Source organism: Labeo rohita, unplaced genomic scaffold (assembly GCF_022985175.1).
Source record: "Labeo rohita strain BAU-BD-2019 unplaced genomic scaffold, IGBB_LRoh.1.0 scaffold_160, whole genome shotgun sequence".
Classification (NCBI taxonomy): domain Eukaryota; kingdom Metazoa; phylum Chordata; class Actinopteri; order Cypriniformes; family Cyprinidae; genus Labeo; species Labeo rohita.
This window is the reverse complement of record NW_026127780.1, coordinates 55,712-121,463: the sequence shown is the minus strand read 5'-3', so window position 1 is coordinate 121,463 and position 65,752 is coordinate 55,712. Positions and strand designations below refer to the sequence as shown.

Here is a 65,752-nt window from a genome sequence, read left to right as displayed (position 1 = left end):
GTGTTACAGTAACAGACTGTGAAAACTTTCTTCACAGAATCAGTTCAAATAACTGAGTGTCACAATCATACAGCGGTGGAGTTTATTGATCAGAATCAAACACAATGGCAGATTATTAGCATCGCATCTGCACTGATGAACGTGTTTCTGCTTATTCTGCTGATCAGTGAGTTATTCTTCTCAAATTAAATGAGCAAATTTAATAAACACTAGTTGTGCTGTCTGTGAAAATATCAATATGATGCTCTTCTGCAGTAAGAAGGTGAAGATGTGTTTCATTACTCAGTCTTTTGATAATTAGTTTGGCATGTTTGTGTCTCCATACATATTGTTACAGTTTAAATAAATTGAATCTGAATTCTTGTTTCATTCTTAGTTTTTGCTGCTGGAAAAGCAGAACAGATGGAAAAACACGTGTATAATGTTGATCTGCAGACAAAAGTTACATATCAGCCTCAAGACGCAAAACTGTGTTAAATATGTGAAACAATTTAAAATCTTAAAATGACTAAAATAGTTTTACTCTTTTAGATTATTATTGAGAAATACTGAAGGTTTTTATTCCAGTAAGTACAACAAAGAATAGACTTTTGTTCAGATTAATTTTGGGTGAAGTGCAGCTGAAATGCTAATTGTTTTTCTCATTGCTCTTTCAGTACGCCGAGGGGAACAGCATTTGTGTGTGACTATAAAACATGTTCTTAGATATGATGTGAATTATCCTGAAGAATTAATAGTTTTTCATCAAAGGTCAAAGACCTTATAATAGTAATGGCTAATTCTTACTGTTATATTTTGAATGTTGCTGTTTGTTAAAAGAGAAAAATGTTCTTTTGTGACAAAGGATTTTTGTTGTTGTTGTTGTAACCAAGAATGTTCTCATGCATGAAATTTTAAAACATATGTAATAAAAATAATTATTCTGAAAATCCAATATACCTCTTCATTTTTACTTTGTTAACCGTTTTGGAAATGAAAACATATTTTTGCTGTACACAATTTTTTGTTCAAAGAAATAAACAAGAAAATATTGTTACAGATTTAAAAAAACAAATATTCAGGGCTCAGTGCTAAGGAGTTTTTCTACTGGCCCATGCATAAAATTTTTACTTGCCCTGCCAACATATTCACTGGCCCTTGCACAAAAATTATTATTATTATTAGTTGTTGTTGGCTCATGTTATCTTGTATTTAAAAAAAAAAAAAAAAAAAAAAAAAAAAAAAAGGATACTGTTACGGTTGCTGGTGCTGGATGGAAGACAGGATACAACGTACGAAACAAATCTTATTTTAATTACTTTCAAGAGGAACAGGCAGGAACACAGAGCGATATCCACACACACTGAAACCTAAATCAACAATAAAGACCAACAGGGAACTCATAACAAAGACAGATATATAAAGGCTAACTAATAATGACAGACAGGTGAACCAGATAACTAACAGGGACTAAACCAAAGTAGACAGATCGACGGGGGGAGACAATGGGAGAAACTAAGAATGCAAACAGACAGAACTGTGACATTACGCCCCCCTCCAAATAGGCGCGTCCTCGCGCCGTAGAAAACAAAAAACAAAACAGACAAGAGGGGCGAAAAAACAGCAGAAAAACAGAGTCCATGTGGGAGGAGGCTTCGGCAGAGGACGGAACCCCGGGAGGGGGACAAAAAAACAGAGTGATAAGGGCAAAAAACAAAGTCCAAGGCGGTGACGATGGTGGGAGGAGCCAGGGAGGAAGAAGGGCTGACGACTCCATGGGGCCGACCGACAGAGGCAGAGCAGCTGGTGAAGGAGCCCGAGGCGGAGATGGAGAGCCGAAGATCCAGGGCGACACCGAGGATCCGGAGGGCCAAGTCAGAGCCCTAGGCTCTGGCGACCAAGCTGTAGGCGGAGATCCGGAGGTCCGCGGCGGAGCCGGAGCGACAGAGGATGGAGGCTGTGCCGGAGGGAGGGAGGAGTCCTTAGGAGCCGGTGGGACGGAGTGACGGAGGGACGACGACCGACCAGGGCGGAGCCAGAAAGATGAGGGAGCCCGGTGGAGCTGGTGGACCGATGGGCGACGATGGAGACGAGGGCGCTGAGAGCCGTGGTGGAGCCGCAGGGTCGGAGGGCCGAGGCGGAGTTCTGGACTCTGAGGCTGGAGGCGGAGATGAGGGATCCTCCAGCCATGACGCCGATGGAAGCTGGCAGACCCGCGGCAAGCCCACTGCACAGGTGGTGGGCTGAGGGTGAGCAGAGGGGCTGTCAGGGGACAGCGGTGAGCAGACAGACGCTGACATAGGCAGAAGAGGGAGGGTGGGTGGGGATTCCATACAGGCCGGCATAACGTGACAGGTAGATATTTCTGTAAAGAAGTCTATTAAATCCCCAGAGTCATTTTCTAGAACTTCCATAGAAAAATCAATTAAGTCCCCAGAGTTATCTTCCAGCTCACCCCCAGCGGTGGTGCAGTGGGCAGGGCTCTCCATAGCCCTCTCTTGCTCCACGCAGCACTCCACCGTCACGAATGTAGTGGCCGGCTCTCGCACCTGGTCAGATGTGTCAGGCTCTGGCTCTGTCGCTCTTGGCTCTGGCTCTTCATCTGCGGTGGGCTCGGGCTCAAACTCCGCTTGTCGGGGTGATGGTTGGCTGGGTTCTGGGTCTGGAGTGGGGATGACGTCCTCCTCGATGATGTCAATGGTCCACGACGATCCACAGGACGCCAGCACCCACTCGATGTACTCCGGCAGGCTCTCTTGAGGACCCTCCCCAGATAGCAGCGCCTTGGTGGTAGTGTTAAGTCCAATGTAGAAGAACTTGCATAGGCTGCTATCCGGAAAGTGGGAGTGTTCTGCCAGGAAGATGTAATCACGGGTGTGATCCTCAAGAGAGCGTTCCCCCTGCTTCAGGAGGATGAGGAGAACGGTAGGATCCATAAATATAAACAAAAAAACAAAAACACTGAGGGAAAAACAGAAAAATAAACGCAGGGGAAGATGCCGGGAAAAACTGTTTAGGTCGGTCTTTCTGTTACGTTTGCTGGTGCTGGATGGAAGACAGGATACAACGTACGAAACAAATCTTATTTTAATTACTTTCAAGAGGAACAGGCAGGAACACAGAGCGATATCCACACACACTGAAACCTAAATCAACAATAAAGACCAACAGGGAACTCATGACAAAGACAGATATATAAAGGCTAACTAATAATGACAGACAGGTGAACCAGATAACGCTAACAGGGACTAAACCAAAGTAGACAGATTGACGGGGGGAGACAATGGGAGAAACTAAGAATGCAAACAGACAGAACTGTGACAGATACGACGACAAAACTTTAGATACCAGTTTAATTGTACAATTTTTAATTTTAATTTCGGTACCACAGCAAAAACAACTACTGGCAACATAAGTCATAAACCCCACCTTCTCTGTGCAAATAAATCATCAAAATATTAAACTACACTTCAAACAATTTTCATATTTCACAAAGATGCTTTCTGTTATTTATGAACTTTTTTTTATCACACTGGTCTATGTTCAAGTGTTTGTTTTTCTACTAAGTTTACTTTTAGGTAGTTATTTGAAGCTATATTATTAGGGTGTGCTTGGCCAAAGACTGTAGATGTAGGCTACAGTATGGAAGCTTATTTCCGCTAATGAATAAAAATAAAAAAGTCTATAAAAGTCGATAAAAGTCTTTTTATCTTACAATTCTCACATTTTTATTGAGCATAAGAAACAACATTTATGACCTAAAATCACTAAGTCTGCCCCTGATTACAGGAGATCATTTTATCAGAGAAAATGTTGCGAATGATGTCAAACTGATATTTCCTGTAAAATCGGACACAGTATTATTATAAGCTTAATATTGTGAATCAGGGTTAATGTAATGAGACTGTTTTAAACACTGGTTTTTATGTACTCAATAACTGATTTTTGTTCATTTTTAACCAGAGATCTTCTGTCATACACATTCACATACACTTTTATTGGGGTCATAAATCATCATGCTTTAAAAAAGTGTGTACAATGCAGTCGAACTTGACTTCCTCTTCTTCATCTCGTTCTTGTCTTCTTCACACATGTTGTGTGGAGGAAACCAGATTTTATACTGAAGTGATCAAGACAACAACATGAAGATGTCAGCTCTGTGAGTTTACATATTATGATTTTTTTTTAAACCATATATTCACAAACTTAAAACTTTTACCATCATTTTTTTTTTTTTCTTTTTAAATTCTTCTTACAGTGGTATTAATCTGGGGTCAAATGTGATCATAAACTGTGATCTTGATGAAAATGAGGTTTATTGGATTTTACTGAAAACAGCAGATCCTCCAACACTGATTCTACGAACATTTTCAACACCCAAATCACCTTTTTACTATAATAAAACATCCAGAAAGAAATATTCAGTGCAGTTTAAACATCGTCTGGTTATAAATAATGTGACTGTTGATAAATTAGGAGTTTATTACTGTATGAACACAGAAACACCCCCAAAACTCAAAAGAGATGTGTAGCATCTGGACCAATCAGACATACATTAATTGTTACATTTAACAAATAGTCTTTAAACCCAACAAGCCAGCTGGTGACAACCCCCCAAAAGCAACTAACACCCCAAAAGGGCTTAGTTGCCAGGACAACGATCTGATAAGAGGTTTTATTGCCTAGAGGAATGCACATCTGCCCATGCTACATTTGCCCATAGGAAAGACACAATGTCTATAGAAATAGACTCTTTCCTATTCATTCACAGACAAACCTTTCTTTGACCTTCCTATCACACATAGCCCAGGTCATTGTGTACAGTATTACTGCATTGTATTTTAATTTTGTCTGTTGTATTTGTATTTGTCTTTCTACTGTTTTATGCATGCGTTATGATAGATGACTAGTCGTAAAACCCACCTATGCCATGTTTTGTTTCTTTGAATTCGTATTTTAATGATCTAAAAGATGGTGTAAATTAGATGTTGATACCTATGCAACATATTAGTGTTTTAAGAAACCTTAGTAGTTTTCGCATCAACACCCAATCGAATTACATATGCAAAATACCATGCTCACGGACAAAGTGTCATAAACTTTAAACTCCAAAGGTGAAATTTACCATTGGTTCGTGGACCTCCTGGAGGCACAGCCTCCAGAGAGCTTAAAGGCATCAAACGATTCATTGCCTCCCTCTCTTCGCTTCGCTGTCTTCTGCAAAACCCTCCAATTGCAGCCCGTGTGGAGGAACCCACGGGGAGCCTGGGCCGGCACAAGACATGCCCGACGGGCCCGACGGGCCCCAACATTCAGAGCTGTGGCTCTCGACCACAAAGAGCCAGACATTTAAACTCAACCCTGGAATTCATCTTCATGACTCGTGTCAGCCAGTCAGTGGTTCTTTTAGAACCTAAGAAGATGAGCTAGAACTCTTCAGGACTTCCATAAGCACGTGCCAGGCCTTGCGGCCTTGTCTTTCCATTCCCCAAAGATCACAGGACTTCAGCTGGGTCCCTCTCAGATCTTGGTTCTTCTTCACTTTTCACATGGGAGGAAACTTCCAGTCATCATCAAGTCAGAATATCTTTGGAGTTTATCACTCTTCAGACCTAGAAGAACATGATTGCAATTCCAAAACCACCACTGCTTCAAACCATCAAGACTTCCACCAGAGACTGCATTCGGACACTTGTTCAACGACCAAGGCAATGCAAGTATCGTACATTTAACTAAACAAAACAGAGGTTTAGTATAAGCTGTAGACAGCACTGATGGTTTCACAGCAGGTGGTTAACTGACTCTTTTCATAGCTTCATTTCCTTGCCTCTCTCTAACTGCTTCTCACTGACCATTCCCCCATGTATGAGTGATTTCATGTTTGTTTGTTTAGATGTGTGTTAGTGTTGTGTTATGTGTTAGTCCTTTAATTAACTATTGTGCACAAATTACATGATATTTGATTCTGATTCTGCCTTGCAAATTAATGTCCCTTTACGATTCCGATTTGAGCTACTTGCTCTAATGCAATAGTGCTTTAAGAAAGTTATTTTCTGTGGCCAAGAAAATATCATTTCTTAGAGTGATATAAAATTATACTGAATGTTCGCTGGGCGAACAGATTAGTTGATGGAAAATTAATTCGGCTACAGTTACTACTGGCAGCTGATATAAATAATTGTAATTAATCATAATTAATTGTAATTATTTATATACATTTCCCTTTGAGCTAAATCGCGACAGATGAATAAGTTATCAATATTTCAGTTCTTCAAAACTGTGACATTTTAGTTTTTGCTGTTGAAAAAGCAGAACGGTTAAGAAAACACATTTATAATATTGATCTGCACACAGAAGCTGCATATCAGCCTCAAGATGCTAAACTGACAAGTACAATAAGGTAAATATGTGAAATCATTTAAAATCTTACTAAAATTCATTACTATTATTTTTGATAATTATTGAGGAATACCGAAGGTTTTTATTTGTATAAATAACAAACTACAGTAGACTTTTGTTCAGATTAATTTCGATTTAACTGCAGCTCAAATGCTAATTGTTTTCTTTATTACTCTTTCAGTACGCCGTGGTGGACGTTTCTATAAAAATAGTCTTCAAGACAACAGAATCTGTGTTTGACTATGTAACGTTCTTGGATATGATGTGGATTATCCTGAAAAATAAATTGTTTTACAATATCAAGAGCATTGGGGAGAACTGGGGCTAGCTGTCACACATCTCCAGTAAAAAATATTATTTCGAACATTTCTGTACAGACATAAAATTTAAAGTCTTGCATTAAAAATAATAATAATCATAATAATAATAATAATAATAATAATTTTAATAAAAGGATTTTAATAAAATGTAATTTCTTACTGTTCTAATTTTGAATGTTGCTGTTTGTTAAAAGGGAAAAATACTCTTTTGTAGAAAAGGATTTTTTGTAACTGAGAATGTTCTCATGCATGAAATACCTCATAAAATAATTATTCTGAACATCCAGTATGCTTCTCCTTCATATTACTTTATTTTGTTAACTGTTATGAAAACATTTTTGCGAAAAAAAAAAAAAAAAAACAGTTGTTTCCGTTTTTCACCCATGTAATCTTGTATTTTAATAAATAAGCTTATATGACACCAACATTTTAGATTAGATTGGAGTTTTTCTAGAACATTTATACTTGTATGTATCTCAGTTTCTTAACCTCAAACAGAAACAGCAGAATTGCAGTATAAACACTGTTATTATTGTTTGTATATACACATATTTAATATCAGACTTTTACACAACATGTAAACAAATTTTTGTTTTACTGAAATATTTAATCAAATGGTTTATTTAGATCTAAAGTGGTTTTTAGAAATCATTCAGATTCTGTGGCCAAATATTATCTATACTGTGACCAAGCAAACAGGGAGTGAATGCAGGATTTCCTGAGCTACATAATGCTCATTTTAACATGTCTGAAATCCAAAAATTGGATAACAAGCTTTAAAACTATGTTACTGGGCAGGTGTATGAATTTTGGACAACATTAATTTGCACACTTGGATATTTTGTTTAAAATGTCCATCTTAAAGCAACTGTCAAATAAAATAATAAATGTTTAATTTAGCTACTTAGATCTTATCTCACACTTTATTTTGCCCTCAAAAATAATTCACACAAAAGATATGATACACACATGCCTAACCAAATTCTCCTGCATGAAATGTGAACAAAATTAAAAAAAAAAAAAAAAAAAAAAAAATAGCATCAGATTTGAGCCTCTAAATCGACCAAGTGTGTACCCTGAGCTCTAAATGTTATTGTGTCTGCATTAGCAGAACCTCAGAAATCTGTACTGCTCTTTTTTGATATATTCTTCTGTATGTGTAGGCTATTATATCATTTTAGCATTTATAGCATTATACTTTGTTTTGTAGCATATGGATTACTGATGCTTTTTCTCATAAAACTGTTTCTGAAATATACTGAAGCCTTCAGTTTGATTTTTTTTTTTTACTTGATATGGTTATATTCAAGTTGTTTGAATATAGATTTGTAGTGAGTGTTATGTATGTTATGTAGTTCTTGCATATAGGCTTTAGGGGGCAGTGAAAAAGAAAGTGGTAAGTGAATGCAAAAGTGCAGTAAAAAGAAATGCTGTTCAAGGTCAAGCAGATATGGACACAATGCTATTGAAGTCTGGTTAGACTGGTTCATAAATACATAGATTCAGTTTTGTCTCTTTTAGTTTGCAGAGGTGTGTCACCTGATGCCATTGTTTAATGTTTTATATTTACTATCAGAGTAGAGTTGCTGTGGAACCAGGATGGTGAAGTTATTAACATTGCAACAAGTGAGATGCAAAGTCCCATTTGCCCCTGTGTATGTAAAGACATTCTGTATGACATTCTGATCATTTTTAAAGCTCTGTTCAGGCTGTTCCCCTTCTAAATAAGCGGCTACAATTGTGTGTAGCAATTTGCATTTGTTTCCACTGATTACATACAATGTAAATTAAGTCGATGATGCAAATATGGCAAAAGGACAACATTACAGTGTTTAGTGGGTAATAACAGAGCTGAACTCACACAGCACTTTGGTTAATTTATTCTTGTATTAATTAAATATCATTACAATAAAAGTATATAATAAGAACAAATATGCTGATCATTTTCATTACACATATAAATAGTACAGCTTCTGTGATGTGATATTTTTCATATTTATTCAGTAAGGTTCTTGGCTTCTGTCTTTTTTAGTTAATGTAAATATACAGTACCGTGCATGTGAGTATTTTCACAAAATAAGAAAAACTATAACAAACGCTGTTTAAAAAAAGGTGATCAGCTGATTTGATGTGGTTAACAGAGGTTAATTTGTAAAAATAAACAAATAATTAAATACATGCATGAACCAGTGCAAGTGTCTAAAACATTTCACAGTATACTGTAATTTCTCCATGCATGTTGCCACACTTCTTATAGTCACATATTTAACATTTTCTGAACCCTTACACATTCCTTTATCTCAATACATGTTATCCTCACTTTCAGTGTGTCAGGAATGTAGATATTTCAGTGACGTCTTCATTCTGACCTGAAAGAGAGAAGCAAAGGTCAAAAATACAGCCTCATAAATTTGCCATTTATATTTCATTCATATTGGTTTCCTGGAATATGGGCATACAGATTTGGTTATTTTGTGTTTGCTTTATGGTTACATTAATCAAACTGAACTCTTCAGCACACATTGGTTTCATATCTATTCCTTTTCATTGTTATAATGTTAATATTTGTCTTTAGTTTGACATATTATTCATCCAACAAGTATGTGGCATGCAAAAGCAGAGCATTTGTACTGTATGTATTATATTGTTTATAGTGTTTCTGTATTATATGATTATAATGACACTAAAGCCTGTTCTCACTGTGATCAGACTGGTTCTCAAATACAAAGACACGTGTCATTTAGTCCTTGTGGACCAAGAATATAATCATGGGAAGGAAAGGACAGGCAGAAGAACTAGCAGGAAAATCAGCCCTGATTGCACTTTTGTGAGGTGGCAGCATGGTCAGCACTATCACAGTATATCGAAGCTGACAAAACAAGTGGCAACATCGCATAGTTGCTGACAAGGTTATGATGTGAGCTGTAAACAGTGTTGATATATTCGCCTTTGGCTTAACCCTTCTTGGCTTTAAGAATAATGGCATTAGTAGACAGTGCTTACAAGTCCCCTACTCACTTCACAGAAGTAGTAAAGTCTCTTCAGCTCTTAGCAGTGGCTCGAGCATCTGCTAGAGCTTTAGGTCCAAAGCCAAATCCAAAAGGAGAACTGCAGAGAGGGTTTAACTGACTCGTTCCCCTTAGAAATCTTATCAACAAATCGTAATAGCAGCCACCATGCAGGGTCAGAAATTAACAAGGGCTTGTGGCAAAAATGCCACCAAAATGAACAAAAAATGCCCCTGCACAATTAAACAATGTACTGTATTATGGCTGTCACGATCAAAATAAAAATGTGAAAATGAATGAAAAGTATGAATTAACTGAAAGCGGAATTACTTGCTTTTATGCACAGTTCATTGAGCTGCAAAATGTGTTTCTGTTGAACTTCTGTGAATCGGCGTAGCTATGTCGATTCACGAAAATAAACATTAGCCAATCAGAGGTGCTTAGATTTCAGTCTGCGCTGAAAATGTGCCAATTGGAGGTACTTCATCACTAGATCAGAGCCGTTGAATGATAAGTATGATAAACAAAAAATATATGATAATGTCTAAATGCAGAACCTAAAAAAATAAGTAAGCAATTAAGTCCAGTAATACTCTTCTGAGCAACTGGACTAGAACTGTACCATATAAGTACTTTGATTAAACAGCCATACAGACATCTAGTGGTTAAACCATGGCATTGCATACAAAATTATTATTATTATTTATTTATTTATTTTTGGTCACCAAAAATCTAATTTGCCTCTTTGCATTGGAATCTAAAAACATTTTCTCTATTTTAACCTACACTAATTGTAATAAGATTAATAAATAAATTAGAAAATAATATATTTTAAATAGTAAGCATAATTACTGCACGTATTATCCACCACAAATACTGTCTTTAAAATATGAAGTAAATTTTGTTTAAGTAAAATATCGTTTTTTTCTATATATAATACATATAGTGGAACATCTATAGCAAGACAAGTTTTGATATGAAGTGATGCAGAGTTTATTTAGAGTAAGACAATCTGGACTCACAGTAAACTTCTTGTGGGTATCATCACATATGGGGGTGAAAGGAAATGAGGAGGCAGATATTCTGGATAAACATGCTTTAAAACATTTACAAATTGAGGTTGAAGTGGCATTAAGTAAAACAGAAGTAAAAAGTATACAAATAAAAGCAAATAAAGCAAATAGCAAATAAAATAAAAAAAGAAATAGCAGAAGAAATGGGATAGTGGAATAAAAGGTAGACATTTGCATTGCATACAAGAAAAGGTTGTGTGGAAAGAATGGAAAGAGGAAAGAGGATGTATTAATATCAAGAATGTCTATTGGACATTGTTTGTTAAACCAAGAACTGCATAGAATAGGGAAGCATGAAACCGGAAATTGTGAAAAATGTAACCAAGCGGAAACAGTAGAACATGTACTCATTAAGTGTGAGGGATATGAAAGCAAGATTTAAATTAATTCAAGTTAATTAATTTATTAATTTATTTAAGTTATTTATTATTATTCTATTTGAAAGAAACAGGATTGATTAACAGTATTTAGGGTTAAGTTGGATTTTTTTTTTTTTTTTTTTTTAAGGTCTATTTTTGCCTTTATTGCAACAGGACAGATCAGAATTGACAGGAAGTAAAGTGGGAGAGAAAGGGGTAATGTGATCAGGAAAGGTCCTCGAGTCAGGATTCGAACACAGGTCCCCCAGAGCACAATGGCACTGTATGTTGGCACACTGCCCACAATTGGTGCCAACAAGTTGGATTGTTTTTTTTTGTTTTGTTTTTTTTTTTGTTTGTTTTGTTTTGTTTTGTTTTGTAGTTCTTGTTTTAGGCTTCTATAGGCTACTATTATGTGCTTCACACTCCTACTTTCCAGTAGGTGGCGGGAATGTATCTTTTCAGTCGGTCTGCCAACCGCCAATAAACTCTAGAAGAAGAAGAAGAGGAGGAAGCTGCTTATCATTTAATGAATCGACAGCCTATCTGCTAATCTTCAGCATATTTTACACTAAGCAATAATTTTGGATTGAACTATTTTGAGAGTTTACCACAAAAAAAAAAAAAAAAAAAATCTGTGTTATAACAGAAGTCACTGACTTTTTGCGACAGATGGGATTCACAATGATTAGGGAAAAGGGATGCTCTAAGAGGGGTGCATTGAGTGAAAGACCTGGAATGTCAGGAGATGAAGGAAATAAAATTAGGAAAACTGGGGTTAGTGAAGAGTTTGTTGTGTTGTTTAAGGTTAAGGGTAATGATCGGGGGATGCAGGATTTAGAGCATTGAATCTATTAAAAGTTACTAGCACTTTGGAAAGTCAGATAGGCAAAAATTTTCAGGCCAAGTTATTGTACAATGGAATGTTGAGAGTGTGTTGCAAAAACAGGAAACAGTATGATGATGCTAGAGGTGTGGGGAAGTTGGTGGTCAAGGTGGAGGCTTTGGTTCCTAGAGAATTTCAACAGGGAGTTGAGGGAGTGGAGTATGGAGTGTTTGCAGGTTTATCTGAGAAAGAAATCCCAGAAAATGTTAAAGGGGTCCAAGTCACTGAAGTAGTGCTATTTAAACAAAGAGATGGAGCTGGAGATCCACCAGTACTCTTAACGTTTAAAGATGATGTTCTGCCACAGAAAGTGTTTCTAACGAGTATGGCATATAATGTGAGGGAGTACATTAAGCCACCGTTGCAATGCTATGATTGTCAGAGGTTTGGACATGTTGCTGGGTCTTGTCGGGGGGAAAAGAAGGTGTGCAAAGTGTGGTGGAGATCACTCAATACAAAACTGTAAGGCAGAGGTCCCAAAGTGTCCTAATTGTGATGGGAATCATATGGAAGGGTTCTATGGTTGTGAATGCTTTGTTCAGGCTAAACGTGTACAATTTGTGAAGGATCAAAACAAGGTGTCGTATGCAGAGGCAGTTCAAAGAGTGGCAAGACAGCATGGAAATGGAAGATCTACAAATGACATGGTGTTAGGAAGCCAGAGTGTTGAGCCAAATTTGTCTCTTGTGCTCCCATCTGACATGTTGTTCTTTAATAAGGAGTCCTTTTTGTTTTTGTTTCAGATGTGTTGGTGGGAGCTAAGAAAGCAGTTAATCGATCAGATATTATCAGGTTAGTGGTGGAGGCAGCAGAAAGATACTTTAAAATAAACAATTGCCAGACAAGTTACATCAATACATGACGGCTAGTCAGTGTAAGGAGAGATCACAATTGTTGAGGGTTACTAGTATGGAGGATGTTGATGGGGAAGAGGATTTGTATCCTCGTTAACATCTTAATGTGGTATATACTTAAATGGAATGCCCGGAGTTTGATTGGAAATGGTCAGGAATAAAAGCGTTTTATTGATGAGTTTAAAGAAGTGCCAGAATTGATTTGTATCCAAGAGACATGGTTAAAACCACAGTTAGGGTTTATAATTCCAGGATATGATTGTATTAGGTTAGATAGGACTGATAGATCAGGTAGGGGATGTGCAACTTTTGTTAAAAATGGAAAGTTGATATTAATACTAAGATGGAGTGCTTGGTTGTGGAGATTTGGACTAGTCACAATCCTGTTTCTGTGATAAATTATTACAACCCCTGTCAATCATAATCCAATATGGGCTAGTGATCACAGGGATAAAAATGGTGTTATAATAGAAGAATTGTTAGATACGTATGAGTTAGTAGTGTTAAATGATGGTAGGCCTACTAGGTATCAAATTGTGAGAAATACTAGTAGCCATATAGACTTATCAATTGCTTCTTCAAATTTAACTAGAGTAGGTGAATGGGATGTTTTAGATTCATATACAATGGGCAGTCATCATTACCCAATTTTATGTAGATTTGGAAGGGATTTGAGAAGTGAAGTAGAAGAGAGTTCCTGGATATAATTTCTCTCAGGCTAGGTAGGATAAATTTCAGATTCAAAAAATGTTAGTGTTGGTAGAGGAATGGGGTAATACATCGGGATTTAAAATTTTAGCATCTAAGTCAAAATATATGATATTAGGTTTAAAAAGAAAATTACCTGATATAGGGCTGTATATGTATGGGTCTCCATTGGAGAAGGTAAAGGTTTTTAAACTTTTAGGTGTTTGGTTTGAAGAACGTATGACTTGGGCTGGATCTGGCTGGATGTGAATGGGGGGCCAATAGAGAGATGTTATTGCTAATTTATCATGATCAGGTCCATAATTGATTATGGGTCCTTTGTATATGGGTCTGCTTCTAAAACTGTTTTGAATAAGTTAGATGTGGTGCAAACAAAGGCCTTGAGGCTTTGCTGTGGGGCGTTTAGAACTTCCCCAGTTCCTGTGTTGCTTATTGAGATGGGCGAAATGCCCTTATGGTTAGGGCGTATTAAATTAGGATTACAGTATTGGGTAAACCTCAGTGGATGTAATTATATGTATTCTGCTAGGTGTCTGCTACAAGAGTTGGTTAGAAGAAGAAATATAATAGTTTTTTCTTAATGTAAATCAGTGGGCTAAGAAGTTAGGACTGGACCAGGAAAGTATTTGGGAGAGCTGCATTTGGGGTGTATGTGGAGACATTAGTGTTAAAAATTGGTCGACATATTTCGAATGGAAGTTCTGTTCTTACTACTGAATTAATGGCAATTTTATGGGCTTTTTGGTGGATTGAAGAAGCCAGACCGAAAGAAGTTCTCATCTGCTCTGACTCTGCAGCAGCTCTAGAAACTATAAGAGCAGAAAAATCTAAAGTGCGCCCTGGTATTGTAAATGATATCTTGAGTGTGCTTTTTTGAGTTGGGTTTGCTTGCAATATCTCTTTTTGTTGGGTACCTGGGCATGCTGGGGTGATAGGGAATGAGCCAGCAGATTATATAGCAAAGGAGAGTTTAGGAAGAGAAATAGATAGCCATGTTTCCTTGGGAAGGGTGGAACTGAGGGAAAGAGTTAAAGAGGGATTAATTAAAGAATGGCAGAAAGGATGGGAAAAGGAAATCAAGGGTAGACACTATTTTTCCATACAACCTAGAGTTAAGAAAAAATGTTTTTGTACATGGGGAGGGCAGTAATGACGGAAAGATATAAGAAGAAGAAAGCTACTGCGCCCGACTGCTCAATCTGACACAGACGCCTCGCGAGATTTTTGGCACACGTCAGCATGACATCAAAGCAAGGCGGACGTAACTCGGACACATTTTTTTCATTTTTTCATCTCCCGGTGATCACCGGTGATTGGTTCTACGCAGATTTTGCTTATCTCAAATGAGTCTATAGTTACGTTGTGGCGAATGAATTGTTCTACCTATTGGATTGTGTCCAAAAACAGTTTTATTGTTGTACAATGTGACTAAAATAGAGTTAGATTGATGCACGCATGCCCAGTAGCTAGAGCTGTATTCCTTCTAGCCTTAACTGATGTATCTGGGAATTTCACTTTTCCGATTGCCGCGACGTGTTACATCGCTACGACGAAACTTTGGTCACCAGATTACGTTGCAGTTATGTAACAATTACGTTATTTTGTTAGCTGGGTTGCATGTACACAGAATATATTTGTAATAATTTCTATAGCATGTTTGGTCTTTTTTTTTTTTTATCACCGTCTTCATTAAGCCACGTTTTCTTTGTGGGAGAAAAACGCTTAACATGCAATTTAGCATTTTCTGTTTCTGGTTATGTTTATATACTGGGCTATTCTGTTTGTCTGTATGATTTATTAATAAGGTGTGTACTGATTTTGGTCCTCCTTGGTTTTGCGAGGGAACGCAAAAGTTTTGCAAAAGAACGCAAAAATATTTGAAAACATTTTTCCTCCCAATCTGAATTTTTTTTTCACTCTGATTTTTTTTCATCACAAGTCCCTCCCGGGGCTCCGTACTACGACATCTTCCACCCGGAAATGGTAAAAGGGTTAGAGTTAGATGCTTTCAGTTTTCCGTAAAATCGTAGTAAGCCTATTTCGCAAATTAAGTACACGCTAAATTAATTAAATCGAGGCAACATGATTATCAGGTATGTTTATAATTTTTTTCATTATTCTTCATTATAGTCGAGACGAGCCACACATCCCATGTATTACTGGTCTACCACGATATGTGCAAAATGAAAGTTTGCCTGCTTGTATCTGGCCTGGTTTGTTTTGTTCCTCACCTAAACTAGCATAAACAAACAAACAAACAAACTCTTTCAAGGTCATTAATGCATTAATCGTGGTTTGATTAATTAACCTTTAGCGAGTTGCAGGTTATCACATATATCTGTTTTAGCCATGAGCATGATGTATTGCCTTTGTGTCGAAATAAATAGAAGCATCTGTTAATTTATTTGTGCATTTTGCACATTTACAACCTATTTAATCTCATTTAATGTTTATTTTATAAATATTAGATAGAAATTAGAATAGAAGAATTACAATTTAACTTTGTTTCATATCTTTAAGTAGAAGTGTACAGGTATGTGCCAAAAAAAATTGAATATCGAAGTCCATTTATTTCAATAATTTGTTTCAAATAGTGCAACTTGTATGTTATATTAGTTCACTACACACAAAGTGAATATTTCAAGCCTTTATTTGTTTCAATTTATGATTATGGATTAAAGACAAAAAAAACAAACAAAAAAAACAAATCCAGTATTTCACAAAATTAGAATATTTCATGTGACCAGTAAAAAAAGGATCTTAAACACATGTTGGCTTTCTGAAAAGTGTGTTAATGTACTGTATTATGTCCTCAGTACTTTCTTGGGTCTTCTTTTGCACTAATTACAGCATCAAGGTGGCGTGGCATGGAGTCGATCAGCCTTTGACACAGTTGAGGTGTTATGGTAGCCCAAGTTGCTTTGATATTGGCCTTCAGCTCGTCTGCATTTCGGGGTCTCTGTTCCCTCATCTTCCTTTTGACAATACCCCATAGATTTTCAATGGGGTTTAAGTCAGGCAAGTTTGCCAGCCAATCAAGCACAGTTATTCCATGGCTATTAAACCAGGTACTGGTAGTTTTGGCTTTGTAGGCAGGTGCCAAATCCTGCTGAAAAATAAAATCATCATCTCCAAAAAGCTTGTCGGCAGCAGGAAGCATAAAGTGCGCTAAAATTTCCTGGTAGACAGCTGCGTTGACTGTGGACTTGATAAAAGACAATGGACCCACACCAGCAGATGACATGGCTCCCCAAACCATCACTGACTGTGGAAACGTCACACTGGACTTTAAGCAGCTTGACTTTTGTGCCTCTCCGGTCTTCCTTCAGACTCTGGGACCTTGATTTCCAAATGAAATGCAAAATTTACTTTCATCTGAAAACAGGACTCGGGACCACTGGGCAACAGACCAGTACTTTTTCTCCTTAGCCCAGCACAGACGCTTATGACATTATTTTTGGTTCAGGAGTGGCTTGACGCATGGAATTCTACAGCTGTAGCCCATGTCATGCAGACGTCTGTATGTGGTGGTTCTTGATGCACTGACACCAGCCTCAGTCCACTCCTTATGAAGCTCCACCAGATTTCTGAACCGCCCTTGCTTGACAATCCTCTCAAGGCTACGGTCATCCCTGTCACTTGTGCACCTTTTCCGGCCACATTTTTCACTTTTTCACACTCTGTTAATATACTTCGATACTACGCTCTGTGAGCATCCAGCTTCTTTTGCAATTGCCTTTTGAGACTTTTCCTCCTTATGGAGGGTGTCAATGATGGTCTTCTGCACAAGCCTACTATGCCAGACTGAGACAATATTTCACTTGGTGTGTAGTGAACTAATATAACATACAAGTTTCACTTTTTGAAACAAATTATTGAAATAAATGGACTTTCCCTCGATATTCTAGTTTTTTGGCACATACCTGTATTTACTGTGACACACAATTTATCTTTTGAAATGTAGATAAGGCAAATTAACCACCAAGACCAAAACCATGAAATTCTAAGTTTTAATGGCAGTGATTGACTTCCCATCATACTTTTAGTTTGAGCAACTAGTGAACAAACTGTATCTACCCTGATCTTGCGATAGTATTGACATCACAGAGAGAGCTTTTCTAATCTGCGTGATCACTGGTGATCATTTCTGCGCATCTGAAACAAGCCTGTTGCCAATGTACTAGCTAAGATTAAGGACATTTAAAAAACTTGTTTTTTGTTTTCCTGCAGATACTGTTTTATCATTGTGTTTGCAGTGCAGATAAACAAAGGTGAGCTTCTGAACTACATTTGAAAGGTAAATTCATTTCACATGTGTGAATGTCAGATTCTGTGTTTACAGTTAAAGTTTGTGTGATTTCAGTGTGTCTGCAGGTCACAGTAGAGGCTGTTATTGGTGGTTCTGTTGTCCTGCCATGTTCTTCAGCTGAAAGTAAACTTGAACTTAAAGAAATGTTTGTGTTTTGGAGAGACAAAGACAGTCGGATTATTTATGATTTAAATGAAGGTACAGATTCTTTAAAATCACAGGACCCACGGTATAAGAACAGAGTGCAAACTTTCCCTGACGAGTATAAGAGAGGAAACTTCTCCATTAAACTCATCCATCTCACTCACGCTGATGCAGGACAGTTCAACTGCTATATCACACCCTCAGATGAACAGGAGACTGTACAACTGATCATCAAAGGTGGGTAAAAAATAATACATTTTTAGCCAAATTAAAAACAGCCTGAATTCTGCCTGAATGTTTCTGTATACAGTATGAATTTTCATAGTGCTGTAATGTTGTTGTTTTTTCCCCCAGAATCAACAGGACAAGAAAACCATGGACCACAAACACAATTAGAAGGGTGGCAAATATTGCTAATCTGTGTTTTTATTCTGTTGTTTTTGTCTGCAATAGCCTATTTCATATTTAAGTGGAGAAAAAGACCTTAAGCTTCGCTATCCACCTGTTGCCAAGGGGCGCTACTGTAAGGCAGCTTTATTTTTTTTTACTAACCACCAGATCGTGCTGTTTTTCGACACACTCGAAGCTTTGAAACTTTTCCTTAAACTTTTCTCAAAGTGCTTCACAAGGCTTCATTTGCCTGTGACTACTGTCAACTGTTGAATGAATGAGTGTCACAACCCATTTATTTACTTCGAACCGGAAGAAGCTTCCACTTTTGACGCAAGGCCTCATTGGGTGTAGGAAACTTGTGTGTAGAAGGAACAGTGGCAAACTGAAGGTTTTATTAGATTCACTTTCTCTCATCTTCTGACTTTATTGCAGTTTAAATTAAACTTCTGTCAGGACCACTGTCGTCAAAATGATAGACAGTTAGCATACAGTTGGTTTGGCGGGATGGTTCTGTTCTGGGCAAAAACTCCCTGCCCATCTGTGCAGCATGCCATGACTGAGCAGGGAGAGCTGCAACAATAACCCCCAAGGGTAACAGAACAGAATAAGCAGATATCATTAATGTACTTAATGATGTTTAAGTGTAAGACATTATTCGGATAAAAGGAGTCTGATTCAATGAGGAATATCAGAAGCTAAGTCCTGACAGTGGCAAAAGGAGGAGCTGGGGATGGAGAAGGGTGTTTTGCTCCTGAGCAAGCGACAAGCTGACGAATAATACTTAATAGAGCTTATATAGGAATGTCATGATAGGAGTCGTATTCCTATAGGTAGATGTGATCAGCTGAGAGTCAGCTGATGCGAGCTTGACTCACGTGACCTGCCAGAACTAACGCTACATGCTTAATTTTCAGACAAATCTGTACAACTTGCACTGCTTCTTTCTGGTACAAAATACTGTTAAGGCCTCTTGTGCCTGAAGCGTCAGTGGTGTGTCAGCAGTGCATGTTTTTTGGCAGAAGTGTGAGTGACATGTCTTGCAAAATCATATTTTATGCTGCAGTTTCAATGAAGCACATCTCATGCTGTGCTCACCCTTGCAATGTGAAACAAACATTATCACTGTAAAATCACTGTGCACTGATTTTTCTTTATATGTAACAATAAGATTTGGAAACACTCAAACAAGAAACATTGTTTTTGCTGTCAATATTTTTTTTTTTCATGTTGTGTTTGTCAGAATAAATGTACTTTGTAATCCTGTGCATGTCTTGTTTGTTAATATGATAAAAATATATGCATTTTATACTATGTGAGACAGGTGTGTGTGACCGAGATGGCTTTTAGCTGGTTTTGCAACTGAACTTTCTGAAATCTATCACAAGCTTAAATGTGTTTTTATACAACAGTTCGGGAAATAAGAAGTTGTGTTATATTTTAAACACAATATTATGTGCTTTTGCTTCATTTTGCAGAGAACATATTACCTTTGAAGCCATAGCAGAATTGTTGCGAGTCTCCGAGCAACACAGTAGTGTTCAGGGGCGCAGATGGGGGGGACCAAGCTGTCAGCAGATGATTTCAGCTCGACGAATAAACATGCAAAAAAGCATTGTCACCGACAGTTTCACTTTTCTTTTTGTTTTCATTTTGAAAAGCTATCATTTAATTCACGTTACCTTATAGAGGCTTTCTTTTAATTTAATTTGATTCTGCAGTGTTTGCTAAACGTTCTGTAATTTATTAGTCGGCAGGCTAATACAGCATGTGGTACCATGCTTCATCATCTTCGTTTTGTAGCCTGTTTTATTGTTGTTATGCTTTTAATAAAGAATGGGCTACCAATGAATCCGTCTTTTGTTTTAGTATTAAAAAGTGAAAGGTGTATAAATGTAAGCAAAACAGAAAATAATCTTTTCTTGTAAAACGTGACAAGATCGCGAATTCGAAAGTGAAAGCGTCTGAAGCCCGACTTATAGCTAAAGAGGAACTCCCGTTCACAAAATTCAAACCAAAAACAATACTACTGGTGAAAAAAAAAACGTATGGGTTGAGGGTTTACCACTTTCGTTACCATATAACTATAAAATATATGATAAAAGTTAATCAGCATGCCCTGGTTAAAGTTGTAGCCAAAAAAAAAGAAAAAGCGACCAATTTTTGTGTTCCTGCGGCCAACTGAGAAAATTAGTCGCAAATGAGCGACCCGTGGAAAAAATGAGTCTGGAGCACTGGTCAGCCTGCGACTGATTCTAAAGCAGTGGCGGCAATAATTAGGGAGCGGCGGCAAGGACAATGACGGCGTATTTCCACTACAGCGTAGTGAGTGGAGCAGAGCGGAGCGTTTTCCATTCATTCCTATGGAAGCTGAGCGTAAAACGCTCTTGAGGTGCATTAGGGGATTGAAAGCGGCACGGAGAAAGCGTTGAGAGCGGCTGAGAGCGTCGAAAAGATGGGGCATTCCTGAACTTTATGCAGATCTCGAGCGCAAACGCCGGGCGTCAACCAAACGCTTTGAAAAGTAGATTCTGATGTATGCTTGCGCGAAATGCAGCTGGAGGGCAGGAAGTGATATTTCTCCATAGGAATCACTAGCAGAAACTCAAAAATGCCTATGTTTTGTGTTGTTTATGGATGCTCAAATCGGTCAAACCGAGAAACCACAAAATATATTTTATCATGTATGAAAATTTGCTGTTCATAAGGGCGGAAAGGCAAGAAATTGACTGAAAAGCGCAGGAAAAAGTGGCTTGTAAACCTCCGTCTGTGGTCAGGAGGAGAGTCGGATAATGCTTGTGTGTGCAAATGGTTAAGAAAAGATATAATATGTTAAGATATTAATAAAGAAATATATAAATATATACAGGGTGAGACAGTGAGAATTCACCTAATGCTAAACGCCACACGTAGACACAATGTAAGATATTATATTTGTAGTTCCGAGAGCGTCATTGATTATAACGGAACATTGTGAGATTGCAATAAATTGAAGTGAGTGACAGCTTTTTAGTGACTATATGGAAGCGCTATTTGCTCGCTTTCTATAATCAGTTCGGAATTTGAATAAAAGTTTCGCTTTACGTGTTGCTAACAGGACCAATAGCCACAAAACCCTGCACATGCAGCGAACTTTCAGGAGTGACTGAAAAAGCAGAACGGATGAGATGGAGGAATGTCTGTACTGTACAAGAGAAACGTATAAACAGAAAATCACAACATATGTTTGATGTGATCCTTATGTTATGAAGAGGAGTGATTTTTCAACTAAATTGAAATAGCTGCCTCAGTTGCCTGTCATCGAGGCGGTGGAAATAAGCTATGCAACTAAACCTGATAGCAAACAAACTCTTTCGAAAGTGATTCCCACATTTATATGAAGGATGCAGGATATATGTCACTCCTGAAACTACTGCTGTACAGGGTTTTTGGCCATTGGTCCTGTTAGCAGCATGTAAAGCGAACTGATTATAGAAAGCGAGCAAATAGCGCAAAAATTTTTTTTTTTTTTTTTTTCAAATTCTGAATTGATTATAGCCTAGAAAGCGAGCAAATAGCGCTTTCATATAGTCACTAAAAAGCTGTGACTCACTTCAATTTATCGCAGTCTCACAAGGTTCAGTTGTAATCAACTGCAAATATAATATCTTATTTGCATTGTATCTACGTGTGGCATTTAGCATTGAGTGAATTCTCACTGTCTCACCCTGTGTCTATTTATATATTTCTTTATATCTTAATATCATTATATCTTTTATTAACCATTCGCACACACAAGCATTATCTGACTCTCCTCTTGACCGCAGACGCAGGTTTACAAGTCACTTTTCCCTTTTTTTTTTTTTTTTTTTTTTTTTCAGTCAATTTCTTGCCTTTTCCTCCTTATAAACAGCAAATGTTCATACACGATATGAAACAAAATTTCTCGGTTTGACCGATTTCCATAAACAACGGAAAACATAGTCATTTTGAGATTCTGCTATTGATTCCTATAGAGAAAAATCACTTCCTGCCCTCCACCTGCATTTCGCGCGTCCTCAGAATCACGTGATAATAATTAAAAAAATGTGGCTATGTTTTATTTTTTTTACATAATCATGTTTTTTTTTGTTTACAGTCATGCTTTAACAGACATTAACATAAGACAATACTGCAAAAAAGTGTATTATGAAGCTTTTATATTTATTGTCTAACATTCCCAATTTTCTGATGCATGTCCTTAATGCTGCTCTCGAATCGCTATTGCGGTACTTTGATGACACACGTGACAGTCACGAGGCGTCGGCACCGCCTCAAGTCGGACAAAATTTCTAACCGGCATGCACTTCTTCAAGTCAGAATTTGATCGAGCTGCGCAGCGCTGCGTTAAGTCGAACACACCTATTGTGTTTTGTCACATGTTCGTGTTGGAGAGTCACAGGGTTACGTGAAATTGGGAATATTAATCACCTGTTTAATTAGAGATGGCAGGGAGAGGGGGTGAGCAGGGAAGATGTATTCTTTGTTGACCAACATAATGCAAACTTATTCAACAAAACTTGATACCATCAGTCTGTACAATAAAGAAGAACAACGAAGGGAATTTTTGCCTTACCAATGTTTTATTGTTGTTGCGTTGCAAATGCACTGAGTTCCTGTTTTAGCCTCTCAGCGGTGTTTGGTAATTACAGAGTAGCCGCTATATTATGTCAACAAAGACTTCACTTCTCGGAGAACGTATCAAAAAGGATTAAGTATACATCACATTGCAGAGTACAGAATTCTGCTCAATTGGAAAAGAGAATTCTACAGCTGCAGAAATTTAAACGCCAACGCAAACCGATCAGCAAAGCTCTTAGGAGAAGCAAGCAAACAATCACCACATAGGTAGGCCTGCTGGGCTTTGTGTTACTCGGCTGTGCTGTTTTGGATAGCATGCTGTTTGAATCATGTATGCTGTTTCATCCATTAGGGATGATCATGTGGTTGTGTTATTGTTTCTTGTCTGGCTTCACTTGGTTTTGTCCAGAGCTCTGGTGTTGGCAATTTGTTGTTGGCAGTTTGTTTTGTGTGGTAAATAATGTTGCAAGAGTTGACAGAGTTTGTTTACATGTCGCTGATTCAATGAATATTGTTGACTTGATGGGAAACGCATAAACATGAATGAAGCAAGTGTTGATAATGTCGCTGGCTTTGAAATGGATGGTGGTAAAAGAGAAACTAAACTCACTGCAAAGGCTTTAGCCAACAAAATTGAAAGTCTTCAAAAGGAACGAAAGAAAGATGTCAATAAAATTAAAGGACTCATTCCAGAGATGAAAAGTCTGATGATAAGAAAAGAAAATGTCTCTTAGGTGCAAATGCTGTTTAAAACTCTTGTTCAGCTTTGTGAAAATGCCAACAAGCAACATGATATGGTCATTCCTTTACTTCCTGAAGAGGAACAGGAAAAACAAAACAAATGTTTTTTAAGTATCATGAAATACAGCAACACATTTAAAGATACTGTTTAACATTGCTTGAGTTGTCCAGAAGAATCACTGGAGAATAGTGTTCCTGTTCAGTCTGATGCTGGTGCAACACAGGAAGAGTTTACCATTCCTCAAGTCACAGTTCATGCTTCATCCATTGTTATATCAGGTCATTTGCAAGATGACATCAAACCCAATGATAGTTTATCAAATGTGGGGAGCAGATTATCCAAAAATGAAAGTTCAGTTGTTGAAAGAAGATCTGAGATATAGTCAATTTCTTCTGTACGTCTCAAAGCAGAGGCTGAGTTGACTGCATTGTTGGAGAAACATGAACTAGAGGATCAAGAGGAACAGTTACAAAGATGAAAAGAACAACTCTACCTTCAAGGAGAAAATGAAATTCAAATGGCCAAGTTGAATGTTCTGAAATCTCAAAGTGTGACAAGCAGTAAATCGAGTCATTCAGGAGAAAGACATTCTAATTCAGAGACAAAACAAAAGAAAACACAAAGTCTTCATGCCAGTGCTAAATTATTTGTTCCTCAAATGTCTGTAAAAGAACAAAGTTTTTGCGTTCCATAAACTTCTGTGGATAGAACCCTTTTTGTTTTCTGAAAAAAAAAAGCCCAAAATGTACAGAAACATCACATAATGTAAATAAGCTGTTACAGAATAAGAATATGTGAATAACTCAATTTTGATTATAGAGATAGATAAAACCTTATAATTCCAGACGGCGATGCTGACTTTGCATTATTATTGAGTGGCTCTGTAGTTACTGCAGAGATTGCTGATGAGGAACCCTGCAATCCCCCAGTATCTGCCACACCAGAGTATTTGCATGTCATGTTTGCAATTACTCACGTCACATCAGAATCCACGGATCCCACTCACGTCACCTCAGCGTCTATGGAGCTTGCTCACGTCTTGCCTGCTACTCCAGGGCCTGTTCACATCATGCCTGCCAAGATAGCCCCCAGCCCAGAGTCTCTTTGCAAAATGGCCGCCATGCCTGAGTACCCGGCCTGAGCCTCGCTATACCATGGTCATCACTTCAGAACCGTGTCATCATGCCTGCCACTCCAGAGTCTCATCCCATTGTGACCGCCATGCCAGTGCCCACAGTCAAGTTGTACGCCATGCCTGAGTCTTGTCCTGTAATGGCTGCCAACCCAGAGAATTTGTACAAAATCTGCCGTTCTAGAGTGTCATGGCCACCTCATGTCATATCGACAATTCCCAGAACCATTGAATCAGGCCCAACTTATTCAAGGCTAACATCCAGTGTGGAGGATCTACTGTACCTCTGATGTCAGTGCGAGCGGCTGGCTATGAGTCTGCCTCAGAGGCCTCTCCTGTCCATGAATCTGCTCCAGTGCTTCTAGAGATGGTAGCTTCCTTTGCAGAACCTCCCAAGGTGGTGCCACCCACTTTTGAACTCACTGTCTGCCCTGTCACAGCCAAGGAGGCCATTCATGAACTTGTTGCCTGTCCTGTCACGGCCATGGAGGCCGTTCATGAACTCATAGTCTGCCCTGTCACAACCAAAGAGGCCGTTTATGACAATCTGCCTCTCATGTTGCAGCTATGGAGGCTGCTCAAGAGCTCTCTGCTTGCTCTGTCACAGTCAAGTGGTCTGTCCTTGTCTCTGCTCCACTATGGATTTCTGATCTGCTCGCGCCATCCAGGTGTCTTGCTCTGCCAGCTCCACCTTGGCTCCATGCTGCCCTGGATCTGACCTGGCAGACTTCTGCACCACGGCTTCAATGTCTGCCACTGCACCACGGCCAAGGTTCTCCAATATTTCACTGTCTGCCTCTGATCCATGGCTCAGATCCTCAATTATTCCACAGTTTGCCACTGCCCCACGGCCCATGTCTTCCAGTGTTATGGTCTGTCACTATTGTTCTGTGGTCCAGGCCCACCTCTGCTCCACAGTCTAGATCTAATGCTCCTTCATGGCCCAGGTCCACTGTTGCTCCACTGCCCAGGTCTGCCATAGTCCCATGGTCCAAGTCCACTATTGTTCCACTGTCCTTGTCCTATGCCATGTTTTGATCCAAGTCCAGTTTGTAAGAGCAAAACAAGACCAGCCGCCTAGTTCAACTTGCTCAAAATTGGTTGCAAGAAGCTTGATGATGACATGATTTATTCTCAATGGTCAGATTATCTAATGACAAGCACAACGTGTTGTGTGTTTATTCTAACAATTTAATTCCAATAATGCTCAGAAATTTGAGTTTTTAAAAGAGTAAAATCTTTTTTTTAGTGTAGTCACACTATTATCTTAAATCATGTTTATCCAAAAAAAAAAAAACCACTGATAAAAGCATATATTATGCCCATTTTATTGGTATTTAGTGGCCTATATGTTTATAATGAACTTCATTCATGAAGAGATGGAGCTGTATTGAGCAGTACATAAAAAGTGTTTTTGTTGCTTATAAAAACATTTCTGTGTATTTGACAAACATTGCATTTGATTCACTTTATCTGTGAAAGAGTATGCAAACACTGCAAGAGCATCAGAAAGTGTCCGACTTGACATCTCTGGTTTTAATTCCGCCCACGACTGCAAGCGGCTACTATCGTCAGCCAGTGACATGCTAGTATAGTCCATCTCAAACAAGCCTGGGACATGTTCAAGCTCAAACTGGTGCACAACGTTTTGCTACGGTTTCCGGGTTGAACGACATGTTTTCTGGAAATGGTGTGCAACGGTTTCCAACCGGGTTTAAAGGGGTCATCGGATGCCCATTTTCCACAAGTTGATATGATTCTTTAGGGTCTTAATGAAAAGTCTCTAATATACTTTGATTAAAAATTGTCAATGGTTTTGTAAAACAACACCCTTTTTACCTTGTCAAAATCAGCTCTGCAAAAATCATCTCATTCTAAAGGGGTTGTTCCTTTAAATGCAAATGAGCTCTGCCCACCCCACCCCTCTCTTCTCTCTGTGGAAAGTCTTGTTTACATTAGCCGCATTTAGCCCCGTTTAGCCGCTAAACTTCCTAACTACCACGTTATAAGGAAAGGCGATCGCAAAGATTCATAAAAAAATGCTTATACTCACTTCTGCTGTATAAGTGAAGCTGGATCATGAATGATTCGCACGAACATAGACAGATATATGTAGATCGGGAGGCGCATTCCCTTCACAAACAAACATAATCTACTGCATCTTCAGCAGCTCAGATGTCGGGAGTAAATGACGACCACTATGTTCATTATTACATCCAGCAACACAACACCTCAATCGCTCAATCAGAGATATGCTTGTGTAACTTACATCCCTGCTCTGGCATCAAAACATGGAAAGTTACTGGACTGTGACAGCTGGTCTCCGGTAAGAGCTCATGTCAATCAACTATCATGGGAGCGGCCTCTGTGGGTGTGACAGCACACCGACAGGCATCTGAGAATGGCTCTATTTGAAAAAGGGGGTATTATTTTTACAGATTAATTAAAAACCACTGCATGGATTTTTATCATTATAGGGTAGATTTGTACATACACTGCCAACACACATTAATGTTCAAACAACATGAAAAAGTGAACTTAACATCCGATGACCCCTTTAAGATATGTTTTCGTTTGTTTGGTGATTGTGTCAAAACTGTTAGCAGCAACATGTTTACAAACCACCCGGTATTAAACAGACAGATTCCACAATATGTCCAAGTAGATGTAATTAGCATTAAAAAAAATAATAATTCAAGTCACAGGAGCAAGTACATTGTTTGCACATATTTATTTACATTAAAGGCAAAATAACTGAAATAAGAAGAGCACAAGTATATATCTGGAACTTCATTTTAGTCTGTCTAAATATCATGTAGTAATTGAAATGTATTCTGGACCATATCCTTTCCTTAGGAATGTGTGCTAGACATTGATTAATGTAACACAAAAATACTACACATATTTATATATTTTGTTATTGTATTCTGAAGTGTGTAAGAAATTATAGTCTGCCTCAACCAAGATTCCACTCCACAATATATATTTAATAATGCTAATTTCCCAAAATGACTTAATTATTATAGAGAAGAAGAAAGTCAACAGTTATGTTGTTTCTATACCAATTAGGGTAATTACATCCTGAGCAAATGGTGACCCATTGTAGCATGGAAGCGGGTGTGGGACACTGAGAACCATCTCAGAAAAAGAGGTGTCAGAACATGATTAACATACAGACCACAGCTGTTACGAAAGGAACAACTCCATTTACATTGAGCGTAGTAAACTGGAACTGTAAAGGTTTGAGATTAGGATGTTTTGGGTTCATTCTGACTCCGTTGAACCCAAGGTACAACATGTACTTTGCCACTGCTAGGTGTCACGTCGTGGTGTGTGGGGAATGAGGAGTAAGGACGAGGATATAAGGAACATGCACATTTATTAAATTATCCATACATGGAACAGGAACGGACAGGAACAGCAGGGAATCCACACGCATGCAAGACGAGGAGAAAATAGCATGAATGACAATACAAGACTTTGAGTGACAATACAAGAACCGACAACCAAACGGAGAACTTAACCAAACTTAAATACACACAGACTAATCAGAGGGAGACAGGTGAGAACGATTAAACAGTGATGTAATAATTGAAGACGGAACAGAAAAGACCAAATAAGGGCATACATGGGAAAAACCAAAGAAAAACAGTCCACAGGGATGTGACACTATGCTGCAATAAACATCTTCATCAAGATCTTCAATGTGCTCCTCACCTTTTCTTACACTGGCGAGCTACCCAACAGGAGTGTTCTGAAAAAAATTTTTTTGTAAGGGAATCCGCTCGTTTAAAAAAAAAATCTAGAAAAGAAAATTTTAAGGACAGAAGAGAATTTGGTTTAGTCAGTATTAGCAGGAGTTCTTAAGCCTATTCTGTACAAATTCTGTTTAAGATTCTAACAAAACTGAATCAGCCTGACGCAGTGTGGTTGCAGAGTTGTATTGGAATTGTTGTTTCTAAAGTAACTGAAGCAAAGTGCTTAAGTCAAAGTTTCTAAAGTAGCTGAAACTTGTTGTTGGTCTGTTATAATTCTGTTAAGATTCTAAAGTAATTGAATCAGCCCGACGCAGTGTGGTAGCAGAGTTGTATTAGAGCTATTGTTTCTAAAGTAACTGAAACAGATTTGTAAGTTTCTAACGTAATTGAAACAGAGTGAGTTGTTGTGATAATTCTGATGAATTTCTAAAGTCACTGAAACGACCCGACGCAGTGTGGTCACAGAATTATTTCATAACTGTTGTGTGTTTTAGTGTAATGAGATTTTGAAAATGGAAGAAATGATTGTTAAATACATCACTAAACACGGCACTCAAGGAATGTTTGATGGAATAGAGAAGATTGTTGACAAACCATATGAATGGGCTATCTCTAAATTTGAAAACTATCCAAAAATGCCTAGGAACAAAAAAAGGAAACATTGCCAATGCACTTCAAGCTGTTCTTGCATCGTAGAAAGTAACTAAGAGGAGAGTAGATGAGCTAGAGGCTGAAAATGAACGACTCAGTTTCGGAATAATATCTGCTAAAAATTATCATGCAAGTGAAACAATATGGAAAGAAGAAAAGATTAGGATGCAGAGTGAGATCACACATCTTAGAACTAACAATAACATGCTTATATCCTCTGTAGAAGCACTGTCAAATGATTTGGAGGAAGCAAAAGTTGCTTGTCAGTTTATGATAAAGAATGGCTCAACTAAGAAACACAGCAGTAAGACACCATTAGGGGTCACACTGTGTAACCCAATTCCAGAAATGTTAGATTTGCAGGAAGATGAGAGTTGGGAAAGAGATTCTGAGTCATTCAGTTCTCAATATTCTGACTGCACAGCTAGATTCCCAATAGCACCAGTGCGAACAAGACAGAATGGAAATGGAAATGGAAATGAGAGGGTTCTTGATCAAAGAACTGAAAATGGCCGTTAGACAACTGTCTTTTATGGACTTTCAAAGTCTTGTTACAGCACTGGGTACTTTTGACACTGATAACATGGATCCTGTCCAGAAAACTGGAGAATATAGTGGAGGCTTATAGTGTGTCAGACGAAGATGCTTGTAGACTTCTCACGATCTCCATTCCTCGCTCATTAACTAGTGCTCTCTCACAGGAAGTTCGCGACAAAAGAGCAGACAGAGGGGCAAGGAGAGAAGCTCTACTTAGACTTGTTGGGACTGATTTGGTTAACTTGAGAAAGATAACTGAGGTGACAATGGAACCTGGAGAGCATCCTCCAACATTTGCATCCAGGTTGTGGGAAATGTTTAGCTGTTACAATGGTTTGCCAAATGCAACTAAACAAAACCTAATGTTTAAGTCTGCATTAATTGCACAGAGCAGTTCACACGACACTGATGTACAAGCACCAAACACTGACTGTAAGTGTAAACTTCACAAAAACTGTTTTTTCAAATCTGATTGGTTAATCACATGTTGTTCCAGGGTCAACAAAGATGTTCATTCAGGAACATGCTGTACTTGATAAAATCAGGTTCTGCGGGGGGTGATTCTTCATAATTTATGAGAAATGTGTTAATGGCATTGATATTTAAATATAATTTCTGATAAATTATTTAATTACATTCTGTGGTTAAAATTCTGTTACACAGATGTTTTGAATGTGAAAAGATTTTTGTGGGGGAAAGGGGGAGGACAACCTCTTCTTTTTTATCTTGTTTCAGATATAAGCATTGAGATGTTTGTTGGAAAGGTATAACCTCCAGGAGAAAAATGATCTGGTCATCTGAAGGACAAGAAGGCCAGCAGAACCAGTGGAGCCAGAAGACTTCCACAAGAAAAAAAAGGTCTTCATAAAGAACAGAGTGATCACTGTGATCTAAAAAATCAAGAGATTTCCAGTAGAACCTTCTGGCCTAAAAGATGTAGAAATTCTGAGATTCACCATGGCATGGATGGACTTGAGAGAACCGCACAGACTGCAACAACACCAGTGACTGCTTCTTTCTGAGGACTTGCTATTCAGTGTGAAAAGAATGGACAACAGATAAGGGAAACACAAAGAGATCAAGATTTTTAGAGCCTATGGACAGCGGTCTTATCACCAAGATGGAAAACAAGTGGGCAAAGGACATACCCACACAAAGAAATGCACAAAGACACAAACTCACCACTGCACATGACACTAGAAAGACAAATATATGTATACTCAAATGCAGAAAATATATTATTGTCTACTGAAGGCACACATGTGGATACAGGGTGTCCACACTGAGAGAACGGACACAAAGCACATGACACTAGAAAGACAAATATATGAATGCTCAAATGCAGAAAAAAATATTATTGTCTAATGAATGCACACATGTAGACAAAGGATGTTCACACTGATAAAAGGGACAGAATTTATGTGAAAGAAAACACATGCATACACACGTGCAAACACTTGCACACACACAAACACACACTTTATGGTACTGATTTATGTTTTGCTCCTTTGGCTTTTGCCTGTGTTTGTACTGTCATTATTTAAGTACATTTACATAATTTCTTTTGCTGTTAAGCTTCTGTATGTTTGTATGTCTTTTTGCTAAATTTTAGAAAAAGACTATGGTAATTTTGCCTAATTGGATGGAGCGATAACCAGTGTGCATGAGCTGTCGATCCAAAGACGGGTAAGATTCTCCGATGGCCATAAGGGAATGACCTAAGCCAGGGCTTTACTGCCACTGGGCACCTGCCCAGGAAGGAAGGTGTAATCTGTAGGGAGTGGATGTGATGCTTCTTCTGGGCCAAGAACATCAAAGAGGGGACTGTAAGAAATTATAGTCTGCCTCGACCCAGATTCTACTCCACAACTTCGTTTACATTAAGGGTAGTAAACTGTAACTGTATAAAAGGTTTGAGATTAGGATGTTTCAACTCCATTGAACCCAAGGTACAACATGTACTTTGCCACTGCTATGCTGTAATCAATATCTTCAATGTCCTCCTCACCTTTTCTTGCAAGTAACACTATCATACACTTTTTTTTTTGGGAAGCAATGATAAGCTTAATACTCACAATAAAAAATAATAAGGTCATATAGATCATACCACAGTCTCACAGGTAAGAAGTGGATTATCATTGAGCTGAAATGTGAGGTAAATGGTGGATTACAATGATTAGGAACCACAGTTTCCACAAATCCCTTCAATCGGTTGGGCAAGGGCAGTGACTATAACATAGTGTACTTTGCAGTATTAAACTCTATCAGGCTCTGAAAATTCTTCAAAAAGAACAGAAAAAATGGCCTTCTCATCTGCCATAGTTGCAACTCTTGCGTCATCAGAACAGGGTATTCAACGCACCACAGTTTCTGTTTAAAAAAAACGGTTTGCATCGTTTTGTCGGGGCTGAACACAGCCCTGGTTTATTGTCTGGTCTTGTGGTTTTTGTAATAATAATATAATGAATTTTATTTATTAAGTTTATTATGATATATGAACTAGGAACAATATTGTTTTTGTTAGTCATTTGTTTTATGATATATTATATAATGATATAATTGTTAGGATACTCAAGTGCTACCCTACATGACACCCCTGTGATCTCCAAACTGAACATTTGTTTCATTTTGTTTAGTTATGTGAATAAACTATGCGTTTCTGGAAAAAACAGTTTTGACATTTGTAATATGATTCTTGTTATCTCTACATTATACATTATATAAGAAGTGTTGAGTGTTATCTAATCACATTTTGTAGAAAAGAAAAGCAATTTATCAAATAATGAGAAAATAAACTCATGAACTTACATGAGTACGAGAGGGAATCCTCCTTTCATAACACTGTATTCTGGATCCTGATCCACAAGTGAAACAATTCTCTGAATGATGTTTTATATAATCTTGCTGTTGTTGTGTCTAAATACACTGCCATAAATTGACTTTTGTTTATTGTCACTGTATATGAGCATGAAAGGAATGCAGCTCAACCAGTTACATCCTCCTTCACAAGCTGCAGACGAAACTGAAAGGGAGGTATAAAGCGCATAAAATCACAGGGATGTAGTCTGGGTTTTCCATGCATTTGCCTTTCAAATTTTATTTACAAACAGCACCAACAGATGCAGCAGAAAACTCTCTTATGAAGGAGGTGCTGTAAGACAGTGGTTCCCCACCACGTTCCTGGAGGCCCCCAACACTGCATGTTCTCCATGTCTCCTTAATCAAACACCCCTGATTCAGATCTTCAGCTTATTAATAGAGACTCAAAGACCTGAAATGGGTGTGTCAGACAAAGGAGAGATGCAAAATATGCAGTGTTGGGGGCCTCCAGGAACGTGGTTGGGAACCACTGCAGTAAGAGACTCAGAGTACAATATTCTCTGTAATGTATCAGAAGAAAAGCCAATAAGTCAATATAGAGTCAATAAAACCAGGTGAGCAGGTCAGCTGCTATGCTTGGTATGTTACAGTTATGCATTTATAATAATATATCAACTTTTTGAATCTTAATAATTTATTGTTATAATAATATTTTATTTATACATATATAACATATAATATAACTTATCTTGTGAGGAAGTGAGAAAGTACTACTGGAAAATTATTTTGCACAATATATATTTAAATGAGGGGTCAGGGGCTCAATTATGCAATATATAACTTATACAAAAAAATATACAATACGTTAATATTTATATGATAATATTTCATTAGATGGACAGATGTGACAATCAGGCTGTCAGTCAGTGTGTTAAATTGTTACACCAGAAGGTGGCGGCAAGTTAATGGGTCAGTTCACCCAAAAGGCTGTTTTTTTCAGAAACAAATTAGGTATTGAAATTATTTTAACTTTGAATACCATCTTATGATGGCAAATGAGCAAGCATTGAAAAATGCAATAACGGCCATGTTTTTTGAGATACACAAATGTCCTAGTAGACACTTGTGGCACTTTGGACGAGGACCGTGCACACAGATTTTTCAGGTTGATAGGCAAATGATTGCATAGTTATAACCATTTTTATATTTTTCTCGTTATAGCCCCACCAGGTAGCCAAGCGCTGCAATTTTTTTTTTCCTGTGACCTCAGGTTGAGCTCTTACATAAGTGTTCTGAGTTTGATGGAGATATCTCATTCTGTTCAGGCAATATAGACATTTTGCTAAAAGTGGCCCTGCCCCTTTTAAACGTTTCGAAAGTTTTAACTTTTTTTTTTTTTTTTTTTTTTTTTTGAGATAATTTTTGATATTCACTCTCCAGAGAATCTTTCTGCACTGGTTTGTTTCTGATTGGGCAAAAAACCTAGGACGTTTTAAAAATGCAAAATACCTGAAATTTCACCAGGCTCACAATCAAATCTGCGTTTTTGTTTGGCGTGAGCCAAGGATTCCAATGACATAATCACTTGAGCCTTTTACTGACAGTTTAGGAGTTAAGAGCAATTTTGTACTTTTGATTACTGTAGAAGCCTGTTCAAGCTACTTGCTTGAAACCCTAAAAATATTTAACTTGAGTAATTATGAAGTGATGATGGTGAGGGGGAATTAGTTTTTGTGGTCAGAGCAAATCTGACTTTGACTTCCTCTGCTTGCTGTGGGAAGGGTTTTTTTCTTCCTGTCTTTGCTCTAGAGCTGCAGTAAATTCATCTTAACTGCTGTGTGAAGAGAAGCACATTTCATACTGAAGTATTTTAATCACGACGACATCATGAAGATCATTCAGCTTCAGCTCTGTGAGTTTGTTATGATATTATATATATATATGATATCACTATGATATCAGTATATTTACATGCTTTGTATGTTTTTTATGGGTAATGTTATGTACGTATGTATGTATTTGTTTGTTTATTTATTTTTTTTATTTTCCTTACAGATGTATTGATCTGTTGTGAAGCTGCAGTGTCAGATCTACTAACTGATTTGGGATCAAATGTGATCATAAACTGTGATCTTGATGAAAATGATGTTTATTGGATTTTACTGAAAACAGCAGATCCTCCAACACTGATTCTACGATCATTTTCAACATCATCATTTTACTATAATAAAACATTCAGAAAGAAATACTCAGTGCAGTTTAAACATCGTCTGGTTATAAATAATGTGACTGCTGATGAATTAGGAGTTTATTACTGTATGAACACACGCACACCTCCAAAACTCAGCAACAGCACCAGTCTGCGCTTGAACGGTAAGTTATTTGCTCCTTCAGTGATCAAGACATACTGATGAACACTACTTACACAAATGCTAATAATTAACTACTTAAACAAATAAACAAAGAAACAAAAACAATTATGTTCATAAATTACATTATCAATATTTTTAGTGCTACAAATCTGTAGCCAGTGCACTAACAGTAACATTTTTTTTTATAGTAACAGATTGTGGACACTTTTATTACAGAAACAACTAAACTAAATGAGTGTCACAACCATACAGTGGTGACTGAGCAGAACAGTACCGTGTTTATTGAGCAGAACAGTACCGTGGTGAAAAATAGTGATCAAAATCAAACACAGTGGAAGAGTATCATCATCATATCTGCTCTGATGAATGGGCTTCTAGTCATTGTGGTGGTCGGTAAGTTATTTTGAGTTATTTTCTCCATATGCAGCTGGAGTTAATAAAATATGTTAATATTCTTCATAAAGGCTTTTGACTGTTTCATTATTACTGTGTTATTTATGTGATATATATATATATATATATATATATATAATATTGAATCTAAAACACTGTTCTATTTTTAGGACTAGTAAAGGTTTTTGTTATTGGAAACAGAAGGTCTGCAGAGCAATCACAGCAACTTAACGCTGATGTACAGCAGATGCAAGTTACAGAACAGCATCAGGACCAATTACATGTAAGAATATGTGAAACCATCATTATAATAAAAAATAATTTCTGCCTTGATAATTATTGAGTATTCTCGCTGACCTGTACAATATCTTACAGGTCATATAATTTTGGTTCGTTTGTCTGAAATTGATAATGTTGTTCTTTCAGTATGCTGAGGTGAATTTTTCCAAGCTGCGTAGAAATATTTGGTCGAGCCAAATCAACAGCACCTATGCTGCACTAAACCTGCCGAGGTCATGAACACATGAGTATGACTGATTTTATACTTGTTTTGTTCACTTTTTCTTGATGAGTCTGATGAAAGTTCAGAAATACTGTAGAAATGTAAAACCAGAATGTTAAACCAGTCTACATTATTAATATTTCATTCTGCTTTCTAAAAACTAGTAAGAAGTCATGAGATTAATCACAATTATTTTATTGAACCGACAGCTAGGTTTATATTTGTCTATGTGTATATCTAAAAGTACTCTAATAATGTGTAGGAAATATCACCTGGAAAATATTTACTTTCTATTAAGTAGACACTTATTTTTTTAATTGTGTAATTATTGTATGAATGTTTTATACATGAAAATGTGTACCTGCCTTTGTATTTTAGTGGGTCTCACAAGATGGCATCAAAGATGTGGCATCAAAAACTTTGACAACCCCTGCTTCAAATTAAATGAGTGTGAATGTTTATATTTACTATAGTTGATCTAGTTCTCTTTGAAATAGCTGTCTTAAGCCGTATCTGGTGGAAACTTTTGTGAGTGGTTGTAGATGCAAATATATGCATGAGAGTGGATGGAGAGTGTGCACAATATTCTATTTTAATATTTTTGTAAAAACCTTCTGGTTGAGTTTTCAATGCTGTTGGATTGAGAATATGTTCATTTTTCCAAGATACATTGGACTGCTTTTGTCAAAATTGTTTAATTAATACCTGTAATAATGAATCTGTATTTTAAAGAGGTTAAGTCAGTTAAATGATCATAAGATGGTATGTTAGTGTGAAATGTTGTGGCTTTTCAACCTACTTTTTTTTCGAACTCAGCTTTTTTTTTTTTTTTTTTTTTTTGCAACAAAATGCAAAATGTAAGTGTGACAGAAGTCTGTCTTTTTTGTTTATTTTTTATTTTAAGAAAACATCTGTGAGTATATTTTGTTATTTGATTCAGAAATTAAAAAAATTATATTTGCAAAAAATGTATTTTTGCAAATTAATAAAATATGAAATATTTTCTAAAGATGGAACAATGTGATACATATAAATATAATATTGAATCTAAAACACTGTTATTTATTTTTATTTTTTAATGGAACATACTTTAAATGTACTTTTGTACTTTTATATTTACATGACTGCATTTAGTACCTTATGTAATTATATCTAAATTATTTTACCATTAGTTTCACAATAAATAAATAGTATATCATTATAAAATAACCATATTTGAAACACATGCGACAACTTGGCCCTGGCCTGACATTTACGAGAAACACCCTTGAGAACACGGTTCAGCCTTATAATTAAAATCTACCTTTATTATAAAGTTGCTTCATTATGATATCAATAGTTATAATAGTTTCTTCATTATGCTAAATATATTTTTTTGTGTATGTTTTTGAGTATGTCATTCTTAATATTCTACAACAAAGTTGTTTAGTTGGTTATACATGCAATTTGTTAAGTAAAAAATATAACACTATGCAGTGTTATTTTTCATAACTAAACTCATGTGAAGTGCTAAACCAAAACCAGTGTTCCACTGGCTTCGGCACTTGACAACCAGTAACTCTCACCTTTGTCTAGAGTGGAGGTTTAGCTGTGAAAGCGGTGCAGTGTTTTTCCAACACCTTTATGTTTATGAAGTTCTCACAGTTGTCTTAACCTCAAGTGGAAAGTATGTCGGTTTTGTTTGTTTACTAGACCCACACAATGCCCATTAGCACTTGCAAAGTGTTAACACATGTAAAACCACGTTCACAACACTTATGCTGAAGTTGTTATTGATGTGATTGTCTAACAAAACTAATGTCCTTTCACACAAATCTAGGGTTAATCTTGAAATTAAACAAATAATTTAAATGAAATAAATGATATTTTAGAAATGTTATACTAGAAATGCTAAAAGCAAAGCCTTTTGGGTAAATGCAAGTGACCTAATATGAACTATTAAAGGCCTGTTGCAAGCAGGCCGATAAGAGCAGTGAAATGTCCCAGTGTTGCTGATCAAATCTGAAGATCAGAACTAAAGATTAAAGCTTCTGTAAAAGCACAAGATACCGCAAATCTCTCGTGGTAGATTGAATAAATGATTTCTGTCTGATCATATCTGCCGGGTTCCAATGAGACCTTTGTTTCTCTTCATGCTGAGGTTAAGTTATATAAACTTTGCAGAAACCTTCTTCATCTCTTCCATCATGCAAATTACACAATTGTGGAGGGGATGTGCGAGCATGGGTATGTGTTGATGCCTCCCATTGAAGAGATGCTTGGGGGCTACCTTTGGGCGGCAGAAACATAAACACAGAAGACTCCCACTCTGCCATATGAACTGCTGTGTCCACTAGAGGATGCAGTGCAAGTTCTCATTCAAAGGGAAACTTCTTGAGTTACTGGTGCCATGTTTTGGGCCTTCCTGCAGTTGATGATGTGTACAACAGATGTCTGATAATGACAGCATGGACTGTCATCTGCCATCTTCATTTTCATTTGTTTAAATCATGGCTTCAGACATGGGTCACACTGAGGCATTCCCCAAAGTGTCCACTAGAGTTGAACAATGGCATGTAACAAGAGACATTTTGGTTTTGATTGACTAACTTATAGATCTGTGCTACTGGAGCCACCAACAGTTTCAGAGAGTTCAGTCCGATTTGGTGAACTGGATTTGTCTAGTTCATTAAAAAGAATGATTAGTTCGTGCACTGGACATCACTCCGGACGTTTGCCTGAGGTTATGGATTACAAGTAACAATGCTGTAAATAATATTTAGTCTCTTGCTCGTGTTGCTTCATAAGACCTCAATATCATCAGGAGTCACTGGTATAAATTTTGTGTTCATTGATATGCTTTTATTATTTTCAAAAACTGGTAGCCGTTGACTTGCATTTTATGGATGACCAAGGACCACGGTTTCAACTAAAAATCTTTACTGTTCTATTTAAGAAAAAAGTAACCTACATATTGGAATGCTTGAAGGTGGATATATTAATAGTAAATTTCCATTTTTGGGTGAACAATCCCTTTAGGGGTAGGCTGAGTGGTTGGGTGGGCGTGGGTGTGGGTGTGGGCAATGTCTCTTTCACCTCAGAAAAACAAACTTTCCTGTTCTGTCAGACGTACTATTCAATTGAGCGTGCAAATAAACTTGTAATAGATGGTGATGAACCTACAGTATGACATTAAAGTTACTTTGTCAATAAGCTGTCAATTAGTAGCTAGGCTAAGTCATGAAATTACCAAAAAGTGCCAATACTGGTACGTCATGTGTTGGACGTAATATACAGTATAGGCTGTGGGTGATTTGCGTTATGTGTTGTAAGTTAATTTGTTATTAATTTGTTAAACTGCTATCTGCATTTTTTATTATATATATATTTTTTTTACATATGTCATGTATGAAAGTTTATTGTGTACCCTGCTGCTGAGCAGATACTGAGTCCAACTCCCTAATTTACATAACTGATTTAACAGTAATGAATGTGGTGAATTATCACTGAATTGACAGATTTGATGTTATTACTGAATAACATTAGGCTCAGATGTGCATAGTGATTTTAGTCAATTCCACTGCACTTTCTGAACGCCTTTGAGAATGTCCTGTGACAGTGCTCCCACGTGCCACAGGGGCTGCGGTGTTGTCCCTTACACCACTGTCTCTAAGTGACTTTTGTTGTAAGTTATTTGCTGTAAGAGTGTATTATTTTAACATTAACACTAGAGGATCTGGCATTTCTGTATAGAAGTCTCCTCTAGTACCCCTCGTTTTTATTGCACTGGTACATTGATATGGCCTCTTTAAAGAATGACTGTTTTATGTGTGTTTTAGAGCTTCTCTGCTGCCCTCTACAGGTCACTGTGCTTTACATACTGGATTAGTATGAATATAGTAGAGGGTATGCATTGAGGTCACTTTCCCGCCGGGACACGCCCCTCAGCCTGACTGAGTGGCAAAAGAGCTTTTTTTTATTTTTTTTATTTATTTGTTTGTTTGTTTTGATATATTATGTCAATGGCCAATGGTAATTATACAAAAATAAAATAAAATAAAAAATAAATAAAATAAAATGAAATAAAATTTAATTAATAATAAAAAAATTGCATTATGTTCACGGGCTGCAGGATGTAAGCACAGTCAGATTGTGACTGTAATTATTGAAGTTTATTGAAGAGGCAGCAGCATTAGAGCAAAACTGCCATAAATGTCACAAGAAAGGACAATATCCTTCTGGTGCAGACAAAAGAAAAAAGGAGAAAACCGAGGAAAAACAGCAAGATAAAGGTATGTGAAGAAAATGTAAATTGTGCGGTCTTCGGGGTCATTTTGACCCGCAAATGACTTTCGCTTAATTTTTAAAAAATGTTCTCTTTGTCGAAATGACATGAGACTTGGTACAGCTGTCAGCACTATCTAGATCTACAAATAAAAATTGGAGTGATATCTTGATTTTATATTAGTGTAAAAAAAAAAGTCACATTCAAGATCTTTGGGGTCTCTAGCGACCCCATGCAACAAAATTTAATTTTCTAACAAAGTAATAGTTTTTTTTTTAAACAAATATTATTTTCTTATTTATTAATGTTTTTACTATATTTGTTCCATTTTTGGAGGATTTATTATATTTTTTAAAATTTATATAAATTAATAAATACATATTTTTTTATTAGGTTTTTATACAAAAACAGCTTTTTGTGTACAATTCACTTTATAAAAGACCCACATTTTGAACTTTCATTCATGGGGATAACATGGATAATTTGACATGGTTTGGTGTAAGATTTTTGCCCATCATTTGGAAAATGCCGCTTTAAAAATAAAAAAAATATCATTTTTACCAGTAGATGGCTGCAGAGCTCCACTATTTACAATTTGCTATTTGACCAACTAAAAGATATCTTTTTACAAGTTTTTTCAGTTGGATTGATATCTACATATAATAAAATCACAATTATAACAATAAAAATTACTTTTTGTCAAAGTTTAATTTTTTTTTGTACTAAAAAAAACAGTTTTTATGATTTTATGATTAGAATCAAACCAACAAAATGTTGATTCAAAATACATCCATTCAAAATGTATCAGTTCATCCATTACTTTGACAAAAAGTAATTTTTATTTTTATATTTGTGATTTCATAATATGTAAATAAAATCCAAAAATCAAAAAATCAAAAAAAAAGGAAAAAAAAAAGAAAAAAAAAGACGTGGCCTAATGGTTAGGGAATCGGGCCTGCAATTGAATCGTTGCGGGTTTGAGTCCCTGATCCGGCAGGGATTGAAGGTGGGGGCAGTGAATAACCAGTGCTCTCTCCACCCTCAATACCATGACTGAGGTGAGACCCTTGAGCAAGGCCCCCAACTGCTCCCCGGGCGCCACAGTGATAGCAGTATGGCTGCCCTCTATTTACTATTTGACCAACAAAAAGATATCTTTTTAAATTTTTTTTCAGTTGGATTGATATCTACATATAATGAAATCACAATTATAACAATAAAAATTTACTTTTTGTCAAAGTTTAATATTTTTTAGACTGAAAAAAAAATCAGTTTTTCAATAGTTACATTATGATTAGAATCAAACCAACAAAATGTCGATTCAAAATTCATCCATTCAAAATTTATCAATTCATCCATTACTTTGACAAAAAGTAATTTTTATTTGTATAATTGTGATTTCATTTGTAGATAAAATCCAAAAATTCAAATCAAAATCAAAATCAAATCAAAAAAAAAAAAAAAAAAAAAAAAAAAAAAAAAAAAAAAAAGACGTGGCCTAATGGTTGGGGAATCGGGCTTGCAACCGAAACACTGCAGGTTCGAGTCCCTGATCCGGCAGGGATTGAAGGTGGGGGGAGTGAATAACCAGCGCTCTCTCCACCCTCACTACCACGACTGAGGTGAGACCCTTGAGCAAGCCACCGATCCCCCAACTGCTCCCCGGGCGCTGCAGCGATAGCAATATGGCTGCCCACTGCTCCGGGTGTTTGTTCACTACTCACTACTGTGTGTGTGCACTTGGATGGGCTAAATGCAGAACACAAATTCTCAGTATGGGTCACTATACTTGGCCACACGTCACATCCTTTCCTTTCCCACTGAAAAACTTGTAAAAAGATGTCTTTTAGTTAGTCAAATAGCACATAGTAAACAGTGGAGCTCTGCAGCCATCTACTGGTAAAAATGATAATTTTTATTTTTAAACCGGCATTTTTCAAATGATGAGTGAACAGAAAAATGAATTTTGTTTTAGAAAAAAACTATTATTTTGTTACATGTTTTACAACCCACAATGAAAACCGCACAAGGGTTAAAGAAGTTTGTGTTTGATTAAACAAGCCTAGGTATTATATAATGTTTTATAATGATTAACGTAAATATAATGTAACATAACTAATTTAAATGCAAGTTTTTGTCTTCTGTGTAATAAAGATAAACGTCTGTTTCATAAACTTGGTACTGATAACAGCTTAACATTATTTACATTAGTTTACCTTTGGGGTCTTTGCTATTGTATTCTTATATCATTATGTGTCAGTTATAACAGCTGTTTATAGAGTGAGAGTTGTTGTTTTCGGTGAACAGAAGGCTTGCTGTGTTTAATAATTTATGTTGTTAAAATAACATTCTGTTCCATCATCTATACTCTTATGAAACGTCCCTATAGGAGCACTGTTGAAAGGTGGGGGTGCCAGTGCTACAGCTAATGATGATAAGGCAGGTGAGTTTTCAACAATCCCAGATCAATATATTTGTATGGAGAACCCATGTTTTTGTTTTTTTTTTTTTTTGAGATCTTGTGAGAAAGAACACATGTGGTAGAAACAGCAACATATTGACAAACTCGTTTCCTTTAGCAACAGGAAAAACATGTTCCTTATTCAGCATTTCAGTATATTAGTGAGGACATTTTGGACCTCATTAGTATGGTCAAATGTGCATACACACTATTAAGTAACAATATTACATTTAAGAAGTTTATTTAGTTTATTTCCGTCTTTGGTAAAACCTTAATGCACTGTAAGACTAGCAAAATCAAACTAATATTAAAAAAAAAAAAAAAAAAAACCTAACTGTGCCTTACTGAAACACACAAGACAGTACTACAGAATGCTAAAATAAAAGTAATATTTACAGCAGACAAACCTTATAGTCATTAATTAACTGAGTAATGCTTAAAGTACACGTTATGTAAAACATTTCATGTAAAACAGTTTTCCTTTTAATTCTAATTAAATAAAGCATTTGATGACCAAAACATAGCAGGCCAAACATAAATAAGAGCAACAAACTACATTAGATCTTTATTGTTGAGAAATTCAGCATGTTTGTCCAAACAGCATTTCATTCATAATTTATCAAACTTACCTGATCATCATGGTCCCAACCCACTGGGGCTAATTCAGATTAATGTTATCACTGTATGTTTTATTTGACTATATTGCTGTATATTCAATTTCTGAAAAAATTAGAAGAGCTAAAATCATAAACTCCAGTGGTTGCGTATGACATGATCACACAGCAGTGAAGAAATGAGTAAACAGACTTACTTGAGTATGCAGTTGAAGCTTCATTTTCTTTCTAAAGATCTGCCTCATAGTTCCTCTCTCTTATTTTGATCTTGACAGATTGTTTAGTCGCTGTGAGACTCATTTACTGACGGTCTAATGGGAGGAGAAAAGGATAAACAGATGATTGAGCAAGTACAGTGTGTTTTGTGGTTTTGTTCAAATCACCAGAACATCCTGATTCTGACTTATAGAAGAATTAAAAGTGAGAGAAAGACAAAGTCTCACACTCACAAACTTGTCATGATATTGCCTTTTAAACTTTGCTTGTTTATAGACATGCTACAGTATCAGCATGTAGGTTTGGTTTCTAGTTTAAAGTCAGTTAAATTTTGAATTGAAATGGACAGTTTTTAAATGTTTCAAAAACATTTTTTCTTAAGGGAACATTCCATTTCACCATTCTTCAAACGTAATGGGAATTGTACTTCTGAAACAAGTAGTAACATTTAAACATCCAAGAATGACCGATAATGTTTTGAGAAACAGAAACTTATAAAAACCAGATAACTTTGAAAGATCTTACAGATAATGTAATGGTAAACATCTAAAAGTATTTGAACATCTCTTGGTTTTTTTTTCTGTTTAGGTTGTTTATGAGACTAAACAAACCCCAGCGTCTTGGTGTTGTCTGCCTTAACACAAACAAAACAAACATGTAAACACACACACAGTACTAGTAAATCCATTGATTCTCATCCTGTTTGTACTAAATATTTGTTTTTATTCAGAATATTCATTTGAATCAGTCTGACACATTTTTCTGTGACTAAACCTCATAATGCCATTGAATCCCTAAATTGTTAGTCAAACCTCATAACTCCACCCCGCCTCCATTTAGTATTAAAGGAGAAGTCCACTTCCAAAACAAAGATTCACATATAATGTACTCACCCCTTCAAGGGTTAACATCCAAGATGTTAATGTCTTTCTTTCTTCAGTCGTAAAAAAATAATGTTTTTTTTTTTGAGGAAAAAACTCCATTCTCCATATAATGGACGTCTATGGTGCCCAGAGTTTGAACTTCCAAAATACAGTTTAAATGCGGCTTCAAATGATCCCAAATGCAGTTGTAAACAATCCCAGCCGAGAAAGAAGGGTCTTATCTAGTGAAACGATTGGTTATTTTAATAAAAATAATACAATTTATATACTTTTTAATGCCAAACGTTCATTTTGTCTTACTCTGCCTGGACTGTTTTTGTTCCGGTTCATGACAGTTAGAGTATGTCGAAAAACTCCCATCTCATGTTCTCCCTCAATGCCTAAATCGTCCTATATCGCTGTTTTACCTTTTTTGTTAAGGGTGTTTGATCTTCTTTGCATGTTCACTTTGCAAAGACTGGGTCGGTTCTTCTGCAGTGATGTAGGATGATTTTGAAATCATTTTTGAAGTTGAGGGAGAAAATACGATGGGAGTTTTTCGACATACCCTAACTGTCTTGAGCCAGAATACACAGAGTTCAGGGAGAGAAAGGCAAGATGAGCGTTTGAGATTAGAAAAGTATTTAATTTGTATTTTTTTTAATGAAAAAAATAAAAACAAACAAAAAAAAAAAACGATTGTTTCGCTAGATAAGACCCTTATCTAGCAGTCCATTATATGGAGAAAAATCCTGAAATGTTTTCCTCAAAAACCATAATTTCTTCACGACTGAAGACAGAAAGACAAGAACATGTTGGATGACAAGGGGGTAAGTAAATTACTTGTGAATTGTTGTTCAGGAAGTGGACTTCTCCTTTAAGGCTGAGATGTTTGCTCTTCCCTGCTATATATTGCTTTGGCCTGCTTGTGGTTCAGGTCTGGCAAACAGGAGTGGAGCACCCAAGTGCCATCATTCCATGTAGTATATGGACCAGATCTAAAACAAAACAATGTTGCTATCTGAGATTATTTCTGTTCTTTCCACCAAAAGCATGAAAACATGACAAGCTGATAATTCAGAAAAGGGAAGTACGAAATGTCTGATAGCATGCACACACTTGTTAGACTGGAAATCTAACATAGCCACCATATGCCACCGTAACCACTTTAAAATGTGTGTGCCTTTAAAAAAAAAAAAAAAGATACTGGTTTCTATTATAACATCTTGAGCAAGGCTAAATGTTGTAATTGTTATTAAGACATACTGGCTTCATTCCTTAATGCCCTACTTAAGTGTAGGTGAAGTGAAACTATCATATTACTTTCTAGGAAAAGATTTAATTTTTAGCAAACAATCCGTAGAATTCAGAATTCACCAGTGCATTCATGGAAATGTGTTGAGTTTATATGATTAATGGCATCAGTAATGTTCTCCAAACAAGGATAGATCACACATGCATGTCTATCCCACTAATTTCACAACTAGTCAGCAAATTAAAAGGGGAACTATGACTTCTGGAAAGTAGCACAGATTGCAAAATCATAACTTTGCAGAAGTAATAATATTAGATTCAAGACTTTAGTTTAAGGCATTAAAGGCTGTCTCTCACATGAGATTGATCAGTAGCAAACCACAATCATTCAATCAATTCCAGATTGAGACAAATCTTAAAAGATCACATAGGATTTTTTTTTTTTTTCTTGTTTGAGAAGCCTCTGGATATACGTCACAATAGAGAAGAAAATTCTATCACATCTTCTGTTTACGCCATCTTTAACCTCTGATATATGCTTAACAGGACTTGTTTCTCTGTGTAAAGCTTGTTTGTGGGGATCTGAGTATCCTTATAAATAACCTGAGCTTGGGTAGGAAGACGCACTTTCTTATATATATTCAGAATATTCAGACCTTTAGACTGTAGCAAAGATTACCGTGTAGTTTAGTGATGAAATGATGGTTCTGAAGCCCTGAATCAACTAAAACAGTCAGTTGAAGAGCCCGAAACACCACAGGCTATAGTGACACCTACTACTCAAAATAGTGTAAATGCATTCTGAGAAATAAAGATACAAAAGCTGTCACTGGGGCGGTACACTTTTATACTTATGAGGTTCTAATATGCAGTGGTGGGAATAACGGTGTTATACATAAACGGCGTTACTAACGGCGTTATTTTTTCAGTAACGAGTAATCAAACGAATTACTGTTTCCTACGTTACAACGCCGTTACCATTGCTGCCAATAAAATACGGCGGTTACTATCATTTATTATAATATTATTACAATTTTATTTTTCAGTTCATCTCAATGGATGCGCAGCGTACCTGTATTTGACGAGCTGTAAACTCTAGTGTGAAGGCACACGACTAGCCGTCACTTTGTCTCACACACCCAAAGAAACATACAGAGCGACAGAGTCTTATACCGTGCAGAATTGACGCGCTACGTGTAAACGATTTTCTTTGTTGTATTTTCCTCTCAGAACAACGGAGCTCCTTTGGAATTCTTCAGCTTTTAAGAACTGCTGGTTTCTCCGGTAGTAGGAGATGTGCAAACAGCAATCTCATTGGCTGGCGCTCACCTATTATCGTCCCTGTTTTGATTACAGCAAATCAGTTCGAGCGAACGCAGACAACGTGATTAATATTCATGAACCCAGCAGCTCATTAAACCTCATAGAAACACTAAATTACAAACAATATCACCACCAGTCCTAAATTCAGTCAACATGACAAACATGCATTCATACATGGTTATTCTAATTACTAAAGTTCTAACGGCTAAAGTTGAATGCTGATTATAATTATAATATTATATCAAATATTTAATATTAGTCTGGTGAGTAAACTAAAAATGTAATTAATTTCATTAAAATTTCATTCATTTAACATATTTAATATTGGGGTCATCCAAGCTATTTAATATATATATATATATATATATATATATATATATATATATTTATATTTTTTTATTTATTTATTTTTTTTAAGCAACACAATAGTTACTTTGGCTGGTAATTAGATACTTTTATAATGATGTAACTCAGTTACTAACTCAGTTACTATTTGTGAGAAGTAACTAGTAACTATAACTAATTACTTTTTTAAAGGTATGTGCCCAACACTGCTAATATGTACACTTTAAGTACTGATATGTACCGTTAAGTTACCAAAATGGACTCTTTAAGTACAAGCATGTACCTTTTGAAAAGGTTCCACCCCAGTGACAGTTTTTGCACCTTTATTTCTGAGTGTGCCCAAACATGTATGAAAACTCAGCCCAAACATGTATAATAACAACTTTTACAAACCAAAGAGTAATATATTAAATGTTATCTACAAAAAAATTAAATACCATTAAATATGAATGTTTCTGTAATAGCTGTTGTAATTTTTTGTTTTGTGTGTTTTTAGGAAGGCCAGATAGAAGCATTTCAAGTAGCATTTTTTCTGTTGTTTTTGTCCAAGAGTACGAGTAAATTCATTAGATTAATTAAAAATGAACATACATTATAAAACTGACCCAAGATCAGTTAAAAACCATTAGACATTCATTTATGGGTTCACCACGTCAACAACATCTAGCGGCAAACCAAATGTTTTAAATGTTTTTTTTAAACCAAGGTTCAAAACAGTATGGTGTAACAAAGCTTTCACTTACTGGGTTATTTAAAGGTTGTTTACTTGTATCTTGATGCCTAGCCTTGCTTTCTGAAACCTGTTGCTGAGTATTAATGAGTAGTACACACACACACACATCCTACTCCCCTTGCATTTGCACAAAAGTGAATCCAGGCACCTCAAAAAGAGAGTCAGGCATTGATTGTAGCCAACTTTCTGTAAAGCATAACTAAAATGCCTCACATAATTCATTACAGTAGCTTGTGAATGATTTTACTTTGTTGTGACTACTGAAGATAAGGGACGACAGAAGCGGCTGATTACATCTTCTCCTCCTTCTTCATTTCTTACATTTCAATCAAATCATCTCCTTTGGTATGTTTCTACCATCAAGCTCATCTTCTCTTTCAGTTAAAAAAAAAGTGTCACAGGAATTTCATTTTGGGAGCAAATTGTTTTTCAAGTTTCTCGTAGTGACTTAAAAAGATTTTAAATAGTGAAAAAAAAAAGAAAGAAAGAAAATAAAAAACTTAACACACACAGGTTTATTATCAGCATGAACACAGAAGATAGTGACAAAAATACAAACATAAGATGCCAAATGAATTGTTGCTCCCTGCCAAGAAAATAAAATAAAAACAGTGAGATGACTTACTTTAATGTAATTCATTTTTTGCCTTTGTCACAATCCAAACAGATTAGCTTCAAAGAGACCTGTCTCTTTCTTTCTCATCTTCTCTGTGTTAAAGTGAAGTGTTTACTCCTGACAGAAGTTTGAAAGACTGCGCAGCTGATGAGGAAACACAGAGTTTTGTTGAGATGGGAGGAGCAGAATCCACCTTATGACAGCTAATGAAATATATGGAAATGTCAAGTCATTGCCAGTTACACAGAAGTATAAATTCTTGTTTGTAAAACACCAGTTTATTGGAAGGGGATAGTGTGTCATCTTTCTCGAACAACAATGAAACTCGCTGCTTAACCACCATAGTACGATGCATCAAAGTGTTTAAAACAATAAAGCACATTTGATAAGCAAGAATAACCACTTAATGGGTTAATTGTTTAAAAAGAAATGTTGTGGTATTGATTTTAACTTTACAGCATTTTTCAGAAGTGTCTAAAACTTTTCACAGTATACTGTAGATTTGCAGGTGGATCTTGCCACAGCTTTTATAGAGTCACACATTTAAACACTGTCATTTGCTGAACTCTCACACATTCCTGCTGTTGCTATATCTTAAAACATTGTATAGTTTATCATCACTTTTAAGAATGCAGATCTTCCAGTGTCATCCTCTGACGTGAGAAAGTGAAAAGAGACCTGAATCAAAAGTCAAACAGTCTTCATAAATTTGACGTTCATCCAACAAATACCTGGCATGCAAAAAAAAAAAAAAAAAAAAAAAAAACAGCATTTTGTATTGTATTTCTTATATCATTGTTGTATTATGTTTCTGTATTATATGTACATAACACTGAGGTTTGTTCTGATGGTGATCAGACTGGTTCTCAAATACAAAGATACGTGTCATTTAGTTTGCATGTCAGGTGATGTTTGATGTTTTACATTCACTAAGGCGTGGAGTTACTGTTGTGACACTCTGCACCAGGATGCTGGAGATATAAACATTATTAGCCTCATTAGCAGGCCAATCTTATGAAAAAAATAAATGAATAAATAAATAAATTTTTTTGCAAAATTAGCTCATTATTGCTTTTTGCATGTATGGCGACAGTTTGGGAATGAAATGTCCAGTGAGTAGTGCTTAAAGGCTAATGCTCTACTGACAGGGGCGCACTGGCCATCAGGACGTTCTGGAGAAGTCCAGAATGTCCGTACATCCGACGGCCGTCGGCCTGGCTGATTCATCATCAAAGAAACAGTGTCAGATTAAGTGATGTTGATGGCCGAAAAAAAGGGGGCGCTAATGCGATCTATTTTTGCTAAAAAGAAACCGAAACTGACGCGAAGGAGAGTGGGCTCGTGATGGAAAGTGAAAGATGTGAAGATAAAGGCTTTTGGGAGAAGCTAAAAGGAAAAAAAGCTCCCAGTTACTTTAGGTTACCGTTGTCCGCCTCTCTCACGATAGAGCATGTAGTCTAGTCACTACAGTAAAATTCCAGGACAACCCTATAGTCCGAATATTTGCTAATTGGGCAGTCATGGCCTAATGGTTAGAGAGTCGGGCTTATAACCCAAAGGTCACTGGTTTGATTCCCGCACCAGCAGGAATTGAAGGTGGGGATTATGAATAAACAGTGTTCTTTCCACCTTCAGTACCATGACTGAAGTGCATATTTTGATAGCACTGAACCCATAATTGCTCCCCGGGCGCTGGAGCAATGGCTGCGTGTGTGTTTGTGATGGGTTAAATGCAGAGCACCAATTTCGACTATGGGTCACCATAGTTGACAGTACGTCTTCACTTTCACTTTTCACTAATTATTACTCCGCATTGTCTGACATGAAAATTCCATTCATTCATAAAGAGACAGCAGCGATTCTACAACGTGTTACATTTGAGAGCTATTGAGTTAGAAAATAGAGTAAATAGCCTATAAGGTGATTAGTCTGATTAACATGACACACACACGTCTGGTCAGCTATCGTTGTAGGGACTCTCCACAGGCGTAATGGTTTTTATACCGTACAAACCATATTTTCTGTCGCCACACCAACTCTACACATAAACCTACCCATCACAGGAAACCTTCTGCATTTTTACTTATTTCCAAAAAACTCATTCTGTATGATTTATAAGCTTTTGTACCAATGGGGACCTCAATTTAGGTCCCAACCAGTAAACCAAACCCACACATGCATGCACACACACACAGACACACACATGTCTGGTTTATTATCTTTGTGGGGACTCTCCATAGGCGCAATGGTTTGTATACTGTCCACACTGTATTTTCTATCCCCTTACCCTAACCCTACCACTAAACCTAACCCTTACAGAAAACTTTCTGCATTATTACTTTCTCCAAAAATCTCATTCTGTATGATTTATAAGCTTTTGTACCCATGGGGACCACAAGCCGGTCCCCACAATGTCCAAAATTTCAGGTTTTACTATCCTTGTGGGGACATTTGGTCACACACACACAATACAGACAAAATCATAAAGTAAATAAAAATCATTTCTCAATGATTCTACAGCATTTTGGTGTAGGAATTTTCGAATGGGCATTTAGTTTTTTCTTGATGTCACCATTATTGACATTCATTTGCTGCTTCTTGATGTGTGTTTGAGAAATATAGTTAAATATAGTAAAAAAACACAAAAAAACAAACAAAAAAAAAACCTTACTAATACCTGACAATTGCTAACCTTACTAATACCTTAAACCTTACCAATACCTGACAATTGGTAGGGCAAAATTTAAATGTTTTAGTGGAACAGCACACTCATGAACAGTGGTTAGGCTTCAGATGAGATTTCATGATACTTGTATTACCATTTTGTCTTGGCAATCACTGTCCTCACTGTTGTAAAGTAGAAACAGCACATTATAAAGTCACCACAGCTTAATGTCTTTGCTTTTTATGCATCAGTCCAATAGACTGTGTAATCTGATACCAAAAATATTGAATTTTCTGATTCATATCATTTGGATGGTCATTGGGAAATATATTTTTTAATAATTCTATGAATTGAGTCAGTGGTCCTTAGTTCAACCTACAGCCTTAGTGTTGACTGACCAATGTTAAATGTTATGTTTAATGGACTATTAACTGTGGAAATCTTGGTGGAGCTGGATGAGGAAGTAATTATCATAATCAAAGCAATCCAGCATTCCCCAGCATTCCCCTGAGATTCTGAATGTCTTGATTTTCTTCTGTGTCAAGTCGCTTCCTCTTCTACTGATCCTTGTCAGTCTCAATTCTCTCAAGTCTCATTTGTTGATGTGCCCATTACTTCCTACCACCTCAGGATGTTCCATGCCGGCAAAAATGACCATACTTGAATTGTATGCCTGACTTGTGTGGCCCCATTAAGCCTGTTCATTCACACCCATCTGCACTTTCCAGTCCTCCTGTCCTGCCTCTTCTCAGCCCCAGGCTCATGTTGATCTGCCTTGATCTGAATCTGCACCAGTCCAGCCCAGCCCAGGGGGGTCAACCCTATATATAGCTTTTCCTACGACCTCGGTGCACATCACTTATCCTAGGTCTGTCGACCAGTCAGTTTCACCTTGGGTCTTCACCCCCTCTGCTTCACCTGGGACTGTTATCCACTTGGTTCCACCGGGCTTCCTTGTCCCTCTGGCTCCACTTTGGTCAGTTGTCACTCTGTTTGCACCACAAACTTCCGGTCCTTCATCTGCGCCTCCTCCTTCCACACCTTCAGCTCTGTCAGGTTTCTCTCTCCCTCCAGCTACACCTTGATCCTCAGTTGTCTGTCTTTGCCGCAGTCCTTCAGCACCTTGATTCCACCTCAGCCGATCATTACTGCAGCTCCGCAGTTTCTTGATGCAGTATGGGCTGAACATAAGCAGTTATGTGTGTATCCTGTGCAGAATGCACAAAAGCTAAAACTAGTGGGAAACACATACGCATGTTTGTATTATAGTATACATGTGTCTGTACTGTTGAATATTTACTATATATTCTTTAAAATTAAATCATCATATCTTGATTATGACCTTCCTGCACAGATTGCTGGGACTTTCCACATGAGTCCACATGAAAGATCAAGCAGAATCAGAAAAATCAGGATCAAGAGAAGAAAGATGTCGACTATCTAAGAGAGGGAGTCTGATTTCACCACTATAGTGCTAATGCAAGTTTGAACATTCAAAAAAAAGGGGCACCGTCTTATTGGGCTTGTTTTTGGGTCTAGGCATTTTTCTTTATATAGTTTTATATAGGTTAGGCTACAGTATCACTTACATTGTGCTCATACTATATCTTTGTAGCTTTAATATAAATCATTGTCATTTGATCTGACATTTTAAAGTTTGGCTTAGGTGTCCAAATATTTTTGGGTCACAATAAATCTCAGAGAGCTAGTTCATGTTTTTATCCAGTAGAAGGCGCCACACAACAGAGAGACAAAGGCTTATTGAAACCACCCAGAAAGTGATTGTTATATTAGTGGAGGTACAACACTAAATAACTGTTTTCTGTTTTCAGCATTACCATCACTATATGTATATATACTGCATTGCTTAAGATCAATTTGATTTGCTAATGACTTAATTCAAGTAGTATATTTTCTAAAAAATAAGGCCTGATATCTTAAAAAAAAGTTGCATCTCAATTGAATTTACCTTGGTTTAGAAATATTTTAGACATTTACGTAAAAAAAAAAAAAAAAAAAAAAACAAGGGCTTGTGACACACAAGGGCTAAGAGCATATGTGGGAGTTACTATGAAGAATATTTCATAAAAAGTGAAAGTGATTTTGCCAAGTAGGATTGTTTCCTGGATAAACATTCTTGCTGGTCCTGGATCAACATCCTTATCAACCAATCAGATTTCAGGGTATGGTTTCAGGCTAATGTTAGGGTTAGACTTGGGTTAGAGGTAAGGCATTAATGAAATAATTAGTACATTTTATCTTACTTTTCTAGTCTTATTTTTATTCTGACAGACTGTGCAAGCAATCTGAATATACACTGAGTGTGATATTTTCAATCAGTGAATCAGGAGAATTGTTAATAGACCAGATGAGTGAGTGAGCTGGTATGACGTGTACACACTATCATGCCATTGGTTTTGTTTACTGTCAATGCAAGCACATGACAAAGACACAGAAATTCCATGTACATCCTCATTCATGCAGAACTTTAGGAGAACATTTTTTTTTTTAAAGAGATCAAAAACAAAAGTCCCAAGCATACAGTTTTTATGTATTGTTGTTGGACTATGTAGTATTGTTGTATTGTGTTTTTGTATTATGTAGACTGATGTCAATGCTTTTGATGTCTATTCATACCATACTGCTACTTAAATGAATAGATCCTGTTTGTTATTCAGTTTTTTTCAAGTATGACATGACATCTTTTCATTTACTATTAAGGAGTGGTGCTTGATGTGGCAACACTCAGAACCAGGAAGTTTGTCATGTACATTGCCACAAATGAGAAGACCCTCATGTGCTCATGATGCTCTAGAGCCAATATGTCCTTAAACCCATTTTGGCCCTCAATGAGCCCCGGTACACTGCCTCAAAAACACACTTCTTGCTTTGGCTTTCTTGTTTCTACAGTTTTAAAGACATGGACATTGAAATTCTTGCAAGCTTAGTTTGTTTTGAGCATTGCAGGGAAATACTTCAGTTTCTGCTGCCCTCAAGAGGCTGCAAGTGATAGTTCTTCATCATATATGCCCAATAGATAGGCTACCTCTATTAGGCTTAAATAGAGTATATCTGCATACAATGAAACACTTATGACCAGGTAAGTAGTTTATATGCTGCTGTTGTTTTAACTTAACAGGAGGCTATTTAGGCAATGTTACATTAGGCAAATGTGATGCTATTCAAACTAAACCTACCTCTGAAAAGCCAAGCCAGTAGTGATTCATATCTCTTTTAGAAGAAGACAAATACAACCCCAGGCATTTATTCAATAAAGTGGCTAAAATAATTACAAATAAAGCATCAACTGGTGTTGACATAGCAGTATGACTTTATGAAATACTTTACTTCCTTCAAGAAGTTCCTTCAACTTAAATAGTATGCTTCAAGAAACACCAGCATAATGTATTTGATTTCCAGATAAAACACATAATAAAGGTAAGATGGGGCACAGTGTCTCTTCCATGTCAATACATAATATATGGTTTAAATTTATTGGTAGTAGATGTTCTTAAAGGAAAAGGTCTTCACCCATCTTACCCTACTGGTAAAACATTGATTTTACTGTAAAAATGGGAAATCAAACTACTATCAACTAAATCTGACTACACATGAAATACAAACATGAAACGCAAAAGATAAGCCAAAATGCTAACTGCTCACAACTAAACCAAAGTAATAGTAAAAGATATTTGTTAGTCTCATATTTACTTCAGTATATTCAAAATGCCTGAGAAACATTTTGACTTTTTTGACATGTACTCTGACTCTTGATCTTCTACTCTATCTACACCATTATTAATATCAAACATGTTTCTGATCTCTGTTGTTTCCAATCATTTCTCGTATGTGTCATATGTGGACTTTATTTAATCAGTAGAAAATGGCAAAAGCTTAGTTTTATTTCTTCATTGGTTAAACTATATATATAAAAAAATATTGTTCTAAGTTCACAGAATAATAATTAAATTTGATAAATAATAATAAAAAATAAGCTGGTCTTTTCTTTACATCATAACTTAACAGTCTCTGTGTCACAAGTTAGTAGATAGTACTTATACTTACGTGAATATGCGATTAAAGCTTCCCTCCTAAACTCTTCTGGAAAAATGTTGTATTCTGGATGGAACAAAGAGAGCGAGAACTGATAACATCTGAATTCAGTCTGGATTTTCCACAAGTTGCTGTTCAGATTTGCTTGATATTAACAACACCAACAGATTAATACTTTCTACTGAAGAGAGTAGATAGGTAGAGATATTGAGGTTTTTGGTTTTTCATATCTGAGCTCAGTCCAGAAATATCTGCCTCATAGTTCTTCTCTCTCGTCTTCATACTGACAAACCTAAAAAGAGCTGTTAAGAGACTGTAACATTCCCTGGCAACCTGATGGGTGGAGAGACTTGAACTTGTCACCTGTCAGACCTGATAAGCAAGTAAATGTTTAATAAGTTGGCAGATTATGTGTTTAGTAAGAAACAGATCAGTGGTTCCTGTTCCCAGAATCTCTAAGAATTAACAAAATAATAATAGGACACACAAAGACATATTGACTCTCTGTACATATGGTTACTTAAACACTGACGTTTCCTGAATTATGTCTGACACATTCCTGCTCTCATACTGTGACTTTAGTATGACTTTAGTATGACTTGAGAATGACATGAATGCAGTTTCCAGTGTCCAAGGCTTTACAGTATGTATTAGACCTAAATGTATTAAATAATAATTTATGAAACCCATGTGAAGTCCTTCACTAGGCTACTAAGGTGTTACTTTGTGACTCCTCAGACACTACTAGGATTTGTGACCATTTAAAGTAGAAAAGTTGACCTGAATTCGCATTTGATTAAAAATATCCAAACAACTTTGACAGATTCTGTTTTATTTACACAATTTATTCAGTCTTGAACATAATAAGCTTATTTACATACAATGAAACACAATGGCCCTCATTTCCAAAGTATAATCTTTAGCATGCTGAAGTACATTTAAATTGTACTTAACAGTTCTTAAAGCATGTTCAAGTGTTTTCTAATACAGAGTTGTTAAGGCAGTAACATATTGACAGGATTATCTTACAACTTCAGCAAAAATGTTCCTGTACCTCAATATCTCACAGTAAAACTGCAGCGCATAAGGCAAATATATAACAGTACAAAAGCTGTAAACATTCAGGTAAAAAAAGTTACTTTTTAACTTACAAAGTCAAAAGGCAGGGCAAAGTTATTTAAATAGCACACATTAACTTGTTGTTAACTTTTCTTTTAAGGCAGAAACTGAGCTCATGGTTACAGGTGATTGTCTTATCAGTTGAAATGTTGCTAACAACAGCAAAACATCTAACATCTTAAAAGGAATAAATTAGTAAATAATGAAATAAAGATCGATATTCACAAAATGTCTTATGACCAGGTAAGTAGTTTATATGGAGCATGAATAGTGATTTGTTTCACTACAGTTACAGTTGTTTTCACTTCGTGCTTGCAAACTTTTATCTGTTCAAGATAATTTTTAGTAGCTTCAAGCTACTTTGAGACCTTCCACTGTCCTTCTCTCCTTTCATGAGTTCACCCTCATATCTAATCTGGTTGAGTAAACAGTAAGCATATTTTGGTGTGCTGTCCTGGGGGAGGGCTCCGAGCCCGGAATGTGGCCCGAACCCAGAGAACTCCCCCCATCCCAAGTATAGGATAGATTAAGAGTGTCGCGATTTTAGCTCAAAGGGAAATTTATATAAATAATTACAATTAATTATGATTAATTACAATTATTTATATCAGCTGCCAGTAGTAACTGTAGCAGAATTAATTTTCCATCAACTAATCTGTTCGCCCAGCGAACATTCAGTAAAATTGTAAAATCAACTCTAAGAAATGATATTTTCTTGGCCACAGAAAATAACTTTCTTAAAGTACCACTGCATTAGAGCATGTAGCTCGAATCGGAATCGTAAAGGGACATTAATTTGCAAGGCAGAATCAGAATCAAAACTCATGTAATTTGTGCACAATAGTTTATTAACGAAGGACTAACACATAACTAATCTAAACAAACAAACATGAAGTCACTCATACATGGGGGAATGGTCAGTGAGAAGCAGTTAGAGAGAGAAACAAGGAAATGAAGCTATGAAAGAGTCAGTTAACCACCTGCTGTGAAACCATCAGTGTTATCTACAGCTTATACTAAACCTCTGTATGTTTAGTTAAGTGTACGATACTTGCATTGCCTTGGTCGTTGAACAAGTGTCCAAATGCAGTCTCTGGTGAAAGATGGTTTGGAGCAGTGGTGGGTTTTGGAATTGCAATCACGTTTCTCTGGGTCTGAAGAGTGATGAATTCCAAAGATGTCCTGACTCGTTGGTGACTGGGAGTTTCTTCCCATGTGAAAGTGAAGAAGAACCAAGAGCTGAGAGGGACCCAGCTGAAGTCCTGTGATCTTTGAGGAATGGAAAGACAAGGCCGCAAGGCCTGGTGCATGCTTAGGGAAGTCCTGAAGAGTTCTAGCTCATCTTCTTAGGTTCTCCAAGAACCACTGACTGGCTGAGGCGAGTCATGAAGATGAATTCCAGGGTTGAGTGGAACTGTCTGGCTCTTTGTGGTCGAGAGCCACAGCTCTGAATGTTGGGCCTGTCGGGCCCGCCGGGCACGCCCTGTGCCGGCTCCGGCTCCCCGTGGGTTCCTCCACACGGGCAGCAATCGGAAGATGTTGCAGACGAAGGAGAAAGTGAAGAAGAAGAAGAACTAGGGAGGCGGTCAACCGTTTGCCTTTAAGCTCTCTGGAGGCTGCGCCTCCAGGAGGTCCGCGAACCAATGGTAACTTTCGCCTTTGAAGGGAAAGTTTACGACTCTTTGTCTGTGAGCATGGTATTTTGCATATGTAATTCGATTGGGTGTTGATGCAAAAACTACTAAGGTTTCTTAAAACACTAACATGTTGCAAAGGTATCAACATCTAATTTACACCATCTTTTAGATCATTAAAATACGAACTCAAAGAGTCCAAGCATGACATAGGTGGGTTACACTAATACATGCATCAAACAGTAGAAAGACAAATACAAATACAACAGACAAAATTAAAATACAATGCAGTAATACTGTACACAATGACCTGGGCTATGTGTGATAGGAAGGTCAAAGAAAGGTTTGTCTGTGAATGAGTAGGAAAGAGCCCATTTCTATAGGCGTTGTGTCTTTCCTATAGAGAAATGTAGTGTGGGAGATTCTCTCTACATACTTGCAGGTTGTAAAGTTTATCTGATCTGGCCAAGGTATTCTGGTGTCCATGGTAACCAGGGGCCTAGTGAGCCATTGGAGACGTCCCGGCAGACAGTGTTGTGGATTGGGCAAGGGGGTCTGTGATTATTTGTTAATTTAATGAATCATTGATTTAGCGAATCAAATGAACCATTGTGTGTCTGATTGGCCCAAACGCTACAAGAGTGAAGAGTTGAGGTGGAGGGGGGATGCCGAAAAACAGTCGAATGACGGAGGTAAGTCGGCTGTGTGCTTATATATGACTTGTGCTAGTTTGGATGATTAGCTAGTCGAGGGCTGGGGGGTCCTGGGGGAGGGCTCCGAGCCCGGAATATGGCCCGAAACCAAGAAAACTCCCCCAAAAGAAGCTTAAAGGCTTGGGACAGCAGCCAGACTTGTTAGTTGCCCCCCAAAATATGCATGCTGAGTAGAAATTTGAGGGGGGGCCAGAGCGACTTGGAGAGCCCTTGCACTGTCTGACGGGAGCTGCGGCTCAAGGTGTCAGACTGGCGAGCCCTACATGTCACTAAAGGAGGAGCATGATGGCAGATATCAAATGAGGGACTCTCGCTGCTTCTGAAGGGAGCTGAGGCTCTGCTGCACCGGAAGGGGCGAGTCCCTCTTGCAGCCGGAGACGAGGAACGGTTTGATGTGTCAGACGAGGGCTCCCGCTGCAACCGAAGGGAGCCTGCAGCTCTGCTGCACCGGGAGGGAGGGCCCCATCCGCTGCCGAGTACGCAGCGTAACTCAATTGGCAGACGGAGGGCCCACACTGCGACCGAAGGGAGCTGTGACTCTGCTGCACCAGAAGGGGAAGCCCCATCCGACACTAGATAGGCAAGAATATTTAAGTTGATAGATGGAGGGACTCTCGTTGCTTCTCGTTGCTTTTTTTTGAGCTGCTGTAGTTGCTGCTCCGATGCGAAATGAGTGGCTGGAATTTTTTTGTTTTTGTTTTTGTTTTTTCAGTGGGTAAGCCCGTTTGAGCAATAATCAGTTTTAGATGTCTTTAAATCAGAAATATGTTGCATGTTGGTTAGAGTTATTGATGCAAAGAGGGTCAAGAAAGGATTTAGATTGAGCGTTCCTGAGTTGGAAGCAGGAAAAGGAAGCCTGATATTTTAAATTGAAAAGAAGGGTAAGAAGGAAGATAAGGAAGGGCCATAACCTTTTGCGGAGGCAGCCTCACGCGTGGATTAGCTCCTGACCATCGATAGGGAAAAGGAGCAGCAGGAGGGTACGAGTAAGGTGGCAGATCTTGAGTGGCTAGCGAAGGCAGCCTCACACTAGCGTCTGCTACCAGAGGTAAAAGGGAAGGGGTGGGAAGGTTTGGCAGGGTGGAAAGTCGTGTCAGCGTGCAGTGTGAGGAGCAGCTGAGTCTGGGGTGTAGCCCAGGCTTGCTAATGGCTTGATAATGGCTTGCTACGACTTGATGATCGAGGAGAGCTGAAACTTTATCTGGAAGAAAACAACGTTATTTTGAATGAAGTCGAGAGCTGTGAGGAAGGGGAGCATGGGGCGCAATTGTCGGCGAAGGCAGTATCACTCTTAAATCAGCATCTGGGTTAGTGTCTGCTATGGGAGCTGGAGGCCACTGAAAGAAAAAGAGTTATTAGTAACAGGAAAAAAAGCCTGAGATGTGTGGGCCTGAGTTGCAAGTGGAGACAGCCTCAAGCTTTCTTCAACTGCTGTAGGTCACGGCAAGGGAGTGGGGTTTGAGACATCCAGAAGAGCCTGTGGAGCCAGTGAAGCCAGCCTCATGTTGCTGTATGCTGTTGGAGCCGGAGGCTGCTGAAAAAAAAAAAAAAGGATTAAAAGTAATGGGAAGCAACTTCAGGCTTGTTTCAGCTGCTGGGAGTGGTTTGTGACATTCTGCAGTAAATGCTAAAATGCTTGAGTGGCCTGCAGTGTTGCCAGCCCAGCAAATTTGTTGCTAGGTTTAACAACTTCTCAGACCATCCTAGAAACTTTTTTTTTTTTTTAATTATGGTTATTAGTATTATTATAATACTTATTTATTTATTTTATTTTATTTTTACTTATTTTATATTTTTTTTTATATATGTTATACATTTATATTAATAATTGACAACATTAATATATGATTGCACCTATGATTGTTAATTTAGGTGCACTGTTGAACTTATTTTTTCTCGAAAACCAGACTTTTTCAATCGTATCTGTCTGTGTACAATGTGTAATTTAAAGCCCAGCTAAATGCTAGTGAAAATTAATCCAGAACATTTGAGTAATTTCGTTTCGCAACTTCACCTACAAACACACACAAAAATCATTTGCAACATGGCCTGCATCACGCTAGCGACTGTTGCGAGAGCTGGAAGCCTCACTGCATGGGGCGCTGCGGCTGAAAGACCCGCGGTGAAAAGTTGAGCCGAAGCGGGAAGCGAGTGAGGTTTTGCTGCGGTGAGAACTGGGACGCGATCCGGGTTCAATGATGCCTGCCGCTGCGATCCAACGCTCGAGGAGAGCCGGGTCTTGTGGGATGAGGAGAGTTTGGGGCTTTGCGCGATCTGTTGGCCGTCTCGGTGGCTGGAGTGGATTTAGGAGTGAGGTTGGCTGATCTGCAAGGTGAAAAAATATCCCGTACGGGTCCGCTTTGTTTGTCCTCTGCGAGAATGATTCGTCAAGAATAAACAGCGCATACTGTCCACTTTCCGTGCGGAGGATATATTGGCATGGTCGAATGATACGAGGATGCCGGGGAAGAAACTGAAAGTCTCGCCGGTGGAGCTAATCGAGCGGACCTTGACGGCAGTTGCGACAGGGGATCTCGTGTAACGTTACTGGTCTTGTCGTTGTGCTGAAACGGAAGTCTGTAATATAATGGCGAAAGGAGCAAAACCGAATGCCGAAAAACAGTCGAATTACGGAGGTAAGTCGGCTGTGTGCTTATATATGACTTGTGCTAGTTTGGATGATTAGCTAGATGAGTTGCACCTGTGCCAAATTAGTTGATTATCTGATCATGCTCCTCCCGAACTTTGTTTTTAAACATTTATTTACAGATGACACGCATTAAAGGGGTCATCAGATGCCCATTTTCCACAAGTTGATATGATTCTTTAGGGTCTTAATGAAAAGTCTATAACATGCTTTGGTTAAGATTCCTTAATGGTAGTGTAAAATAACACCCTTTTTACCTTGCAAAAATCATCCTTTTCGGGTCGAGGTTGCTTTAAATGTTAATGAGCTCCCCCCTCTTCTCTCTGTGGAGTGACAAGCCAGTTTACTTTAGCCACAATTAGCCATGTTTAGCAGCTAAACTCGCTAACTAGCTTGTTATTAGGAAAGGTGATTGCAAAGATTCATAAAAACCTTTATACTTACATCTGCTGTAAGTGAAGCTGGATCAAGAATTATTCGCTTGAACATAGACACATTTATGTAGATCGGGAGGTGCATTCTCTTCACAAACAAACGTAATCCACTGCATCTTCAGTGGCTCATATGTCCTGAGTAAATGAAGACCACTGTGTTTATTATTACATCCATCAACACAACACCTCAATCTGAGATATTCTTGTCTAATTTACATCCCTGCTTCTGCATCGAAACAATGGAGGTTGGACTGTTACAGCTGATGTAAGGCGTTTCTGATGTAAGAAGCTCATGTCAATCAACTATCGTTGGAGCAGCCTCTGTCGGTGTGAAGGCACACCATCTGAGAATGGCTCGATTTGAAAAAGTGGATATTATTTTTACAGTTTAATTAAAAAGCAATGCATGGATTTTTATCATTATAGGGTAGATGTGTACATACACTGCCAACACACATTAATGTTCAAACAACATGTAAAAGTGAACTTCGCATCCGATGACCCCTTTAAAAAAGGATGGAAGTGTTTGCCGTTTTCTGCAAAAACAGCTGTACAAAATAATTATAGTAGAGCTCCTGATATTTTTTTGGAATTTACTTGAATTCCAAAACCATTAACGACCTTGTCACATGCCACTATAGATTGCTAGGTAGCCTTATAATGTGCACATAAGGAAGATACAGAAACACAAACGTTTTCTGTTCTTCAAACGACTGTTATGCTTACTTGTCTTTTTATTTATTTTTCTATCCCAAGCTGCTACAGCAATAACAAAAGCACCAACTTCATCCTCTGACTCCATGTTAAATGCAAAAGCTCATGCAGTTGCTATAGGAAAGTACAGATTTTAATTTATCAACTGATTCATCATGATTATTAGTCTTTACTTTTTTGTATTACTTTTTTTTTATTATGTACTAGAGCTCACAACCTCACGAGTGGCCAAAACCATGGCATTTCCAGCTGCCTTGAGGCTGATTGAGCACTTTTCTGCCCAAAAAACTAATATCAAAATAATAACCACTATCAATAACATCACAGGTAATATAATGTAAACCAAAAGCAAAGGCAGCGATAACTCTGTTTCCTCCTGTCCCTAGCTCAGTTTCTTTTTTATTTCACGAGTTCACCCTTACATCTAATCTGGTTGAGTAAACAGTAAGCATATTTTCGCATGCTGTCCTGGAGGAGGGCTCCGAGCCCAGAATATGGCCCGAACCCAGAGAACTCCCCCCATCCCAAGTATAGGATGAGGATAGATTAAGAGTGAGGAGTTGGGGTGGAGGTGGGATGCCGAAAAACAGTCGAATGACGGAGGTAAGTCGGCTGTGTGCTTATGTATGACTTGTGCTAGTTTGGATGATTAGCTAGTCGAGGGCTGGGGGGTCCTGGGGGAGGGCTCCGAGCCCGGAATATGGCCTGAACCCAGAGAACTCCCCCAAAAGAAGCTTAAAGGTTTGGGACAGCAGCCAGACTTGTTAGTTGCCCCCCAAAATATGCATGCTGAGTAGAAATTTGAGGGGGGGCCAGAGCGACTTGGAGAGCTCTTGCACTGTCTGACGGGAGCTGCGGCTCGAGGTGTCAGACTGGCGAGCCCTACATGTCACTAAAGGAGGAGCATGATGGCAGATATCAAATGAGGTACTCTTGCTGCTTCCGAGACGAGGAACGGTTTGATGTGTCAGACGGGGGCTCCCGCTGCAACCGAAGGGAGCCTGCAGCTCTGCTGCACCGGGAGGGAGGGCCCCATCCGCTGCCGAGTACGCAGCGTAACTCAATTGGCAGACGGAGGGACCACAACGCGACCGAAGGGAGCTGTGGCTCTGCTGCACGGGAAGGGGAAGCCCTGTCCGACACTAGATATTCAAGAATATTTAAGTCGATAGATGGAGGGACTCTCGTTGCTTCTCGTTGCTTTTTTTTGAGCTGCTGTAGTTGCTGCTCCGATGCGAAATGAGTGGCTGGAATTTTTCTTTTTTTTTTTTTTTTTTTTTTTTTTTTTCAGTGGGTAAGCCCGTTTGAGCAATAATCAGTTTTAGATGTCTTCAAATCAGAAATATGTTGCATGTTGGTTAGAGTTATTGATGCAAAAAGGGTCAAGAAAGGATTTAGATTGAGCGTTCCTGAGTTGGAAGCAGGAAAAGGGAGCCTGATATTTTAAATTGAAAAGAAGGGTAAGAAGGAAGATAAGGAAGGGCCATAACCTTTTGCGGAGGCAGCCTCACGCGTGGATTAGCTCCTGGCCATCGATAGGGAAAAGGAGCAGCAGGAGGGTACGAGTAAGGTGGCAGATCTTGAGTGGCTAGCGAAGGCAGCCTCACACTAGCGTCTGCTACCAGAGGTAAAAGGGAAGGGGTGGGAAGGATAGGAGGGTGGAAAGTCGTGTCAGCGTGCAGTGTGAGGAGCAGCTGAGTCTGGGGTGTAGCCCAGGCTTGCTAATGGCTTGCTAATGGCTTGCTACGACTTGACGATCGAGGAGAGCTGAAACTTTATCTGGAAGAAAACAACGTTATTTTGAATGAAGTCGAGAGCTGTGAGGAAGGGGAGCATGGGGCGCAATTGTCGGCGAAGGCAGTATCACTCTTAAATCAGCATCTGGGTTAGTGTCTGCTATGGGAGCTGGAGGCCACTGAAAGAAAAAGAGTTATTAGTAACAGGAAAAAAAGCCTGAGATGTGTGGGCCTGAGTTGCAAGTGGAGACAGCCTCAAGCTTTCTTCAACTGCTGTAGGTCACGGCAAGGGAGTGGGGTTTGAGACATCCAGAAGAGCCTGTGGAGCCAGTGAAGCCAGCCTCATGTTGCTGTATGCTGTTGGAGCCGGAGGCTGCTGAAAAAAAAAAAAAAAGGATTAAAAGTAATGGGAAGCAACTTCAGGCTTGTTTCAGCTGCTGGGAGTGGTTTGTGACATTCTGCAGTAAATGCTAAAATGCTTGAGTGGCCTGCAGTGTTGCCAACCCAGCAAATTTGTTGCTAGATTTAACAACTTCTCAGACCATCCTAGAAACTTTTTTTTTTTTTTAATTATGGTTATTAGTATTATTATAATATTTATTTATTTTATTTTATTTTTACTTATTTTAAAAAAAATGTATATGTTATACATTTATATTAATAATTGACAACATTAATATATGATTGCACCTATGATTGTTAATTTAGGTGCACTGTTGAACTTATTTTTTCTCGAAAACCAGACTTTTTCAATCGTATCTGTCTGTGTACAATGTGTAATTTAAAGCCCAGCTAAATGCTAGTGAAAATTAATCCAGAACATTTGAGTAATTTCGTTTCGCAACTTCACCTACAAACACACACAAAAATCATTTGCAACATGGCCTGCATCACGCTAGCGACTGTTGCGAGAGCTGGAAGCCTCACTGCATGGGGCGCTGCGGCTGAAAGACCCGCGGTGAAAAGTTGAGCCGACGTGGGAAGCGAGTGAGGTTTTGCTGCGGTGAGAACTGGAACGCTATCCGGGTTCAATGATGCCTGCCGCTGCGATCCAACGCTCGAGGAGAGCCGGGTCTTGTGGGATGAGGAGAGTTCGGGGCTTTGCGTGATCTGTTGGCCGTCTCGGTGGCTGGAGTGAATTTAGGAGTGAGGTTGGCTGATCTGCAAGGTGAAAAAATATCCCGTACGGGTCCGCTTTGTTTGTCCTCTGCGAGAATGATTCGTCAAGATTAAACAGCGCATACTGTCCACTTTCCGTGCGGAGGATATATTGGCATGGTCGAATGATACGAGGATGCCGGGGAAGAAACTGAAAGTCTCGCCGGTGGAAGTCTGTAATATAATGGCGAAAGGAGCAAAACCGAATGCCGAAAAACAGTCGAATTACGGAGGTAAGTCGGCTGTGTGCTTATA

At 37.7% G+C, this 65,752-nt stretch overlaps 1 long non-coding RNA gene across 1 annotated transcript; it reads right to left on the bottom strand.

The window, feature by feature from the left end:
* Positions 1-8,762: 8,762 nt before the first annotated feature.
* Positions 8,763-49,355, bottom strand: LOC127158611 (uncharacterized). The gene is made up of 3 exons (XR_007826204.1): positions 48,634-49,355; positions 43,472-43,585; positions 8,763-9,067 (listed from the first exon to the last, which is right to left on the bottom strand). It is a non-coding gene; the product is annotated as an uncharacterized LOC127158611 (long non-coding RNA).
* Between the last annotated feature and the right edge of the window lie 16,397 nt (positions 49,356-65,752).